This window comes from Bidens hawaiensis, unplaced genomic scaffold (assembly GCF_021521415.1).
Source record: "Bidens hawaiensis isolate Kalapana, Puna unplaced genomic scaffold, B.hawaiensis_p1.1 tig00006359_1, whole genome shotgun sequence".
Lineage (NCBI taxonomy): Eukaryota > Viridiplantae > Streptophyta > Magnoliopsida > Asterales > Asteraceae > Bidens > Bidens hawaiensis.
The window spans coordinates 236905-308993 of NW_027491424.1; the positions used below are offsets into that span (position 1 = coordinate 236905).

The 72089-nt window shown below is 34.4% G+C and overlaps 1 protein-coding gene and 1 pseudogene across 2 annotated transcripts; both read left to right on the plus strand.

The window, feature by feature from the left end:
* The first annotated feature begins 34041 nt into the window (after nt 1-34041).
* Nucleotides 34042-39835, plus strand: LOC143632054 (eukaryotic translation initiation factor 3 subunit B-like). The gene is made up of 7 exons (XM_077100647.1): nt 34042-34079; nt 38587-38824; nt 38928-39071; nt 39156-39284; nt 39367-39495; nt 39595-39678; nt 39779-39835. The coding sequence occupies exons 1-7, from the start codon at nt 34042-34044 to the stop codon at nt 39833-39835; spliced, it is 819 nt and encodes a 272-aa protein (XP_076956762.1).
* Nucleotides 39836-39960: 125 nt separating this feature from the next.
* LOC143632001 (eukaryotic translation initiation factor 3 subunit B-like) lies at nt 39961-41591 on the plus strand (annotated as a pseudogene). Its single transcript, XR_013153469.1, has 5 exons — nt 39961-40074; nt 40159-40357; nt 40445-40945; nt 41032-41140; nt 41270-41591. The product of XR_013153469.1 is annotated as a eukaryotic translation initiation factor 3 subunit B-like (transcript).
* The last annotated feature ends 30498 nt before the right edge of the window (nt 41592-72089 follow it).

Genomic DNA, 72089 nt, shown 5'->3' on the forward strand with positions numbered 1-72089 from the left:
TGAGACCCGTACACGTTAATGTGGGTCAAATGCATGAGAAACATCCATTTACAAAAAATCATTTGGTGGCTTGAGAAGATTTGAGAGCAACCGGAGAGCTTTTAAAGGTTTCGTTTATATATTTTAAGACTTTTTATTATGTTCAACGTGGTTAAGCCAGTCATCTTTGAAATCTGAACAAGGATGTCTCCTGTAAACTTGACCTATGTATACTTGCAGTTCCAGAGGTTGAGAAGTTCATAAAAAGATTGAGATCTACATGTAAGGCCAAAAAAATGTGACTTGTGATATCAATGTGGTGAAACTCGTTATTTATATATTGGTTAATCAAATTGGTAATGTCGGCGAGAATTCCAGATCCGAGACAAGAGTTTTGGTGCGCACGCTTATCTTTAACGGGGAGAAAGCTTCTATATTATTTGTATTGTTTAGCTACAAATAGGGTCTTTATTGTCATATTTATGTGTGTGTTTTCTATGGTGTAATCAACTACCCAAAGGGAGCTCACCTTGGGTGGGATCGGTTCATTTATTATATCTCATGTTTTATACCGATTAAGGAATTGTTCACTATCCACATTATCTTTATATTATTTGTTCGATCGTTTGATTTCACCGCACACGTCTTGATCGTTTATCAATAACAAATCTGTTCGTTATGTTAGATCCGGTTATTAGGAGACCTACACTACGCGCAATCATCAAGTTGAAGGCTATAAAACCAGATATCTTCTATGTTTTGTTTTTGTAAATACTATTTTGCACTTACATAAAAGTTGAACGGTACTGGTTCTCTCACTCTCATTTTTTTTTTATTTGCATTGGCACTGGCCATATATAATACAGGGTGCCCGGGAATGAATTTGCGGTGATCCACTATTCAAACAAGAAATTGATTCTATTTACCTAGATATAATTTGATTTGTATACTTCGCATTACTACTATGCATAGAAATAATGGCCTAGCATCGACATCTCACAATTGAGATGATCAAATCATCTTTTCACAAATGAATAAGTGATCCATCATAAGCCAATTAATAACTGAAAAAACCTAAAGACAGGGACCAGGTCAAGAGAACCAAATGACAATGATTCAGTAAACGGGCCAGGTCCAATGGATTTGGGCTGGGTCAGAGCAGGTTCTGCTATATTTTTTTTTATGAAGATACCAGTAGCGGATCTAGACTATAATCTCAGGGGTAACATTAAAATTTTATTTTTTTTACCGTATTTCTTACAATGTAACCGGATTTTTTTACCGTATTTCAAGATACACCTGTACCCATAAATCTTAAGCATAATATAAATCCAAAGACTTTCATAGTTCATAAAAGAACAGGGCATTCATAAAACTCAAACTAAATGTCATAAGAAGAGATAAAATCCAGATATATAATAATGCAAATCAAGATACAAAAAAACAAGTTTAGTACATGATAACATCCTTAACACATAGAAAACCAACGATTGATCACTCCAGAATGCGATTAACATCACTCAAGCAGTCATGTGGGAAGTACCACATGTTTGCATGAAACACCTTGCCTGTACGATTAACATTTCCATGAAAGGGACCATACCTCTTGTATTGTTCATCTGGGTCAACCCATAGACCCGCATTACCACCGCCACGGCACTTCAACATGTTTACAAACAATGCATGTTTATCTATCATCTTTACAGAACATCTCGGTTTCTTTTGGTCAAAATCTAGCAACATAGTTCCATAATCACCATCGGGAGTAGTTCCCATCACGTACAAGTTTTCACCCCAACTTGCTAACTTTTTATGTAAGAGGCCCCCCTTCGAGATATTAACTTCAACTAGTGTTAAATGGGGTATAGGATGGAATCGCACTTCAAATAAATGACCACCTTCGTTTAGGGTGTATATCTTTCCTTGAAAAAAACGAATATCATGGATGGGGAAATTGCAGGAAATATGCTTCCAGTGGGCAGCTTCTTTTCCAGCTAAACAGAACGCTAATTCTTTGAATGGTCTCCGTGTGACCAAAAACACCAACCCTGACATTGAAGGTGAAAAGACAAGGATACCCTTTATGTCTGTTGCTGGATCTTGAACGGAGTAACGAGGAAAATGCAGCTCATGTCTTCTGCAGGGATTCACAAGCCAGAAATCATAGGCTTTTGTTCCATATAATATTAGGTAACCACAAGTTACTCCAACACAAGTCCTGCCCATAGTATGAGGAACGTTGATCTTGAATTTTCTACTCTTGTCAATGTCTTCTAAGTAGCAATGTTTCTTGTAAACGGCGGTAGAGAAAGATAACGACATTGGTTGTCTCGTTGCTATGAACATGTTCCTGTTGGAGTTTGCGATTGACCTCCACCGTTTGCAAACAGCACTAAATGATGCGAAATCAGAAACTCCCAATCTCAATAAAACTAAGAAAAGAAAATCTGCCATAAGATTTGACCATGGTGATGAAGCAATGTCTTCCAAAGCCTTGACCCTTTTCTTGTGGTACTCGTCTTGACTCTTCTTTCTTGTCACACTTCTTGTAACAGCCATTTCTACACGATTAGAAGAAAACTAATTATTCAAGCTCTTGGTAAATATAAGTCACACATATCTATATACGGATACTACAATTTTCAAAACTAATCGAACTTTACAAAATGTTGCAAGAATGAACAAAAACAAACAAACAAACATAAAGTATAATCCCACTCATAGCAATACAACTTTTGGTATAGTACTATAGTTTGGGGAGATATGATGGGGCAAACCTTACCTCTATCACAGGGGATAGAGAGGCTACACCCGTTGAGCCCCCCAGCTCGGAAAAGTTCCTATTTTACGTGTACAATATAACAATCTTGATAGCACAACATGCAGCTAAGAGAATCAAAAGCAAACAACCATACATTACTACTTATAGTGATACAATGATGACAAAATTATACTAGCTATAGATAAAAGAGCAAAAGAGAGAAAAAAAGAAGAAGCACTTAACACCTATGCAGGTGCCTGTACACCCCTTTAAAAAGTCTATACACCTAGACAATACTAACGCATGGCTGAAGCTAAGACAAACAAAAGAAAACAGAAGCTAAGACTGCAAAACCCTAAAGGAACACTTCCAAGAACTAACATCTCGATCATGTCCTTGGTGAGGTGCAAGTCTAGCAACTCCTGCTTTATACATAAGTTTACATGACCCTTTACAATTACAGCTTTGATGTAAGAATCACAAGTGTTAAAAGCGTTAACTCGTCATAGAGATCACAATTGCTCATTCTGCAAACCAAATTTCATCGCTACCGACCGTTACACATAAATACCACCGTTAATTAACGAAATTATATATATTACGACACACACAAGCAATTAAGAGAAAAATCTTAAATTAAGTGAGCTATATAAGTATAAGATTTGTAAATTGAAATCCATAAGCAACTAAATAGCTTAATATATTTTGTTGATCAAACTTTAAACCTCAAAGCAAATAAGGCAAACCCTTGTAATTAAAAGAATCCATGAAGACAAGTCTACAAGCAAAAAAGAAAACAATCAAGAGTGAAGCTAGGAAAGAAAATTTACCTCCAATCGCAAAGACGGTGCACTGATAATGTAGTTGCGAAAATTGTGACTAACGAGCCGCTAAGCACAAATATAAGAGATTGATATTGGGGATTAGGGTTGGATTTGACATCGAAATTACAATAATACCCCTTAGTAAAACGATGCCGTGTTGTGCACGGATCATTGTGCCCACACCGCTAAATTGTCTGCATATAACTTTATTATCCAAATCAAGTAATGATTTATAACTGTATTCCAAGGTAATGCTTTATAGCAACACCTCACAAGACATTTCTTATAAAATTAGAATGACCATATGCTTAATGCAAATAAACTTAGAATGACCATATGATTCAACTCCAAAGAAACACCAAAATGATCTTGAAACTCAAAAAGATAGCATAGAAACATTATGAATTTGTTAGAATTTCAATAAAAGATATGGCATAGAAACAACTTTGCTTAAACTTAAGACAAATCTCCAACGACGATAAATTCACAGAAATATCTAAACAGATTTATTTCAACCAAGGTAACTCATTATTATGAATGTAATCTTCAATTAGAATAAATCTATTTAAAAAAAATTCAAAACATTACAAATTACCATTTATATTCCAAACTCCAATGGAAGTTTTAATGGGGTTTTATCATATTTAACTTGCATTAACAAATTACATTAAATAAAGTATAAAGTTGAGATACAATTGCAGATTGTCTTTATATGATAAAAAAGGTTTATTGAAAGCTCATTCCTTTAAAATAGGCTAACCATACATAAAACGTACACCTTAGTGTCGTAGCGTGTAGTCAATAAGTCGCCTATATATTATTCTCTTGAAAGAGAACTTCAAATAGATAACTTCAAATAGATAATATGCCCATAGAATTAATCATATACCCAAGTTATTGAAGTCTACAGAAGCTGATGTGGATATAAAACTATGCAAAGCAGAACATTATTTGTATGTTCATCTATCTCATTCACTTCTTAAACAAGCTATCAGGAAAGGTATATTCAAGCACATGATACCCAATAAATAACTGTAACATCTCCTTAAACAATAAAGCAGATGACACAATTAGTTGCCACTGGAAAATCAGGGCTGCTGAAATTAATCAAGATACATACCGGACATGTTATAGAATGCTTGACGCCTTGACAACGGTTCACAAGAAGGACTAGCCAGCTTCTACTCCTTTTCCATTTCATGTTGTAGCGCTGACATTTTCAACTGTAACCCGCAACCCAAACACCCGAAAAACACGAATCCAATGTGCCGAATAAAGATATAGGTCGGTTATCGGGCTTGGTTGTAAATTTCTGAAATCCAATTTAACCTGAAACCCAGTTAACTCAGGTCTGTCCCCGATAATCGTTAAAAAAATTTGGGCCGAAAGAGAGAAAATTTGGGCCTTATGTGAGACGGTTTTTTTGTTGGTTTTAGTACAATTTGATTTTTAAATGGGCTTATTAGGTTATGATTTGGGTTGTGTAAATTTTTTTTTAATAAAAATGGGCTTAAATGAATTGGGTAATAAGGTTTCGCAATAAGATTACATACTTTTTTTTCAAAAAAAGTATTCATATATAAATATTTTTAAGAAAATTTGGGGCCTACCAGGTGATCGGGTCGGGAGCCGTCGCTCTACCTATCCCCCTCAAAACCGGCATTATTTAACTAACCCATATTCTTAGTTAACAACAAATTGTATAAAACTATTGCAGTATAAGGAATGAAGACCATTATATCAAATAACAAATTGATTCGAATTTGAATCCTTATATGGGTGTGTTGGATTTAAAGAATAGGGTTACTAAATCATTTTTAGCAATTAGGTTCATATTAATTTATGATTATAGGCCATGCTAATGGTTCAGCTTCAGAGGTTTAGATGACATTAACTGCTCCAAAGTGGTTTGTCGCGATATATTGCAGTCGAGCTTCAAAGAGTTACGCCCTGCTTGCGGTGCGCGCATATAATGTATATATGTGTGAACCCTCGGGTGGGCAAAATTAAAATTGCACTAATTTTAACGTTATTCTACTAATCTCGTGAAAATAATGTTAAAAGTGGCGGAAGGTTAATCAGGCATCATGTGGTGGCGTTGATAGCCGAAAGACAATGGTACATGCACCAATCAGCCGGTGTCCCGATGATTGAGTGCTATGTGCCTTATGTCCAAGGCTTGATGCAAAACTACTATCGAGCCGGGGGTCTCATCGGAAGCAGCCTCTCTATCCCTATGGGGTAGAGGTAAGGTTGTCTATATCTTACCCTCCTCAGACCCTACCATAGCTTTGCTATTGGTGGGATACACTGAGTACGATGATGATGATGATGATGAGCTTCAAAGAGTTTGACCCGATATTTTTATTTAAATAAACACGTTCTAGCTAGTTTCATCTTTATACATCGAGTTTCGGGTCGGAACAGGTTTCATGTCGGAATGGGTTTCGGATCACAACATGTTTTGGTTCGGAGCAGGTTTCAGGGTCAAAAGGGTTTCAGATCACAACATGATTCAATTTGGATTGGGTTTCGGGTCAGAACAGATTTCAGGTTGGAACGGTTTCAGATGGATAATATGCCAACAGAGAAAAACATATAATCAAGTTACTGAAGCTGATGTGGATATAAAACTATACAAAGCAGAACATTATTTGTGTGTTTATTTATCTCATTCACTTCTTAAACAAGTTATCAGGACAGATATATTCAAGCACATGATACCCAATAAATAATTGTAACATCTCCTTAAACAATAAATAAATCAGATGATACAACTAACTGACACTGGAAAATCAGGGCTGCTGGAATTAATCAAGATACATATATACCTGACACATTATAGAATTGATCGGTTCACAAGAATGACTAGCCAGCTTCAACTCCTTCCTTTTCCATTTCATGTTGTAGGGCTGACATTTCCAACTGTAACCTGCTACCGAATAAAAATATAAGTCGGTTATCCTCACGTCTGAAGCTGCGGAGTTACTTAGCTAAGTTCAACACGTCATGCATAGTAATGTTACGACTCCAAGATAAACCAATGCAGTTTTTGAAAGATAAGGTTTTCCAATTTGAAAGGGGGGGTAGGCGCGCAGCTTGTTCTCCGCTTGCATTCTGTTTCGATGTAATCACTGCTTTTCAGTTTTATATTAATTTATGAATAACATTTTAACTACCCATATACTTTGTTTACAACAATTTCTATACAACTATTGAAGTATAAGGAATCAAGACCATTATATTGGTGTGTTGGATTTAAAGAATAGGGCTTTTTTTTGTGCAATTACCTAAACTGAAAGGGTTCATATTTAGTTACAGGGAGATGTACAGAGAATTAAATAGCATATAATGGAATGATTATAGGGCTTGAAACCTGATCGAAGAATGAATGGTTCAGATTTCAGAGGTTCAGACGCCGTTAACTTCTCCAAAGTAGTTTGTTATAAAATTCCAGCCGAGCTTCAAAGAGTTTAACCCCATATTTTTTATTTTATCTTATTTGATACACCAAGTTCTAGCTAGCTTCATCTTTATACATCGAGTTTGACTAGGCTAACGAGTCTATTACCATGTATAGAGACGTTCAACGAAACCGGTTCCTGGAACCGAACCGGTGGACCCGAACCGGTTCCTACCCGTTTTTTGTAGGAACCGGACCCTATCTGATTCAACCCGATGATCCGTGACCGGTTTTTGCATTTCTGAGTGGGGGCGGGCAGGAACCGGAACCGGTTCTGGAACCGAACCATCCGGAACCGGTTCCTAACTGATTCTAGCCGTTGGATCGAATATAGCCGTTGGAAATCGTTTTTTTTGGCCGTTTTTTGACCGTTGGGGTCAAAAATAGCCGTTTTTTGGCTCCCCCAAGCACCCCACTACTAGTATAAATAGGTATTTGGTGTCATGGGTTCATCACAACACTCAAAACGCAAACCCGAACGCAAAAAAATACAAAAAAACGCTATTACAACGTTTTGAGTTCTCTAATCTCTTGTTTTCTCTTCTTCTATATTCATATTTGTTGTTATGGCTGTCTCACAATCATCGGTTGGTCAAGGTTCCAACGCCGAACCAAGTTTCGTTCGTATTGTACCTCATAATCGTAATCAAGAGATTTGGTGCAATTGGGATTTGGTTGAATTGAGTGACCATTCATTGAAGGCTCGGTGCAAGTTTTGTGGGATTTATTTAAACCCACTTTCGAATTCAAATTTGAAGAAACACATCGAAAAACCGTATTGCAAGGCGTTGAAAAAGAACGTCGATTCGCAACAAACGCAAATGGATAGTGAAGGCGGAATATTTACATACCAAATTGATCGAGTTCAAGATCGTATGGCGAAGTTTGTGATTCAAGAAGCTTTGCCGTTTAGCCACTTCGACAACCCTCGCTTAACCGCCATGATTCGAGATACGCTTCAACCACAATACACTCACGTAAGTCGTCATACTCTTAAACGTTATTGTTTAAAATTGTGGAAGAAGGCCAAAGAGGTACTAATTGCATATTTTGAAAATATAAATACGGGAATAAACTTAACTAGTGATGTTTGGTCGGCTCCACATGGTCTACCCGAATCTTATCTTTGTGTCACCGCTCATTGGGTAGATCCGTCATCGTGGGAAATGATGAAACGCACCATTGCTTTCGAACTCTTTGAGTATCCACATACGGGAGATAATTTGTTTGAAATTTTAGATTATGTTATAAAAACTTATAAACTAGAAAATAAAATATTTTCAATGGCATTTGATAACGCGTCGAATAATACATCGGCGGTTGATAAATTAAAATTAAAATATACGCCGATTTGCAATAGTGTATTTTTTCACTCAAGGTGTGTTGCACATATCATTAATTTAATCGTGCAAGACGAACTTGCTTCGGATGAGGTTACATCGGTTATAAACGATTTTAGACTAATGATACATGAAGTTTTTAAGAAAAGTAAAAAAAGACAAATGGAATATAGAAAATTTTGTAAAGATACTGGAAGAAAAGCTTTGGGAGCTAATTGGGATGTACCTCATCGATGGAATTCCACTTGCATAATGTTTCAAAGTGCTTTGAAACAAAGAGAAACTTTACAAATGTTTCATTCTAGTCTTGCCGAGAATGATTTGGCAATCCCCTTTTCAAATGAGAAATGGGAAATTATCAATGACTTATCGACTTTTCTTGAAGTTTTAAAACATCAACTACGAAACTATCGGAAACGTATTATCCGACAAGTCCCTTGGTTCTTTCGGAGTTATTTTTAATCGTTAACAATCTTAAAGAATTTGAAAATAAAAGTCCAATGTTTTCAAACATCATATTACCAATGAAGTTTAAATTAAAAAAATACTTTCTTGAATTGCCACCGGTTTTTACTTGCGCCGCCGCTTTAAACCCAATGTTAAATGTTACGGGGGTTGAATGTGTGATAGACGAAATTTTTTCAGCCTTAGATATGCATGAAGTTGACCCAAACTTTTCAACAGAGGCAAAAAATGATTTTAACTTGAATTTTAAATTTATGTATGACTTTTATTTAAATAAATATGGGTCAAACATACACATGCCTATGCCGGGGGGGTCTTCATCAAGTTCAAGTGCTACTAGAGTACGAGATCCCATGATTAGCCTTATGAACACCGTCCGCAACGTAACGGCTAAAAAACAAAGGGGTAACACCCCTTCAAGCGAACTAGGAAGATATAGTGCAAATGATTACTCTACCAGTTTATCCGAAGAGGAATATGGCACTTTTGATGTTTTGGCTTGGTGGAAGGTAAAGGAAACCGAGTTTCCGATTCTTGCCACCATAGCCCATGATTTACTAACCGTCCAAGCTTCTACGGTAGCTTCGGAATCCGCTTTTTCTCTTAGTGGCAGGGTAATATCGGTGAGAAGAACAAGACTAAATTCGGATTCGGTGGAGATGTGCATTTGCTTAAAGGATCACTTGGACTCAATCGATCGTATTCAACACGTAACCACTCTCGAAGATGAAACACCACTTGATGTTCGAGTGCACGACGAACAAGAAGGCATTTCTACAAGTAATTCCGAGGAAGAAGTCGCAACTGATGAATATTCCCACTGATGAGTATTCCTCATCAGTGGCAACCTTCAGTAGTTGTCATCAGTGGCAGCTTTCCCACTGATTCAACTGATGACTGTTTCCACTGATGAGTATTCCTCATCAGTGGCAGTCTTCAGTAGTTGTGATCAGTGGTAACCTTCAGTAGTTATCATCAGTGGCAACCTTCAGTAGTTGTCAACTTGTCATCAGTGGCAACCTTCAGTAGTTGTCTTCAGTGGCAAACATCTTCAGTAGTTGTCTTTTCTTCATTAGTTAATTGTTTATTTTTATATTAATTGTTTTTTTATTTTTCATGTTATACAAATACGAATCGTAGTTTAGAATCCAAATCGCAAACGAAAAACGAAAAAAAAAAAATTTTTTTACACTGTAACCGGTTGGAACCAGTTACGGTACAGGAACCGGGTTAGGAACCGGTAAGAACCGGTTAGATAGGTTAAGGGTCCGAGGGCGGGAGAACCGGTTCAGTTCCCTAACCGGTTCGAGCCTGGAACCGTTTAAAAGGGGGTTTTGAATATAGGAACCGGCTAGGAACCGGTTCCGGTTCCTAGTCCCAAACCGTTTTGAACATGCCTAACTATGTAACTTGTACACAATGTTAAATATATAATTACTAATTTTAGAGCTCGTGTCACATCCGGGATAATTCAAATATAAAATTAAAAGTAAAGCAAATAATTACATAGCATATATGAAAAAATGTATTATATCTATCCTTGTAGCTAGCTTCATCTTAGAAAAACATAGAACTTAATATAAAAAATGTATGCGCAAAAACGTATCCGAGAATTCTACTTTCTTTAGAAAATTTCATTCTTAGTGTCATATATGTATAATTGAAAGAAATTTTGTTATGAACCAATTTCAAAAATAAAACTTCTTATACGATAGTAGTTCTAACCACTCACCCTATGTACTATGTGTACATAGCTAGCTTCATCTCAGAAAAACATAGAACTTAATATAAAAAAAACGTATGTGCAAAAACGTATCCGAGAATTCTACTTTCTATAGAAAATTTCATTCTTAGTGTCATATATGTATAATTGAAAGAATTTTGTTATGAACCAATTTCAAAAATAAGACTTCTCATACGATAGTAGTTCTAACCACTCACCCTATGTACTATGTGTACATAGCTAGCTTCATCTCAGAAAAACATAGAACTTAATATAAAAAATGTATGTGCAAAAACGTATCCGAGAATTCTACTTTCTATAGAAAATTTCATTCTTAGTGTCATATATGTATAATTGAAAGAATTTTGTTATGAACCAATTTCAAAAATAAGACTTCTCATACGATAGTAGTTCTAACCACTCACCCTAAATACAAAAGGAGCGTTACCTTTATTTATATATTTATCAATTTACCACCCCTCGAAGTAAAGGAGAACATTAAATTGTAACGACGGATATTCTTCAAGAACTATGTTTTTCTGAGCTACAAAATGAAAAATATTTTGATAAGTATAAGGGGTTTCTCTACTTTGTCATAACGACAACATAAAAAATAACATGTTAACTCATTCAATTTTGTGAATATTGTGTTTCATTTTAGCATTGACATCTTCCTATACAACGTTCTGATCACCATTGAAGAAAAATTTAATACTACCATAAATATTTCAAATTTGATAAAAGTTAGAAGCATTGATAGGCATGGGGTGGTATGTCGAAAGTGTTCGCAATATTTTCTTATTTTTTAATAGTCGAGGGAAAAATAGTCAATTTGTCAAATCCCGAGATTATTTTCAAAAATGCACTTGAAAATAAATTTGAAACCCGAATCATGTTTAAAATTTTAACTTTCATCCGTTAGACATTTTCAAGTCAACACTTTGAACTCATAACAAATTTGACGATAAATCAATTTGCATTCTCAAACTTTTAAAAATACTCAAATTTCACATTTTTGACACGTAACAAATTTTGACATAACTGTTAACTTGCACCAAACAATCTGTTTACCAACTTTTGACACATAAAAATCAAATTTAAGGTAAAAAAAAAAACCGAAACAATCCTTGATAAAAAAAAGCTAAAAAATTAAATATGATAAATTTTGTTATGTCTGAAAGTGATTCGTATATACTATCCTTACATTTTAACATATATATAAACTAAATTAACCGAAAAAATAAATTGATAGATTTAAAGCATATTTATAATTTATAAATTTATATGACAATTTACAATAATAATAATAATAATAATAATAATGATAGTAATAATAATAATAATAATAATAATAATAATAATATTAACAGATAAAATGATTGATTTTAAAAAAAATGGATCGACTTTTAAGCATATATTTATAATTTAATAATTAAAAATTTTACTTTTTAAAATGAAAGCATATTCGAGTTTAGTTTTTCTTTACAATATACATAGTACAATAAGTTAATGATATGATTTGTTGTTGATTTTTGGATTTCACCAAATGTTTTGTAATATATAGTAAAATAATATGTTAATATTTATTTTTATAAAAATGTATAAATATAATATATATATATATATGTATGTATATGTATATATATAGTGTAAAGGAAAAGTGAATAATTAATGATCTTAGTTTTGGAGGGAAAAAAATTAGGAGAATTAACTAAAAGATGACAAGTGTCCACAGTTATTTTACTTTACTAGAATATAGGTAAATACTAATTTTTATCGCCATATTACATAGTTGTTTTTACATTATTCGTTTCTAATATTTGTATATTTTTTTGGATTTTAATTTTACTTAGGATTTGATGATTAAAATGTTTTAAAATGTTTTACAAATAAATGAGATGTTATATATAACCCGGTTTAAAAGTTATTTTGGTTTGGTGAGAGTTGAGACCCATTACCCCCTTAACTTTACTATAAAACTGTTTATTAATTATAAATAATATCATTTTTAAAAAATCGGGTACTAATTTTTAGCATATCCTTACTTTATAAGATCTCCATATCAAATATTGGTGAGATTATTAATTTAATGAGAGTTTGTAACTCGTTTAAGGGCTATCTAGATTTGGTGAGACTCATACCCGTGAATTCAGGTCAAATGCATGAGAAACCTCCGCTTACAAATAAAGCAATCTGAGAGAATGTAGGGAGATTTCATTTATATATATATATGCACACACACACACACTAGTTTTTATCCCCCGTATTACGGGGGTTGTGTTTCTTTTTCGTGTTTAATATTCATATTTTTTTGCATTTTCATTTTAGTTATTATAAAAAGAAGTTAAACTTAGGGTTTGAAGATGAAATAGTTTCACAAATAACTGACATGTTATAGCCCGTTTAAAAACTATGGGTTTGGTGAGACCAGTGACCCGTTTATTTTTTTTACTATAAATTTGTTTCTTATTATAAATAATATATTTTTCTTAAAAAATGGAATATTAATATTTAGTATATCCCTATTTTATAGGACTGCATATCAAATACTTTGTGAGATTTATTTTTAGAATGGTGAGATGTTAAAACCCTTTTAAGGTTATCTGGGTATGGTGAGACCCATACCATGAATTCGGGTAAAATGCATGAGAAGTCTTCATTTACAAATAAAACAATATGGTGGCTTGAGTAAATGTAAGAAACAATCGTAGAGCTTTTAAATGTTTTGCTTATTTATGGGGGTTGTTTTATATTATTTGTTTCTAATATTTATTTATTTTTTGAATTATTATTTTTTTTTATTGTATGAAAGTTAATAATATATATTTGATTTGATGATAAATTGTTTCCCAAATAAATGAGATGTTATAACCCAGTTCAAAAGCTATATGAGTTTGATGAGTCCCAAGACCCGTGTATTTTTTTACTATAAAATTAGTTTTTTAATTATAAATAATATATATCTTTTTTAAATAAATCATATATTAATTTTTAGTATATCCCTACTTTTTAGGATTTTTATATCAAATATTTGGTGAGATTAGTTTTTAATTTAACGAGATGTTATAATCCGTTTAAGAAATATATGGGTTTGATTAGACACATACCCATGAATTCGGGTCAAATGCATGAGAAGTCTCCATTTAAAAATCAAGGAAATCTGGTGACTCCAAAAAAGGGGAGCGACCACATCGCGACACGTAGGATTTTTATGTCTTCGTTTATATATTATATATATATATATATATAATTAATACTAGTTTTATTCCCCGTATTATGGGGTTGTTTTACATTATTCGTTTCTAAAATTTATATATTTTTTTTGGTTTTTAATTTTATTTGTTGTAAGTTAGTTAATAATATACTTAGAATTTGATGATTAAAGTGTTTCATAAATAAATGGGATGTTATAACCCGGTTTAAATGTATTTGGGTTTGGTGAGACCCATGACCCCCTTATTTTTTTACTGTAAAATTTTTTCTTAATTATAAATAATATATTAAAAAAATAAAATCGGATACTAATTTTTAGTGTATCCCTATTTTATAGGATTTTCATATCAAATATGTTATGCGATTACTTTTTAACTTAATGAGATGTTATAAGGCGTTTAGGGCTATTTGGCTTTGGTGAGACAATACCCGTGAAATCGGGTCAAATGTATGAAAAGCCTCCATTTACAAATAAAACAATCTGGTAGCTTGAGAGAATGTAGGGAGGTTCCGTTTATATACATATATTTATATTATAAAATAAGATTAGGGGTGTGCAGAATAAGGTCTGGACTGGAAAAAACTGAATAACCGGCCAAAAAACACCCGATCCCGAACCAACCCTATTTTAGGGTATTAAAATCCGTCTTTAAATCTAGTCAAATCGGTTTCAGGTCGGTTCGGTCTTTTGCCCGTTAAGAACAAAAAAACCGACGACCGGTTTTATTGTTCCTAGAAAATTGCAACGTGGGGTCATGGGTCATAACCCTAAAAAGAATCATGTGGTTGTAACTTGAACATAAACTAAAATCCAGTTTAACTTTCTTATGCAATATGTTCGATCATTAGAGTTTTGATTCTCCATTCTACGAAAATCAAACTGCTATCGTACTACTATTGTTGATATCTTTGCTTCACCGGGTTTGTATTAAACCTTTATCATCAATCACTTGATTACTTTTGATCGATCAAACCACATATTTTTGTAATACCATGCTTGCTTTCAATGCCTGCTGTGATCGTTATTTTTAATGACAATACCTGATACAATCAATCATTACATACTTGATCACTTGCATACAACTCATCCTAATCGCATACATTTTCTAGCCCAACTCGCATACATCTAGCCATACACACATCATCAACATCAGTCACATACATTCATACCCAAACACAACCACAACTCTCATACATCTTTGGTCACACACAATCACAACTCCACTCGATTACTCGTCTCTCCATACTCGCATACATTCATCCCAATCCACTAGCATACAATACTCGCATACAATCATCATCTTTAGTCTCTTACATTCTAATTCGCTCACATTCATCTGTTCGCATACATCCACACTCTCTTACACTTACACCAGGTCGCATATATTCCCATAGTCGCTCACATTCACAAGTCGCATACTTCAAAACTCGCATAAAATCCCACCCTCAACTCGCATACAATTCCCACATCCTCAGTCGATTACATCCAATTCCTTTACACCATCATCCAGCTTACAAGTTCCATTAGCTTACACCAAAGTCGCTTACATCTCAGCCCTTGGCCACTCAAATACATTCTTGATCTCGATTACAATCCAAAACAAAAAGTATTTTGGCGGGAAAATTTTTCTTGAACAAATTTTTCCCTAAATACTCCTCATAAGTGAGACTTCATTCCTGAAAATTTTGGCAAAAATATTTATTTTTCGATAATTTTCGGTGATTTTTGGCGGGAAAATAAAAAAAAATTCTTAAACGAAATTTTTCTGGGATATTCCTAGTGAATTGGGTACTCTTCTCTCAAATTTTGTTGATATATTTTCCGGTTGGCCGAGGGGAAGACAACGAGTAAATTAAGGAGGAATTTATTTGTGATACATGTCTTGCAATTCTAAGCTTGAAGGAAGTCTCAACATGAGGGAATGCCAAAAAGGACATGTTAAAAGAAGAATTCAACATGTTTAAACATACTCAAGGAGAATCGGTTGCATCTCTCATCAACAGATTTGAGTCACTCATTACTAAATTGAGAAGTGTCGGTATCATCCGTGAGTTGTCTGAGATCAACATGAAGTTGTTGATTCACTGCCTTACGCATGGAATGGCAGTGTGATTACCATCAAGATAACGACAAACCTGGATACCTTAACACCCTCAGAGTTGACTTCTACCATCAAGTCTTTGAATCAATGGATGCCAACCTTCGAATAAACAATCAGTCAGAAGAAAATAAAGATGAGACAAGTGTTGCGGGTGTAAGCAGTCAAGCAAGTCATATCATCCCCGAGTGTGCTGCAGGTGGAACTAGTCAAGCAAGCACCTCGTCAAGCACCACTGATGGAATTCCTACACCTGCCTCTCTCATTCCCGAGGTACATAAACTCTGTTCACAAGCTTGCATAGATAAAGTTCTGCACTATAGAAATCATAATGCTAAAATCTTAGAGCAAATTGATAGCATTAGAGTTCAGAATGATGATCTTAAAAAGGCTGCATAGATTTACACCATCAGAATTAAGACTCATGGTAATGATATGGCCGATCTTAGGGAACAATTTTCAATTGCTAGAAATTTAGCAAAATGTCATGAAAATCATGTAATTGAACTAAACGCAAAAATTGTTAAATTAGAAATTGCCATAGAAAACTTTGAGTTAGCTTCCAAAAAGCTGAATAAATTAATTAGGTCACAAATGGAGTTAAGAATAAAGATTGGAATAAGCTATGATAGTTCTGCTGTACCACTGCCTTTTAATGATAACTATACTAGCCTTCCTCACTTTTATTTTTACTCACCACCAGAGGAAGAAATGGTCTATGGTATTGGTCATGTGCCAATTTCAAAGAAATTCGTTCCTGATGCTCAAGACTGTTGATTCAGCTGTTCCTTTAGTTAGTCCTAATGAAAGTGGGTCGGTGGAAAGGCCTGTAGAGGTGAACATAACTAGTTGTTCATCATCAAGTTGTCAGACTGAGAATAATTCAAGTAAAATAAAAGTGTTTGAAAATGATAATCAACCGAGTACTTCGTGTAAATACGTGCTACCAAATAAAAGATCATTTTCTCAAACAACTAATCAATCACAAAATCCTCAGACATACAACTGTTTTGATAACAACTACTATGGTCATTATCAACAAAATTTTGTTGATCCATATTACACTAATGTTTTTGATGATCAGGGTCAATCATCAAATGTGTTTTATAATCATGTTCCTTTCCACGGATCACCTTTCCCACCACACCAACCATTTTATAGTTCTGAGGAGTTCTATAGTGCTCATAGGAGAAAGTGTTGTTTTGTTTGTGGTCATTCTTCTCACTTTGCAAGACATTTCAAGCACTGGTTCAAGCAACAACTTGATATTCAAAGGCGGCTTAGTCAGTCCCCAAAAGGTGCTTTTTGTAGCCCAGATTCAAGGACTGATCAAGCTAATAGTGAAGCCAGTGAAATGGAAGTGAGATCCAAAGTCAATAAAGTAAAACGCAAGAGAAAACCATTTTGGAAAACTAAAAAGGATAAAATCAAAAAGGATCCTAAGACTGAAAAGTCTAAGGATTCACCAAAAACAGTTTTAAAATCTAGTAAACAAAAGTCCAAAATCTTCAAAACCAAGGAACAAGCTTGTGCTTGACTCCTAAGGACTATTCTTCAAGCGATGAGTCGCCAAGAAATAAATTGTTTTCAGGAAATAAAATCAAGTTTTATCGATTTATGGTCGACTTTCCTGAGACAACTAAGTCTTAGGAACCCATGTCTATTTAAATGCTTAGTGCATGTAGGGTCAATCAAGGAGGACTATCAAGGGTATTCGGTACTTTGATAGTTGTTACACCCGACATATGATGGGAGACGAACCCTTGCTATTTGATGCTAAACCATTCGATGACGGATTCGAGTCTTTTATAAGCAACTTGGGAGAACTACAAGGAAAGGGAAATGTTTCATACTTTGTGCTTCAACTACACTAAACTTGCTCAAATGGATCAATCACAACTTGTCGAGCGTTTCGCAAGTGTTGGATCGATTGTCAGCTACTCGGCTTCGGTTTGAATCTCTTCAACTTTGTATTATGATGTGATAATGCATGTTTAGGATAGTCAATCTGACAACAGCTTTGTTGACCTTTTTACTAAAGCCATCGATCAATTTTGATTAAAACAACCTATCTATCTTTTTGTATATAAAATTTGTAAATATTTTTCAAATATGTCACAATTTTAGAGGGAGAAAATGAGTTAAATTTAACTCACCAAAAAGATTTTACCAACATGAGTCACTTGACTTACCAAAAATATTTAATATTATTATTTTATTTAAGAAAGTCAGAAAAAGATTGAAATGTATAATCTCTTGTTTAGAGGGAGCTCCTGCTTAAAGGGAGTCGAATAATATTAAAATATCAGAAAATTTTGAGAAATCGATCCGACCTTTGGAAAATGATAGAAAATTGTCTTAGGGAACCTAGCACATGAAAAGAGTAGATTAAAAGCCAACAAGATCATTGCTTGATGTGTAGATAGGCTTAACAAATGAGTAAGTATCATAGTGATATAAACTTAAACACTCGCCTATGCTAGTGGTTACACTCTTATGAAGCGGCTGCCGACTCCAAATAAGTCATATCAATTAAGGCAGAAATCCTAATAGTCAGTCATACACGAGCCCGTTAGTGACTGGTCACAAAATGAAAACTTATTTCTTGCTTTAGTTTCGAATATTGAAAAATATCAAAAATTATTGAAAAAACAAAAAAAACTGCAAAATACTCAAAAAGTATTCAAAAATCAACAACAAAAATGTTGATAATTTTATCAAACAAAAAGGGGTATATTAGAACCACGTAAAGTGAGGCAAAACAAAGTCCTAATCACTTTATATGAAGGCATAAGTCAACAAGGCTAGTAAGTCCATGGTTCAACCTTTACACATTGTTTGAAAGAAAAGCTTGCAAAAAGTCTATAGAAGCTCAAAATGTTTTGATCAATCATTAGGGGGTCGGAGTCAATTCGGGGTAATACTGATGAACACAAACTATGACTGAGGTATGATGGAGTTTGTAACATGTCGGATTAACAGGGGACCACATAAGTATTGTGCCTAATTATACATTAACGTACCACGGTGAAATCAAAATACTTGTTAAGTTTAAAGTCTACAATCGACTTTGGGTTTTTGGCATAATAATATCCAAATAGAAGTGTGATCTAGGACATTATAGACAATGTGATTTCATGTTGTGATCTTTCTCGCAAAAATATTAAACTCATTAGAAAATTATGTAAATATTATTGTTATCTAATATTAATTTCATCCTTACTCATATTTTTATTTTATTTTATGTTTCAACTTCAAATTATTATGTACATATATTTGAAATATTATAATATATAAAAATTCCAAATAGATTTTATGTTTTTATGTGTTCGTACATATTTTTGTTAAATCTTTGTGTTCTTCAAAGTCATATGTTTTGTTGTCAAGGTCGTTCATACAAAGTTCGTTGGAAACCTAGGACTTAAACAAATCATTGACAAGTTGAGGGACTGAAATTGATATTTTGTGAGAAGTCTATATAAAATAAAACTTCAGAGTTATTCTGCAAATACTTCAAACCAAGAGCATGCTTTGAAAAGGAAAATTCTTCTTTGATCCTAAGGGTCTGTGAACGAATCTTATTCGCTCTATGTTTTGTGCAGCAGTACATGGACAGGTAGATCAAGATCAAGTGTCCTAGGCTGCAGAGATTGAAGTTGCCGATGCTGAAGCGCTTAACAGAAAACGAGAACGTGACAGTTGGAGGTTGAACCAAAAATGAACTGATCGTGTCTACATATCAGTCGAAGGACAAAACAAAGAAACAAGTCGGCACAAGAAAGTCAACACAAGAAATTAGATGTCGAGCCTCCCGCATCTGATGTTTCTAAAATTTGCTGTTGCCGATCCTTTTTAGAAAATAAGATTGAAGTTCAAGTCTTCAAGATCGAAAAATAAAGAACTGTTCAAGATCAAATTTCGTTCAAGCTCTTGGATCAAGAAAAGTACTAGATTTTAAGAAATAATTATGAAGCAACGACCTTGATGAAGGTTCCTAGACATACTCAATCCTAGAGGGAGATTGTAGGCCAATATTCTATATTAGTTTTAGGATTGTGTATGTCTTTATATTTGCTTAGAGTCGGTGTATTATGTATGCCAGTACGTTAATTTTGTATCATATTATGTAAACTTGGAGAAATAGGGGGACTCTATATAAGGGGTCACTTAATCCATTTATCAACAACCTTTGTAGATAAACCCTTGCATTATTATTCATCCAAGTAACTTAGCAACTCTCTCAACCCCTTTCTTTCTTCTTTATTTTCGGCCTCCTTATCCACATACAAGATCCGAGATCTCGGTCCAACTAGTTGTTTCCGCCAACTAGTTGTGAGGTTGATCCAAGAACAACTAGTATTTAGTTTGTTTTGTTGTTTGATCCGGTCACGAGACCTACATTGTGTGGTTAGTGTAATGGTTTGTATGTGTATATAAGTAACAATATCCGTACATAGCCATTAAAAATCTCAAAATTTGTTACACGGTACATTATGAATAATATGATGATCATCTATGTAGATGGTATTATGAACAAGTGTAGAAAGTGTAGTTGTATGATGATATGTGTAGATGTTGTATATTTGTTTATATTTTTTTGATAATAATATAGTTGATATGAAACTAGTTGCATTAATGTTCAATCTTTTTTAAACTTTGTTTTTTGTTTTATTGTTAAACGAATGATAGATTCTGCTAATAAAGGAGACTTGACAAACAAGGAGGCTCATTTAGACATACACACTAGAATCATATATTTTGGAGCTTTTTAGTCAGGATGACTGATTTGTTTGATGAAGGAATATGTAGAGAATGAATAGTATGTTTATTGGTTTTGACTCATGTATGGGACATAGTGTTTTGCTTAAGTTACTCAATAAAGTAATCAGATTTTATTGTTAATAGGTTTTGTTTATGTGATTCCAAAAGATTTTGTTTATCTGATTTTATTGTACACGTGGTTAAGTTATTGTGCATGTAATTTTATAGTTAGTTTAGACATATGAAAGCCCGAGACTATAAAACACGTAATTGCACCAATAATAACCCCACATTTTTAATTTTATTATTTAATATTTATCCAGGTTGGTTGTCATAAATGTTTTTATCCAAATCAAGGTCAATAGCTCAAGAAAATTGCTATATTAAGATCCTGAAACTGACTTTGTTGTTATATTGTACGTACACATGTATGAGGTCAAATTAACCATAAAATGATGAATGTCTGCTATATTGATTTGGTATAACAAGATTTGTTTTATCCATGTTGAATTCAAGAATAAACTTATAGTTTGATAAACGTTTGAAATTTAAATTAAAAAAAAAAAGATAATATGGATTAAACAACATATAATGTGAGTTGAAATATTATATTAGTACACCAATTTTTAAATTGAATTTGATAAAAAAAAAAGAGAGAGATATATAGGTTGATTTGGATATATAGAAATACTAGGTTATTAACCCGTGTACGACACGGGTGGAAATATTGATATTTTCGAACAAACACATGTCATTTGAAAGGACAACATAAGTTGTTATATGTTATTCAGGACGGCAACATACTTAAATTTGTAAATGATAATGGTACGAAAACAAATGATTATGAAACACAAAGATAAACCCAAATAACATTCAAATTACAATCTTTGAAAACACAATCAAAGGTTTAAAAATGTAAAATTTATAAGCTACAAAAAAGACTTCCTTATAAAACATATTTATTCTTTATTTGTAACTTTGTCTTCCTTGTTTAATAAAAGAATTTTAACACCACTCTTCGCTCTTGATAAAGCTCCATAGAGTTGTCTATGTTTAAACACCGGGTCTTTGAGATATATGTTAACTTTTGCTAGAGATTGACCTTATATTTTGTTAATGTTCATTGCAAAACAGACTACAACTGGAAAAAACTATCTTCTCTTCAATTTAAACGAAAGTTTCTTACCTGAAGGTGTTAGACCACAACGAATTATATAAGTGCGATAACCAGTATTAGTACCTGAAATAACTTTTACTTCAATAAAACGCCTACCCAAATTAATTATTCGCAATTTAGTTTCATTACACAAACCGTTATTCTGATCCATATTGCTTAGTAACATTATTGGCACACCGACTTTTAAAATCAATCTATGAGTCAAAATAATTTCGGTCTTTTTGATTTTATTTAGCATAATGTGTTTATGAAAGTTTTAGTTTAAATTAAAATATAAAAAATAATTGGTGTGATCTTTTTTAAAAACCAAAAAACTGTTGTTTTATATAGACCACAACTAAATTTGTGAATTTTGTTGCTAAGTTTGGAAACAATATAAATTGAGTAAACCAAATATAAGTAAAAACTAATGGAGAAATATCTTTACGCCTCTAATTAACATAAATTGATTCGTATACACATCTTAATTAAAACACATATTTTAATTGCTTTTTAAAAAAATAAAATAGTATTGGATAACTGAAAATTATGTTTCGTATCATTTCTAAAAAACAAATAGAAAAAAGTAATGTGTAAACATACATTCAGTGTTATTAAAACTTTGTTTATTAAAAAGGTATAATGTAGTTAATAATAAATATATTAAAAATCCTTTATAAGTTTCTGTTACAAGTGCCTAATTTTTAGTTAATAACATATTAATTTTTATTTACTATATTTTAGTTAATAAAATAATTTTATTAATACAATATAATGTATTAACACGTTTAAAATAAAATGTTACCGTTCAAAATGCTAATAAGTAGTTCTCTTGGTGTTGAAGCTGTACGTTTAAAAAAAATGCATTCTTAACAAACATTTAAAGGGTAACTAAAAAAATATTAAAATGACTAACCGTTTGAATATAATATAATATAATATTTAAATGACTAACCTCTTATTGGAAGACGTTGATTTACCCCAAAAATTCCGTTTTCATTAGTTTTGAACAAATCTATAATATAATGTAATATGGTTAACATATGAAAACGATGAACAACATTAATATAAAAACAGAATTTTATAGAGCATGATGTTTCAAATTTTGCTGACTTGATGAAGGATTTTAATACATAAAACAGAAAAATTAGAAAACTAGGAAACCAAATACTATTAACTTTAGTGACAATTATATCTTATTTATATTTGGTGTTCATAAAGATATTAAAGACATAGAAATTAAAAATATTACATAGGAAACAACAATAACACAACTTACTCTATTGGATATGTAGACTATCGACTAACTTGAATCGACATAAATGATCAGAAATTCATTTATGTAAAAGTATATCTAACTCACCAACATATTTTAAGAATAGTAGCCCATGTTAGACATGGGTTGAAAACATATAAACAACCATAAAATTTCATAACTAACATTTTAAACCAACACAAATAGTTAACAAAAGTTTGTAACCCAAAATATTAATTAGCATTTAACTTGTGTACATAAAAAGTTAATACTTACACAAACTTACTATACACATAAATTAAAAAACCAAACGAAGACATGAACATGTTATAATCATATTAGCCCACCATCAACTTCTTCGACATTTCACAAAAAAAAATTCATTTTGCTTCACAATCTAAAAAATAAAATAAACCATAGCAACCTGATTAAATATACAATTAAAGTCTTAAGGTATTATGAGTTTCATTTCAACATTAATAAATAAATAAAGGTATATTTTATTATAAATTATTTTGTAATTAAACTTTTTTTTTATTTCGATTCAAAGACTTTGTAGTTAGATGTATTAAGTTAAATCGTAGCAATAAATTTTTATTCTACTAATTTCACTAATTAGGTATAATTAAAATAATATATAGATAACAAAAATTAAACCGGTTAATTTTAATTTTATTACATAGAGGTCATTCCCTAATTAAAATTTAATTAAAGTGATTGCAATCTACAATAAATTATGTTTCAAACTCTTTAACATCATTACTTTATTTAAAATCAATTTCATTATAATTCTTTTTTCAACTGTATACATTAATCTTGACATTTATGCGTAATTAAAAATTGATTAAATATAAAAGATGAAAAGTTTGATGACATTGAATACTATTAAGAACTACAAAAGATTGTTGCAAAAGTCGTCAATTTTGGTTTTGTAAAAACATAAATAAATGTAAATATTATTATGAAAAACTTTACATTTTTCTTGAAAATTCAGTAACTAAACAATATACTATTAATTTTTTTAATTAACATGAAATTATTGTCAACACTTTAGCATCATTACCTTATTTAACAATAAATTCATTAGATAATTCTTTTTTCAATTTTATACATTAATCTTGACATTTATGCCTAATTAAAAATTGGTCAAATATAAAAGATGGAAAGTTTTTATTTTCTATTTAGTTTATTAGTTTATTTTTTGGTTTGGCCGGAACAATTTAGACGAATCGGTAATTCTTGACATTTATGCCTAATTAAAAATTGGTCAAATATAAAAGACGTAAAGTTTATTGAGACCGAAGAATATTAAAACTAAAAAAGAGTGATAAAATTCGATTCTTAAAAACAAAAATAATTTAATGTATAAATGATTGAAATGTATCATTAAAATTAAAGATGATGAATATTTTAAAATAAATAAGCAATTATAGTAAATATCTAAGATTTTTTAAATGTAAATTTGAAATAAGTAATACACCACATATTAAATTGGTTAAATAAATTAATGAGTTTTTAATACAAAACTTATTAACTTTCGAGTATACTCAAAAGCAAATTATTAAAAATTTCAGCTACATTAAATTCATTTATTCTAATAAAAATTTGGTCAAATATAAAAGATGGAAAGTTAGTTGAGACTGAATACTACTAAAAACTACAAAAGATTGTTGCAATAGTAGTTAGCTTTGAATTTTAAAAAAGAAAAAAATAATTGTATATATTATTATAAAAAAACGTTCCATTTTTTTGGAAGTTCAGTAACTAATTGTTAGAACTTTCATGATAAGATTCAAAAATTTTAACATATAAAATAAAGATTGTCATTAATATAAAAATGAATTAATTTACATGAATTGTCTAATCTACATAAAATAAAAAATGATAGAGAATTAACAATTAAAATACATTCGTAATGACCAGAACAAACATAATCAACCTAATCTCCATCAAATACCTTTTCCATGTAATTAGCCAATCTACCAAGTTGGGCGGCCATAAATCGAAATTACTAAAAATAAATTAATGTTAGATACACTGAACTATTAAAAAAGTTAGTAAGAATTATCAATGGATGTAATCGGAATAATTATCATAATAATTTCGATAAGAAAATAAATCAACAATATTTTCGCATATCTCAAAACCTTCAACATGTCTATTGAATCTTGGAAGGAGCAGATGGAACTTTGGTGACATAGTCCTATCATGTCTAGAGTTAGTCTACAAATGGTTCTTAAACTGTAAATATTAATAGAGGGAGCTCTCAACATATAAAAATAAAACTGTAAATATGCATTTCAAAAAATCTTACATCAATCAGAACACACATTTGGTGACCAGGTCCTACAATGGCTCGAGCTAGTCTACGAATGATCCTCAAACTTCATGATCTGACCTACCTAAGTAGCAGCAAGATGTGTGCAACATATAAGATGAACTGCAAATAATACCAACAATTCAAATAATTAAGTTTCATTCAAGGTACACCAACAATAAGAACAAAAGAAATATATTTAAGTAGAACTGACAATTTGGAAATTTTAACATGAATCATTCACCTAACCAGTTTGCATACATCCAATTCTCAAGCTAACCTGCTTGCATAACAACCAAAAGACCAAATAAGGACGACATAATTAAATTAATATGAATTTCACTTACAAACAATAACAAATGATAGAAATTTGAATACAAAGTCGTAGATATAAGTTATAACAGCTTCAGAAGAGTGAAAATGATTATATAAACAAATAAATATGGAATACCGAATTTATAGAACTGATTGTTGAAATGGTTTTCGAAATATAAGATGAGGTCAAATAAGTAGTGGAAATTTGAAATTTTAAAAATTGGACATCTAATACTTGAGGGTTTGACAATAGTTATTGCAAGGTTTTTATTTATTTATGATTTAGATTTAAAGTAAATACATTTAGTAAGGATATGAATTAATTATGTTGTTAGTTTTGGTCTAAATTTGAATATTAAAATTGAGCATTCATTGTGTTAGTTTCGGTTTAAGTTTGAAATTTAAATTTGAATATTAAAATTGTCGGTTTTAGCTAAAAGTTAATTTATAGATGATTTAAATATCTTAGTACGTGTAAGACCCCGGTGCCTCACTTTTGACGTTGGATTTACTTATAAACACTGTTCTAATCATCAGAGTCATTAAACACTTTACGCGGAACATAAAACATTCATAATTCAATACATAGCAAACTGAAACATTTTCTTAAAACATTCATCTTGTCTTTCAAATTCAAACATCAATCATAAAACATCGTAAGTCTTCAGATGCCAGACTCTTATTCTTCTGCCATGTGCCCCCGCTCAAGCCAGCTGCCGTAATCTGCTAGCCTGCGCGCATACTAAAAGTCAGCTACGCTGAGTGAGTTCTAGTTAACCACATAACTTACTTTTCATACATATATACGTGCCCAAAGGTACGCATTACTTACATAACCTGTACTTCATTCATCCACACACATTTATAGCTAACCTTACATTATAAAGGGCAATTCACCCTACATACCTCAGATATTATTAGGGTCCGGTACCCTCCATCCTCAGATATTATTAGGGTCCGGTCTCCCTTCATCCTCGTATATTATTAGGGTCCGGTCTCCATTCATCCTCGGATATTATTAGGGCCCGGTCTCCCTTTCTTCCATACCTTCATACCATAACCAAGTTGACACTTGCCTGAATCTACTGAATAGGGGTACGTTATACAACTCAATTACCTCAACCAAAACAACATTTTACAAACAAAGAAATACACTCCTTTACAAATTATAAAAGGGAAAATTCCCATAGTAGTCTTTTTTTAAACCTTTCTATATACATAATTGTAAGTTTCATACATACATACATACATACATCATTCATTCTTCATATATATACAATTTTATCATCAAACCGTTACCTGGCAGTACATGCAATATCCGAAGATCGTTCATGTACCGACAAGCAATCATTCATACCTTTTCAGATAAAACATATATGGCATACACTTATCACTTAGGATAAGTGTATTAACTAATCACATCGAGTATGCACACAGCCCCGAAAACATAACAAGGAATGGGGCTAGAAACTCACCTGAACTCGGTTACGTTCACCGTTAATCGTTATTCCCTTCTTGAGCTGTGCACGACTAACTGTATAATAATTATACGTATCAATAAACTATCACTACACATATCATCTTTCTAGTTTAATTATTACCCTCAACGAACGGGGGTCCGGGGGCAGCGCCCCTGGCAGCGAGGTTCTAGGGGCGGCAGCCCCTAGCGGGGTCCAAGGGGCAGAGCCCCTGGCTGGGGTTAAGATGTCCATTAGGATTTTGAATCATTAATTAATTTGCTAACTTAAAAGTTCAAGGGCTTCTTTGTAATTAAATCATTCTTTTTCTAAGTCCAGGGACCATTCTGTCATTTTGTCAAACTTCTAGTTCGTCCCAGTCCTTTAACGAACTGGGTTCATAACGAATGAACCCATTCGTTACTTTATAACGAATCAGACCTCATTCGTTTGGTCTGGTTCACGAATTAAACCTTATGACGAATTGAACTCTTATAACGAACCAGTCCTCATAACGAATTAATCCATCTAATTCGTTATCTCTTCTAAAGAACTGGCTATAACGAATCAAAGGTGATTCGTCATCCTTTCCTCTTAACGAATTGAACATGAACTGTAGCTGGTTCGTTATGCTCACATAGACGAATCAGCTAGCGAATCACCTTTAATTCGTTTGATTCCCTTTAGAGAACTAGGTTTAGGTCAGAATGTCAGGGAACATTCCCTGACATCCTTACCTCGTACACCTTTTCCGGCGCCGTCGCCGGAAAAACGTGGTTTCGCCGGAAAAACGAGATTTAACTCGTTTTTCACCGTATTTCGTCCCGTTTGATCTAGATCTGAGCTAGGGTGATCCCTAAGCTCATCTTAGGTTCGGTTTATACCCGATTCCACCCTGATCTCGTGACGTTAACGGTTTAACGGTGTCGGCTCGTCGTTTCGTGACTATATCTAACGGGTTTAAGCTCATACAATATCATACTATCATTACCTTGGATCGGGATCGGTTTTCCTTGGTGATTTCGGCTAGAGAGAGAGAGAGCTTAAGTGTGTGTTTTGAGAGGTGTATGGAATATGTGTAAATGTGAGAAATGGGTAATTAATTGTCTATATATTTATGGATCATGGGCTTAAGCCCATGGTTCTTTCATCTTTCTTTCATAACCCAAGTCCATAACCCATATCCATTTAACCCAACCCTAGCCCGACTCATAATAACTCGTATTTTCATTTATTAACGGAAACTAGAAAAACTGGATGTTACAAGTCTTCCCTCCTTAAAGAGGTTTCGTCCCCGAAACCTAACTATTACATAAACAAATTCGGATAAAACTTGCGCATCTCTTCTCAACTTCCCAAGTGGCATCCGATCCTTTGCGATGTTTTCATATCACTTTCACTAGTGGTATAACTTTATGACGAAGCTGCTTTTTCTTGTGGTCAACTATCTCGATTGGTTGCTCAATGTAGTTAAACTGCTCATCAACCTCAATGTTCATTAAAGGCACTTGTGACGTGTCATCAGCCAGACATTTTCTCAGATGAGAAACATGGAAGGTTGAGTGAATTCCTTCTAGCTCTTCAGGCAATTCCAGTTTGTAGGCCACTTCACCTACACGATCCATAATCTTAAACGGTCCAATGTACCTCGGACTCAACTTTCCTCTCTTCTTGAAACGGATAATTCCTTTCCAAGGCGAGACCTTGAGCATCACATTGTCACGAACATCAAACTCAATCGGTCGTCGCCGCTTATCAGCATACGACTTCTATTTGTCTTGCACAACTTTCATTCTTGCTTTGATCTGGTCAAACTTTGAAGAAGTTTCTTGAACAATTTCCCATCTCCTTTTGACCAATCTCTCCCCAACATACCAAGGTTCTACAACGTCTTCCATATAACATCTCGAATGGTGGCATACCAATACTTGAATGGTAGCTGTTGTTATAAGAGAACTTTGTCAGATGCAGATGATCGTCCCAACTTCCTCCAAAGTCTAAAACACAAGCACGTAGCATATATTCAAAGGTTTGGATCGTCCTTTCAGATTGTCCATCTGTTTGAGGATGATACGCCATACTAATGTTTAATCTCGTTCCCATAGCTTCATGGAACTTCTTCCAAAACCTCGAAGTAAAACGAGTATCTCTATCGGACACGATTGATAACGGTACTCCATGCTTAGATACAACCTCTTTAATAAACAAGCTTGCTAACGTTTCTGACAAGATAGCCTCTCGTATAGGCAGAATGTGAGCACTCTTGGTCAAACGGTCCACAATCACCCAGATGGTATCATGATGCTTAGCTGTACGAGGTAGCTTAGTTATGAAATACATGGTGATGTGTTCCCATTTCCACTCTGGTATCTCTAGCGGTTGCATCTTCCCATATGGCTTCTGGTGCTCTGCTTTGACTTGCAAGCAAGTTAAGCACTTACTGACATAATCTACTACATCATTCTTCATTCCTGGCCACCAATAGTCTCTTTTCAAATCTTGGTACATCTTCGTAGTTCCTGGATGAATCGAATACCTTGACTTATGAGCTTCATCTAAGATTCGACCTCTGAGAACTCCATGGCGTGAATCCACATACGGTCAAACCTAATCTTAACACCATGCGTGTTTTCCATCAACTCGTCTTTCTGTCCGAAAATTCTTTCTTTCTTCACTAGCCCTTCATCTACCAGCACTTCTGTTTGCACTTTGACGATTTCTTCAAAAAGACTTGAATTTATAATCAACTGGTATGACTTCACTGTTGCAATGACTTCCTCATTCTTACGGCTTAGCGCATCAGCGACCACGTTAGCTTTACCAGAGTAGTACTTAATATCACAGTCGTAATCCTTTATCAACTCCAATCATCTTCTCTGTCTAATGTTCAATTCTTTCTGCTCGAAGAAGTACTTTAAACTCTTATGATCTATGTAAATGGTACACTTAGTACCATACAGATAATGTCTCCATATCTTGAGAGCATGCACTACTGCTGCTAGCTCTAAATCATGCGTGGGATAGGTACTCTCATGGACTTTCAACTGTCTAGACGCGTAAGCTATCACCTTCCCTCGTTGCATCAACATGCAACCTAACCCACGATGCGAAGCATTAGTACAAACAACCAAATCCTCGTCACCATCGGGTAGAGCAAGGATTGGAGCTTGCGTGAGTCTCTTCTTTAACTCCTGAAAAGCTTTTCTCTTGAAACTTACCCCAACTGAATACTATCGACTTTCGGGTCATACCGGTCAAAGGTGCGGCTATCTTGGAGAAACCTTCGAAGAATCTCCTATAGTAGCCAGCTAACCCTAGGAAGCTTCGTATATCAGTCGGATTCTGTGGAGTCTTCCAATTAGTTATCGCTTCAATCTTAGCTGGGTCCACGGTAATCCCTTCAGGATTGATCACGCGGCCTAGAAACTGCACTTCTCGCAACCAAAACGCGCATTTCGAAAACTTAGCATACAAATTCTCATTCTTCAAGGTCTCCAATACCTCTTTCAGATGCTCGGCATGATCAGACTCGCTCTTTGAATAAATCAATATATCGTCGATGAAAACAATAACCGACTTATCCAACATTGGCTGACACACCCTATTCATCATATCCATAAATGCTGCAGGAGCATTTGTTAGACCGAATGACATTACGAGGAACTCGTAGTGCCAATACCGCGTCCGAAACGCTGTTTTGGGGATGTCTGCCTCTTTCACCTTCAGCTGATGATAGCCCGATCTAAGATCTATTCGTGAGAATCAACTTGAACCTTGCAGTTGGCCAAACAGATCATCAATCCTTGGCACATGATATCTATTCTTTACTGTAAGCTTATTCAACTCGCGATAGTCTATGCACATCCTCATACTTCCATCCTTCTTCTTCACGAACAACACTGGCGCGCCCCAAGGGGATACACTTGGTCTTATGAAACCTTTGTCGAGGAGTTCTTTCAGTTGGGACATCAATTCTTTCATCTCAGAAGGCGCTAGATGGTAAGGCGCTTTCGCAACGGGCTGGGCTCCTGGTACTAAGTCTATCTGGAATTCTATCTCACGCTCCGGTGGCAACCCCGGAAGATCCTTAGGGAATACTTCTGGGTAGTCGCACACGATAGGAACATCTTTCATTTCTTTCGTCTCGGCCGTAGCGTTGACAACATACGCCAAGGTAAGCACCACACCCTCGTCTTAATAACCCTTCGGCTTTTATCATCGAAATGACGTTAAACCATGAACTTTCTTTATCACCATAAACCGTCACCGCACTACCGTCCAAAGACTTTAGCTTTATTATCCTACTCTTACATACTATCTGAGCTTCGTACTCGGACAACCAATCCATTCCCAAAACTACATCGAACCCTCCTAAGGTCATAACATACAAAGTAACAGTGAACTCATGTCCCTCTAGCTCTATCTTACAATCCTTAACCATTTTCGTTATTCTAACCGAAGTGTCACTAGCGGTTTCTACTATAAAGGTTTCAGACACTTGGCAACATTTCATTTTAGCTAGTTTACTAAATTTCATAGCTACAAAACTTCTATTCGCACCCGAATCAAATAATACTGAAGTAGAAACACCGTTTACTAAGAACGTACCAGTCACGACATCAGGAATCTGCCTAGCTTGTTCCTGGGTCAGCATGTAGGCTCTAGTCCTCGGCCTCGCTTGATCAGCATCTTTCTTTCCACTACTTCCAGCTCCACCATCAGCACACTCCCTTGCCATATGACCCGTCTTACCACATTTGTAGCATGCGGGTTTTGCATCACATTCATTAGAATAGTGCCCCACCTTCCACATTTATAACACGCATTTGTTCTAAGCTACACTCTCCACCATGAGCCTTTCCACATTTGTGACAAACATCCGAACCAGTACCCCACTTGCACTCGCCATCGTGCACCTTTCCACATGTCTTGCATGTCCTTCTCTCCCACACCTTCTGCTTCTTGTCCTTAGGGTTCCATAACGGAGTACCTGGTCGTTTGACAGGAGCAAACCATTTCTTATCCTTCCTCTCTACTACCTCGTCTGTCGCCAAGTCGCTCTAAACCATTTTGGCAAGTCCCACATCAGAATCAAAAGTAGCAGGTCTACTAGCCTTGACCAAGACGCGAACGTTTTGTGGTAGTCCCCTAAGGTACACTTGATCAGCTTGGCCTCAGTGTTCACCATATCTGGCACCAACCTTGACAGACGGTTGAATTCAGTGAGGTATTCGCGATGTGTCATCTTACCCGCCTTCAGACTCAAGAACTTCATTTCAACCCTCTCAACCTCTGCATCAGCACAAAACCTCTTAATTACCAACTTCTTCAGATCATCCCACCGTATGGCTTTGATCTCCTCCGTTGTCTTCCTCTGTTCAACAGTTTCCCACCAGTACATGGCTTCATCAAGAAATGATTGGGTGGCAAAACCCACAGCTTGGTCGGGACGGAACTCGCTAATGCGGATAACCTTGTCCATAGTAGTTATCCATTGGAGAGTAGCGATTGCGTCTCCCAAGCCAGTTAGCTTCGGCGGGTCACAACCTTTAAATGACTTGTAGTTGCACCCACCTCGGCCTCTTTTCTTGTCATCGACCTTCACCGACTTAACCACACTTGATCCCTCCTTCTCCTCCTTAACATCCTTCTTACTCCTTTCCCCCGACTTCTCAGCAGACTTTTCAGGATTCCAGTTCTTCGCAGCAGCTGCTATTGCCTGAGCAATGGCAGCTTGAACAGCAGGGTCAAGTTGATACCCTTCGTTGTTACTCGGATTTCCACCGGCTGCACTTCCTTCTCCCTCGCATTAGTAGCTGCTCCTACTGACAGTTCTCGCACAACGCGTGGCCTACCACGACATCCTGTACGCCCTCCTTTTCTAGCAGCTTTCTTAGCTCCAGCCATTCGTATTCTATAAGAAAACACAAACGTCATCACTTAAGGAACCATTTAGTATAAGGATAGTAAGGCTAACAGGTAATAATAGTGGCCAGCTGTGATTAGCTGATCACGTTACTCTCCGTGTCCTATACACTTCCTTTTGTGAGTCCACTTGTGCTACTTCTACTTCTAATAGTTAAACAATCAAACAATCAAGACATCCTATCCCTACATATCCTTTCTTTAGCAATTAAGCTAGCATTAACATACATTATTTAATCATACACTTTACCGTTACTGAGCTTGCTTGAGTGACACATGACATGCTTGTACTGGCATCTTCTTTCTTTTCTTACTTAAATCTCATTCTCTGTTCGAGTTTAAGCATGTAGGATGCTTAAATCTCTCGAACTTTGCTCTGATACCATATGTAACAGCCCAGCTACCACCGCACCATAATATAGTCCGCTTTGGCCGGGACGTACCACCATCGCCTCACGGATTTGCTTTTGGTTGCCCAGGTGGTCACCCATCCACATACTTCTCCCACCTGAGCACGCTTAACTGTGGAATTCTCCTCTCATCCACTACCATTAAGCGCCCAAAACGCGTTATGATGGGGAAGATATCCACCTCCTTATAAAGAAGGTTTAGTTCTCCTTCCCAACCGATGTGGGATGTCACCATCCACCCCTTTAGGGGTCTAGCGTCCTCGCGGACCTGGCACCACCGGTCCGGCCCTGGCTCTGATACCAACTTGTAAGACTCCGTTACCGGTGCCTCACTTTTGACGTTGGATTTACTCATAAACACAGTTCTAATCATCAGAGTCATTAAACACTTTACGCGGAACATAAAACATTCATAATTCAATACATAGCAAACTGAAACATTGTCTTAAAACATTCGTCTTGTCTTTCAAATTCAAACATCAATCATAAAACATCGTAAGTCTTCAGATGTCAAGCGGACGTGGGGACTCGGGTCGGGGCGCAGCGTAACTAAGGGATTCCATTTAGGGCGAGACAAAATGGGCGGGCACGGGCGGTCTGGTGTCCGAGCCGATTGGTCAGATGACGACTACTTCATTTATTAGATTAGTATTAGCCGCCTGCCCCGGAATGGAATGAGATGGAATAGAAAAAAGGGAAGCGCTCTCGGGTCGGTTTTTTGGGAGGGATAAGCTTGTGAAGAAGGAAGCTTATCCCCCCCCCCCGACTGTCAGCTGCTGGCTCTCTCCATCTCTCCTTATTCTTATGCCATGTGCCCCCGCTCAAGCCAGCTGCCGTAATCTGCTAGCCTGCGCACATACTACAAGTCAGCTACGCTAAGTGAGTTCTAGTTAACCACATAACTTACTTTTCATACATATATACGTGCCCGAAGGTACGCATTACTTACATAACCTGTACTTCATTCATCCACACACATTTATAGCTAACCTTACATTATAAAGGGCAATTCACCCTACATACCTCGGATATTATTAGGGTTCGGTACCCTCCATCCTCAGATATTATTAGGGTCCGGTCTCCCTTCATCCTCGGATATTATTAGGGTCTGGTCTCCCTTTCTTCCATACCTTCATACCATACCTTTCTATATACATAATTGTAAGTTTCATACATACATACATACATTATTCATTCTTCATATATATACAGTTTTATCATCAAACCTTTACCTGACAGTACATGCTATATCCGAAGATCGTTCATGTACCGATAAGCAGTCAATCATACCTTTTCACATAAAACATATATGGCATACACTTATCACTTAGGATAAGTGTATTAACTAATCACATCGAGTATGTACACACCCCCCGAAAACATAACAAGGAATGGGGCTAGAAACTCACCTAAACTCGTTACGTTCACCGTTAATCGTTATTCCCTTCTTGAGCTGTGCACGACTAACTGTATAATAATTATATGTATCAATAAACTATCACTACACATATCATCTTTCTAATTTAATTATTACCCTCAACGAACGGGAGTCCGGGGGCAGCGCCCCTGGCAGCGGGGTTCTAGGGGCGGCAGCCCCTAGCGGGGTCCAAGGGGCAGAGCCCCTGGCTGGGGTTAAGCTGCTAGGTCAGGGAAAAAATTTATTTTCATTAACTGTCTTAACACATTTTCCATTAGGATTTTGAATCATTAATTAATTTGCTAACTTAAAAGTTCAAGGGCTTCTTTGTAATTAAACCATTCTTTTTCTAAATCCGGGACCATTCTGTCATTTTGTCAAATTTCTAGTTCGTCCCAGTCCTTTAACGAATGGGGTTCATAACGAATGAACCCATTCGTTACTTTATAACGAATCAGACCTCATTCGTTTGGTCTGGTTAACGAATTGAACCTTATGACGAATTGAACTCTTATAACGAACCAGTCCTCATAACAAATTAATCCATCTCATTCGTTATCTCTTCTAACGAACTGGCTATAACGAATCAGGGGTGATTCGTCATCCTTTCCTCTTAACGAATTGAACTCGAACTATAGCTGGTTCGTTATGCTCACATAGACGAATTAGCGAGCTCGTTTTTCACCGTTTTTCGTCCCGTTTGATCCAGATCTGAGCTAGGGTGAACCCTAAGCTCATCTTAGGTTCGGTTTATACCCGATTCCACCCGGATCTCGTGACGTTAACGGTTTAACGGTGTCGACTCGTCGTTTCGTGACTATATCTAACGGGTTTAAGCTCATACAATATCATACTATCATTACCTTGGATCGGGATCGGTTTTCCTTGGTGATTTCGGCTAGAGAGAGAGAGAGAGCTTAAATGTGTGTTTTGAGATGTGTATGGAATATGTGTAAATGAATGAAAAATGGGTAATTAATGGTTTATATATTTATGGATCATGGGCTTAAGCCCATGCTTCTTTCCTCTTTCTTTCATAACCCAAGTCCATAACCCATATCCATTTAACCCAACACTAGCCCGACTCATAATAACTCGTATTTTCATTTATTAACCGAAATTAGAAAAACGAGATGTTACAGTATGTGAATTAATTGTGGGTTATTGATTAATTTAATTAATTTTGAATGATTTAATTGTTAAGAAAATCATAGAAGTGATTGTTATATATGGAAACAATAGAGTTTATTCAATAAAACTCAATTGTTTTAATATATATATAGATGAGCATAAATTTAATGTAACTTCCACATAAATCATGACTTACCAAACAGAAAAAATACACATTTACTATAATACCCTTATCAATAAACTAATGATAAAACAAAAGAAAAAAATGTGATTGGTTGGATTCATTTCTCGCACTAAAAACACTTCTAAAATGAACCAAATCCTATATATATATATATATATATATATATATATATATATATATATATATATTGAATGTTAAACACAAATATTAATTTATATTGCTTTATAATATAATATAATATATTTATTTAAACTTTGTGTATTGTTATTTAATTATTTTTATGAGTTATGTCAATATTTTTTTAAACACTATTCTTTCAAAAAATAAAATCTTATATCAAATTAATATTAATACTAAATGATATATGCTTTAGTAACAATCGTGTTATTATTAAAAATAGTTAATTAAATAAATTTTAAACATTATGTACAATGAAATTTTTTAAAGATTTATGTCGCACTTTTTAGATTTTAAAATTAGAGACGAAATCAATCTTCTAATATTCAATGAAGAGAGTATCTACAAATGTTGTACATGAAGAAAATTTTAGAGATTAATGAAAATTTATTATCTAATTTTCTTTTTCTTTTTTTATTTTATGAAAATTGTATTTTATTCATTGTTGTAATACATATTCATATTCATTCATCTAATACCAAATTAATATAAATATTTCGCATTGTTTTAATCTTTTGTTAATATAGTTACCCAACCCGTGTATACATGGGTATTTAACCTAGTCATTAATATGCACAAAAATAGAATGAGTTTTTACAAAAGTTGAATTCCTTAATTTTGTTACTTAATTCCTTTTATACCTTGCTACCTTGTAAACATTTTGTTCTTACAACTTAATAAATAAACAAATAACAAACAATGTTGAAGTAAAGTCTAACATACATGCCAAATGTGTTCTGAATAATGTCAAAAGAAGTAAAATTCAACCATCTCAAAATAATTTTGTTCTTACGACGGTTTTTCCGAGTCTATATAAGAAAGAATTTCAACCATCTCAAAATAATTTGATGTTTAATTTCTGACTCGAAAACCTCTCTTAGACAGAAACTGCCAACAACTAGGTAACCCCTCCTCCCCACCCGACACTGGTGTCGAGGCTCGGACCGTTTAAAGATCATATGCTATATGAAGTGGTCACAACAATTATATAATACAGAAGGTGTTACAATGTTAAGCATGAGTTATGTCATTTAAAATTGTACATATAAAAGATTTTTTTTTCTGTTAAAATTTAAAAACTATACATAATCACGCAATAAAAAAAAAGAAAAAAAGATGTTCATCCATAACACAGGAGACTTGAGGAACAAGCTACTAAGGCCTAAAATCACGTCATATCTTTACATATTAAATGTATTGATTAGTTTCCTTATTAAGTTTAATATAAATCTATAATATATATAAACGAAGACATAAAAATTTTACGTGTCGCGATGTGGTCGCTCCCCTTTTTTTTAAAGTAACCAGATTTGCTTAATTTTTAAATGGAGGCTTCTCATGCATTTGACCCGAATTCATGGGTATGGGTCTTACCAAACCCAGATATTTTTTAAACGGGTTATAACATCTCATTAAATTAAAAATTATTCTCACCAAATTATTTATGTAAAAATCCTATAAAATAGGATATAATAAAAAATAATATCTTATTTATTTTAAAAAAGATATATATTATTTAAATTAAAAAACCAATTTGATAGTAAAAAAATAAACGGGTCTTGGGTCTCATCAAACCATAGGTATATTATTAACTTTCATAAATATTATTTATAATTAAATAACCAATTTCATAGTAAAAAAAAATAAACGGGTCTTGGGTCTTATCAAAACCATATAGCTTTTAAACCAGGTTATAACATCTCATTTATTTGTGAAACAATTTAACATCAAACCATAAGTATATATTAACTTTCATACAATAAAAAAATATAAATTAAAAAAATAAATAAATATTAAAACAAACAATATAAAACAACTCCGGTAACACGGTGTTTATATTCCTTGTATATAAATCATAATCGAACTTAACTTCTCGATATCTTATAAATCATCCGAAAACCCTCAACAACAGTTTAAGTTTAAGGTTGTCGATCTTAAAAATCCGAAACCCCTCAACAGATTAAGGTTGTCGATAATTAAGTAACATTGGCTGAATCTTCTTCATGTTTGAATTTCGACTTTGACATCAAAAGGTAGGTTGTTAATATGTGTAGAATACCAAGTTCAACAGTATGTAGGAAAACATAATTGGTGGTTAAATTTGATCTTTTTTGAACGATTGAGTAGGCTTTTGGAATAGTTTGTATGTGTTTTTATTTGTGTATATATGCATCAAGTTATAATAATTGGGTGTGTGTAATTGTATCTTTGTAGTGACGATGAGGATCTATACGAGCAAGAATCAGTGGAATTTGAAGATGGATTTAAAAGCATTATCGTTGTTGATAATTTACCGGTTGTGCCACGGGGAAAGTTTGATAGAGTTGAAGAGGTGGTTCGAAAACGTTTCAGTCAGTGTGGTGTAATTAAGGAGAATGGTTTTTGGATGCCTGTTGAGGAAGACACCGGGAAAACTAGAGGATTTTGCTTTATCGAGTACACCACTCCTCAGGTATCATCTATTCCTCGTATTTTGAAATTATGATCCATGAAGAATCTTCTTCTAATTATTTGAAAACTTACGCGGTGTCTTTTGATGACAATTGTTATTTTAGGAAGCTGAGCTTGCTAAGAATAAGGCCAATAAATCCCAGCTAGGTAATTATAAGTTAGCTGCCAACACGATTGATGAAATAGACATGTTCATGAACGTCCTAGATGAGTGGGCTCCTCCAGAAGCTAGACCCTACACACCAGGGGTATGTGTTTTGTTTGACTAAAAATACATGTAAATTATTATATAGAGGTAACTTATAATATGAAACTTTGTTTTGTAAAATCAGGAGAATCTGCAGCATTGGCTTGGTGATGAGAAAGGTAGAGATCAGTTTGTTATTCGTTCGGGATCAGACACGGAGGTCCTGTGGAATGATGCAAGACAAGTGAAAGCTGATCTGGTTTACAAACGCACTGTAATAAAATTATGCATTTTTTTACTTGTATTTTTAGCTGGATAAAAAAGAATCATACTAAAAAACGGAATTTGTTTTGTAGTATTGGACTGAAAGTTTTGTGCAGCGGTCACCGTTAGGGACCTACTTAGCCACGGTTCATAGACAGGGTGCTGCTCTGTGGGGTGGTGCTGCTAGTTTTAATCAACTAAGGCGATATGCGCATCCACAGGTTCTTTTGATCATGGCTTTTCTATCTTTCAGTAAATATTATTTAATTTAGTTTTTTTGATATTTGCATTTGATCCTGGATCTGTACTCTTAACTGTAGGTCAAACTTATTGACTTCTCCCCTGGTGAAAAATATTTGGTGACTTATTGCAGTCATGAACCAAGCAACCCTTGCGACTCTCAGGTGAGAATGACAATTCTTTATTCAATTTTTAATGATTATTTTGATATTGGGCCCTACCAATGTCCGCTCACAAATGCTCAAACTGCCGTTTCAAAAGTAGGCAGTCAAAACGGCTATCAGACAAATACCCGATGGCCATTTTGAAAGTAGGGGTTGAACTTTGAAAATTATGAGTCAAAATGACTGTTTGAAATTTTTGGTCGGCTGTTGTGTGTGTGTGTGTAGTATGCCTCATGATATTTTTTTTTCGTTAACGACTGTATGATTTGCTCATGATCAGAAAGTGGTGCTTAACATATTTGATGTGAGAACTGGAAAGTTAATGAAAGATTTCAAGGGAAGTGCAGATGAGTTTGCGTTTGGAGGAACTGGCGGTTTTGCTTGGCCTTTTATCAGGTAATAAATTAATAAGGATATAAATCCATGTATTCTAATAAGCATTTATATTTGTCATATTGATGTTAATTTGAGCTTTTGCAGATGGGGTGGAGGAAAAGAAGACAAATATTTTGCTCTACTTGGGAAAAATATCATCACTGTGTATGAAACCGGCAAGTTCACTCTTATCGACGATGAATCCGTTAAAGTTGAAAATGTCATGGACTTTAGTTGGTCACCCACTGATTCTATTTTAGCACTCTTTGTTCCTCAACTTTCTGGTGGAAATCAGCCTGCAAGAGTAGGTTTTCCATTTCATGCTCTTTAATTCTGACTAATAATGACACGTTACATTGACTTAATGATATTTGTACTACAAATTTTGTAGGTTAGTCTGTATCAAATCCCAAGCAAAGTAGAACCGAGGCAAAAGAATCTTTTCAATGTTAGTGTATTGGCAAAGTAATGGGGAGTATCTAGCAGTAAAAGTTGACAGCTACACAAAAACTAAAAAGAGTACATATACGGGCTTTGAGCTTTTCAGAATCAAGGAGCGTGACATGCCGATTCAGGCTTTTGAGCTAGACAACAGGAATGATAAAGTTATTTCATTTGTATGGGAGCCAAAAGGTCACAGATTTGCGGTTATACATGGCGATAATTCGAGGCCCGATGTTAGTTTCTATTCGGTTAGAGGTGGTAAGGTATCAAAGCTCACAACGTTAAAGCAAAAGCAGGCAAATGCTCTGTTCTGGTCACCTGGTGGTCCTTTTGTTATCTTGGCTGGATTGAAGGGACAGTTAGAGTTCTACAATGTTGATGAGCTTAAAACAATGGCAACCGCTGAACATTTTATGGCAACAGATGTTGAATGGGATCCCACTGGAAGGTATACCATATCAAAAAGATATTGTTTATATTTTGACTCATTTGAGATTAAACATATAGCCCAAGGCAACTAATACTAATTTGTAGGTATGTTGCAACTTCGGTTACATCCGTACAAGCGATGGAAAATGGATCTTACATTTGGTCATTCAACGGCAAGTTACTCTACCGTATACCCAAGGACCATCTCTCTCAGGTAATTATTTGATTATTACAAGTTTACAACTTCAAATTAAAGTCAGGGCATGATCTTCACATTACTTGGTAAAAGAATCATGTTTAATAAATAGTAAAAGACGATGCGAGAAGCATTTAATTGATGCAGTTTTTATGGAGGCCTCGGCCACCATCCTTGTTGAGCCCCGAGAAAGAGGAAGAAATATTCAAGAATCTAAAAGAATACAGTAAAAAGTATGAGATGGAGGATGAAGACATACTGGTGTTATCAAGCGAGCGGGATCGTGAAAAAAGGAAGCAGTTGAAGGAAGAATGGGAAAGGTGGCTAAACGAGTGGAAAAGATATCACGAAGATGAAAATATGGCGAGACAAATGCTGAGAGATGGAGAAGCAAGTGATGTTGAAGCTGAACAAGTGGAAGTGGAAGATTTGTTGGATGTAACTAGAGAAATCCTTGCAGATGTATGAAAAAACATTTCTTGTTTTTTGTTATTTGAGAAAATTATTTGCAGTTGTAAAGACTTGATTGGATGAAATTATGGAATGTTAACCGAGTTAAATTAAATTGTAACTAACTATGACCAATTTTTTAGTAAAATACAACGGCCAATATCATACCTTGTATGGAACATTGTTCTACTTTCTCCAATAAAACATACAACTCAAGACTGACCTTTTAGTTATGGTCAAACTAGATGTCAGACTGAAAGTCCTTTGTGTGCAACACGAGATTGCGCAATGCAAAGAACACAAAATGGCGCGTAAAAGAAAGAAACTGACAGTTATCCACACTCTCAAATTAATCTAAGATGTTGAAAGAAAAGGGGAAATCGCACATGCAAGATAGAACAACTTTTTCTAAAATGTTGCATGAGGAGAAACCATCAATCAAGTTACAACCAGCAAAGAACACCTTGTGCATCCATGAAACCAACCCAACTTGTGCAAGAAGTCGTGACTCAGACAAAAAGGTGTTAAAATTATGTTCAATTCATTTGTGGTAATCTTACAGTTTGGTGTTCTAATAATTTAATTAGTCTTCAAATAACTAGTTAATTGTGTTAACGAGGTCTCTTCCAGAGTTCGTTCTAGAGTATGTGTTATGTAGCTTGAATACAATAAAGTTAATTAAAGCAGAAGGATCGTTGTGCAATGTTGGAAAAGATAAAGAACTGCTTATAACTAATTTAAGGAGTTGAGAGGCTTGGTGGTCATTCTTAAAATTGTGTTGTGAATATATAGAGACAATAAAAGAAGTTGGTTCGCGTCTCTTTGTGCAGATTCATAATCTTGTTTATGTCTTGAGTCTTATTTTCCATGTTATTTCTTTTCTTTGAGTTATGGTGTTTGTTTGATTCATCACAATAGTTAATCGTTAGCATTTGCTTGAACGAATTGTATCTCTTGTTCATTTTGAATAAAATTGCTAATTCTAACAAAAAAAACACAATTCATGTCATCCATCTGCGTGACACCCACATAGGCTTTTTAAAGCCATTCTCTTAATCTTGGCTAATTTAATCTTAATTTGTAACTTACACAGTTCATGTCATCCCTACTCATATCTCTAAAAAAACCCTTGGTTTCATACAAGCAACGATGTCCTCACAAGGTAGTATACGTCACAACCCTAGAGACCTAAGGTGGGCCCATGGGCTCACACTAATAATACTTAACAATAATATAATCCAATAAAAAGCTTGAAATGAGTGGAGCCTTATCGAGCCATTGCCTCAATTAAAGCTAGTTTAGTTATCAAGCCCAAGCTCAAGCCTTGCTTAAAAAGATCGTTTAGGCTCATCAATCCTTATCAAGCCTTGTATATTTTTAAGTTTGACTCTTTTGGAGCCGAGCTTTGGCTCGTTTAAGGTACTGCAAACGAGCCCAAGCTGAGCTTATGTTCGTTTAAGGGTTTTTGGATAATATATAAAAATAATTAAAAATGCATATAAGTAGTATACGAGCCGAGCTCGGGCTTGACAATACGATTCACGAGCTGAGCTCAAGCTCTCATAAATCAAAATGAGCCGAGCTTTAGGCAAGTCGCGCTTGGTCTCGGTTTGGCTTGGTTGCTTATATATCTACATTAGATTCTTAATTATATTCTCTATTCAAAGTTAGTTATCGCGAGAAAATCTTAGATATAATTGTTGGATATCAAGAACACTTAATCATGAATCCATATATGTGAATGTATATGCAATAGATTAAGAACAGGGCATCAATTACACATATCCTGGTCTGCAGCAAAAAGTTAAAAGCAGACGTTTTTTTATTAATGAAATTGACCAACGATTCTTTACAATTTTGGGCATATATACAGAACAAAGTGATTATACCCCAATTCCTTTGGGGTACCATAAAACTGTCATTAACAGCCAAATAATGGCCTTTGACTTTTGTTTTCTGCTTTGTGACAATTAAAATTTTTGAGTCTTCAAAATTCCTTGAAGGGTAAACCTGGTTTGATGTTATGATGACCCAGTTTTGCATCTTGTTTCTTTCGTTTACTTGATCGTTTCTTTGTCTCGTCTCAAAAGTCAGAAGATTATATCATCCATTGCCGACCTCGTTTGGTCCTCTGCTTAAAGCAATGCGGAGATGTCTAAACTTATTTTGTCACTGGTTTCTTTTCAACCAGATTTCCGACCATTGTTCATATTCTTTTTCAACCGATTTGCCCTCAATGTTTAATTTAGCTGACCCAATTTCACGAAAAGGAGGATCTTAGTATCCTCTATTCTTGTTCATATGATTTTCGAATCTTATGAAAGAAAGAGAGAGTGGTTGTGATGTCCCGTATTTTCACGTACCATATGGTCCATACGTCACAATAAAGGATGTGATCCATCAACCACGTACTCTTTCGCACATGCATCACTGACGTATGTGCTTTGATTCTCTGTTTTGATAGCCTGGCGTATTAACAAGGAGGCTTCGTCTCATTCCTTTAGTTTGCAACGTTGAATCAGATTCGTCCATGTTTCTTGTATAAGATAGTGACTTGATCTTAATCTGAATCATTGTTCTCAGATTGCAAATCTTTCTCATTTCCGTTTTTCTGTTTGCAGGGGTATTCGTTCTCTTGATTGCTATAAAACGGTGTCGGTTCAATGAATATATTCCGGCGATGTCTTAAAGCAATACTTTCTTGCTAATCTACATTTTCTTGATATTATATAAAGAAACGATCTTTTTTTATTAAAAAATGGCCCTGTTTTCCTTCTTCTTGATTCTTGATTCTGGTTTTGTGTCAATCCTTTTTGTTGGATTTCTTGATCTTCTTCGGCGAGTGTGGCGGTGATTTATATTTGTGTCTTCACCAATCTTTGTTCTGTTAAGAATAATGACTATCACGTTTAACCAATTGTTGATTTCATAATCCATGATGTCTCATCAATTTTTCGATTGTTCATATATTTTTTCGATTTGATGGCGATATATTTCGAACTTTATTATTCTTGATTTCAGATATATGCAGCGGATATGTTGTTCATTTGCCAACGCGTCTTCATCAAATTTTTAATTATGTTTTCCTTGTTGATCATATCCGTTTAATCACGGTTGTTCTTGATTTCAAATTTGTGCAGCGACATGTGTTCTGATCTTTTCGATATTTGAGCAGCAATTATCCAATCAAAGTTCTAGAAACGTACCCATGCTCTGATAACAGACCGATGTTGGATATCAAGAACACTTAATCACAAATGCTATATGTAAATGTATATATGCATCATAAGAACAAGGGGTCAATTACACAAATTTCTGGTCTGCAGCGAAAAGTCAAAGCAAACGTTTTTTATTAATGAAACTGGCCAACAACTCTATACAATTTTGGGCATATATATAGCCTATAAAACAATACTAACAAGGTGGTTATACCCTTTCGTTTGGGGTACCACAAAACTGTCATTAACCAACATATCACCAGAAAATCTTGGATTTAATTATGAGTGCTTTGAACTTTTTAATATTTGGTTGTGTAGCGGAGGCGATGCAATGATCACATGTAAAGTCATGCTCATTTGGCTAAGGGGTATTATTGAAATTTCTCATTCAAATCTAACCCTTACTTTAGCCCTCATTTTTGCCATTTTACACACTTATATTTCTGCTACTCGCAATCGTCTCGGCTATCCCCTCCCCAACTCTAGTCTTAGCGTGGTGCCATTGTGATTTCGAATTTGCAGGTATAACTCAGCTACTTTAAATCTTAGCAGATCCGATTGTTTGCTGGATTTTAGTCTAGAAATTTGATCTTTTTGCAATTGTTTTGCCCTAATTTATGTTACTTGATCTGACCTGATTTTAGTTTTATACTTTTTTGATTTAACGAGTTACGATATGTATTTATAGTTAGTGAAGTTGTAATTTAGTTTGCAAATTAAGCTGTTATGATCTGTATGATGGATCAACGCATTTAACACTTGGATCTCAGATGAAAGATATAGATAGTAGTTTACTTGCTTTAGTTGAAAATGACAATTTTTTTCCTCGAGCTTTGGCTAGCTAGAAATCAACACTATGTTTTAAATGGTTACATAAACAAATTACATATGTCATAATGCCTTTTCTATGAAATTCGATAAGATTTGAGGAGTATAGCATTCTTATATGGGTTATAATTGTTCTTTTGCAAGTCTAGAAATGGTGACTACAAGAAGTAAGCAAAGAAAACTCGACAACGATGGTTCAGTATCATGGCCAAGCTTTAGCCATGAGCTGCTCCTCTTAATTATGATGCGAGCTGGATTTTTTGATTTTATTGCCTTAAGTGGTGTCTGAAAGTCATGGAGATCGATTGCGATCTCCAACTGGAATCGGGTTATGAGTCAAAACAACCCATGTGTTTGTCTCTCTCTGATCGAATCAATGATAAAGAGTGCTACTTGGAAGAGAACAACACAAGAAGAAAAATGAACACCATGATTCCCCATTCTAGAGGCAGGGTGTGTGTTGGCTTAACTTGCGGTTACTTGATATTTTACGGGAGGAATACCCATGACTTCTGGCTTGTGAATCCCATCACAAGGAAAGAACTTCATTTCCCTGGTTTCACCGTTAGTGCAAGTGCTATTCCAACAAGCATTAGGGGTATTCTTGTCTATTCACCTTCAATGAATGCATGGGTGTTTGTGGTACTCACATACAGATGTTCAAGTGAATTATTTTTCTCTTTATCTGGTAAACAAGCCAAGTGGAGATCTATATCTTGCAATTCCAGTATCCTTGATTTACAATTTTTCAAGGGAAAAATATATACACTAAACAGCTTGAATCAGTTATATGAATTGAGGCTTAGTCAAGTGCCCACCTTCACCCTACACAAAATGAAGAATTCTCCGTGGTCAAACTTCAGATATGATGAGCTTGTAAGTTCAAGTGAAAAACTTTATGCTATGGATAATTCAGATGATTTTGATGCGATTGAAGCTAATCTTGATGAAAGAGAATGGATGAATTTCGAAAGGACAATAGAAGAATATGCAGTTTTTGCTAGCGACTTGAAGTGTGATGCTGCTCTCAAACCACATACATGGGCCCACCCTTGGACACGATATGAGAGGCTTAACTACACTGATGATCATGGTCGAAGTCAGTATACGGGAAGGTCTTTCACTACATACATGTGGTACTTCCCAAATGATTGCTTAAATGGTAACGACTCGTACTCTATTTATTTTCTATGTTACAGGATTTACATATGTTCAGCATTTTAGTATGTTGGTTGGGCAAAAATTCCCTCACTTTTTTAAGCATGCATAACATAATATATAACTGCTATTACAAATAGGTTTAGTGTTGGTCCTGTAACCCGATAAGAAGCAAATATTTGAGTAAATGTAATGCTCCCTCTATGTTTGTTTAACCAAAGGATTCTGTTTGTTTCATCAGATACGAAGAATTGTGATTTGGTGAATAATCTTGAGGAATAGAGCAAAGACGGTGGGTTATTCTTCATCTTAATTATGGTTCAAGTATATGCAGAGGTAGATGAAAAGTACAGTCAGCGAATGGGTTGTAATGTGGAAACAAGTTGAACATGAAAGTTGTAATAGTAAGTTTAAGATGTGATGAGTTTGCGGTTTTATTGTCTTTATGTTCTTCATTCTAGGTGTTTGGACGTGTGTTTAATACTTGTGGGTTAGGTTTATTGTCTTTGCGGATTCATATGACATTGATTACATATTAATTTAAGTATACAAAAGTGCGTGACTTGTTTTAGTGTTGACTGTAATGAATAAGTTTTGCGAAGTCTAGAGTTTTTTAGATAGAAACATTTGTGTATTCTGAATCGCGCTGGCCATCTGTGTAAGTGTGGAATTAACCACAACACACTCTGCTCGTATCACGAACCGAATGCGGAATCCAGCTATTCATGTGTACATATATTTGGTGAATCAAAAGAAGATCAACAAGAACAATAAGATGAATATCGATCCAAAACCCTTTCTAGTATTAGATTTTGCTTGCGAAACAACGAAAAACTCAGAATGATCCACACCTAGAAACCATACAAGCTGTATCTGTTTATACTTCCATTTACAAGAAAGGTTTAGGTACACTTATACCCAGCTACACCATTGCACTACAAGAAATTGGAATGTTTACCCACACATAATTTACCTACACATGTTTGAATTTATGTGGGTAATGGTTCATGATATATTTTTATAATAACTAACACTTTATATGTGTTATAATATGTTTTAGCCACACTTGTCGTTGGTGGGAAAGTTTCCCCCCAAAATTGGCGATTAATTATATATTAAACTATCCGCACATGTGGTAAATTTTCGTTATGTGTAGGTAAGTTATCTACACATGTGTAACAAATCAATATAAGTGTTGGTAATTGATTATGTTTGCCAACACATAATTTTTTAATATAAATATGTAGATAAATGGAATTAATAAACTTTTATTTTACTTTTTGAAAATCGCATGGGAAATTAAGTAAATACACATACATAAAAATGTACAACATGTGTAGCTAATTGTATCATATAAATCAAAATAAATTATTTATTGGAAAAACCGTATAAAATATATATCTACACCTATTTAAAATTGTATAATATGTGTAGATATTGGATACAGGCACTATAACAAATATGACCATTAGAGACTAAGTTATAGGGTCATTATTGTTTAGTTACGGTTAGTTATGGTTATTATTGTTTAATTAGGATATATGATAGCCAACTAATAAATTAGGTTTATTAATGATCAATAAAACGCTTGCAAGCTAATCGAGGTGAGATCAATAAAAGGCTCAAATGAGCCGAGCATATTGACCCCAAACCTGGCCTTATAAAAGCACATGTATTTATTGAGCTCGAGCCTGTTATGTGAAGCTCTTTAGGGCTGGTTATATATTTAATAAGTTTTATTGTCTTACAACATTATAATTATGGGTGTTCACAGTTTTGTTTCAAATTGTGAAGCCGCCATCAGTTTGGTTTCGTAATTGATTTTTTCTTTCATTTTCGGTCGGTGGATTTTAAAATATCAATATTGTAGTGAATGATTTGGCCTACTCGTCATACCGTAGAATCATACCTTAATATATAATAATATGTATTAATTTTCAAGTTGTTGTATATCATATGTATTTATTTGTTTAGTATTTCACGTTAAGCATAATGAAAATAACTTTCTTGGTAATCATTGTTTTTATTAATACTTTCTATTAAGCTAGGTTATGTCATATAAAATTATTTTATGTTTTTTGTTTATACACAAAACTATATTTAGGACACTAATATTTTTAATAAATATCTTTTATGTATAGAAAGATCTTTTGTAGGTCCCGAAACCGGATCAAACAACAAAACAAACTGAGATACTAGTTGTTCTTGGATCAACCTCACAACTAGTTGGCGGAAACAACTAGTTGGACCGAGATCTCGGATCTTGTGTGACTGTAAGAGAACACCGAAACTTGGAAGTGGGTTAGGGGTTAGAGAGAGTTTGGAAGTCTTGGACAATATGTCTTGTGAAAGGGTTGGGTTGGTGTATGAGATACACACACCTTATATATGTGTGTGTTTACTCATACACCTATTTCATTAATAATGCCCAATGGGCTCCAAAAACAAAGGCCTTGGGCCCAACATACAAACGTAAACGAATAAACAACGTAAACATACACTAGTTACAAATACGAAAGACTACTCATGAAATTGACCTTACAATCTTCCTCTAGTCTTTTGTATTTGATTTATTTCCTTCTCATCACTCGCACTCGGACTCTAGTCGAATACATCGTCTGGATCTTCTTTAAATGGTTGTTTTTCTACAAGTAATCTGGCAAACTTGTTGAATTTTCCAACGATGGTGTCCGTGTAGTCACAAAAACATCTTCGACTGTAAAAAGGGGTGACTCTATTAGCTTCTTGAGGTCCCGGAGTCCAAGTTCTGTCAGTTCAAGCTCATCAAAGAACGTGAGCTCATGACTGCGAGTGAAATGTATGATAACTTCGCCGTATTCGTTGTTGAATTCCCATGAAATGAAGTCGTGAAGAAACTTCAACCTCGTTCACATCCTTCTCATCCTGCTTACGTTGTAGAATTTTGTTCCTTTTCTTGAGTTTCTTCAAGTAGGTGCAGCAACATGAGTGACAATATGTTTATCAACGGCTGGCTCAACATTCTCCCTAACTGGTGTGTCGGGATTGGGAGAATAATTGATGCCATCATCACTTTCATCATTATTTTCATCCACAGCTTTCTCGAACAGAAGGAATGGTTCCTGCAAAAGAACAAACATTTGGTAAAGAGGCGAGCTCAGCCTCCACCGCAGCCTCCGATTCCCTCGTTTTCTCAGCCTCCTTTGACGGCTCAGCATCAGCCGTCTTATTTCCGGTAGACTCACCGCTACCAAATTTCACTACCACTACTATCACCACGAGTATCATCATAGCTATCATACTCATCCTCATCCTCGTCATCTCTCTTCTGACTCATCATCGTCTCTATCTAAGGACTTTTCAAGATATATTTTATCGGGTCAATACTCATCAAACAATGCAATGAGGACCTTGTTGCAAACAAAAACCCATTTTGACTAAATACTTATAAAATTAAAATAAAAATTTTAAAATAAAATAAAATAAAATTAAAATATTAAATAAGTTTAAAGTAAAATAAAGTTTTAAAGGTTTAAATTAAAATAAAACAGAAAATGAAATTTTTTAGACAAAAATGATTATAAAAAATTTAAAAGAAGTTTTAAAATAATTACAAAGATGAAAACAAAAGTAAAATAACTTAAGAAATAAAAATAAAATAAGATAAAATCAAATAAGTTAGAAGTAAAGATAAAATTTAAAAATAAAGTTAAAAATAAAAGTTGAAAAAAAAATTAAAATCAAATGTTAAATGAAATAAGATAAAATAAAATTAAAAGAAATACAAGTTAAACTAATTTTAACATATAAAATAAAATAAAATAAAAACTTAGAAATGAACTAAAATTTTAAAAAACAAAATAAGGAGAAAATTAATATTATATTAGATATATTAATTAATTTACAAATCTTTATGATACTTGTTTTTGATGAGAAAGATCACGACATAGAATCATATTGTCTATAGTGTCCTAGATCACACTTCTATTTGGATATTATTATGCCAAGAACCCAAAGTCGATTGTAGATATATTGGTCCACTTTAAACTTAACAAGTATTTTGATTTCACTGTAATATGTTAAGGTATGAATTAGGCACAATACTTGTGTGGTCCCCTGTTAATCCAACATGTTACATACTCCATCATACATCGGGCATACTTTGTGTTCATCAGTATCACACTGAATTGACTCTGATCCCCTAATGATTGATCAAAACATTTTGAGATTCATAGATTTTTTGCAAACTTTTCTTTCAAACAATATGTAAAGGTTGAACCATGGACTTACTAGCCTTGTTGACTTATGCCTTCATATAAAGTGTTTAGGACTTACTTGTTTGCCCCACGTTACGTGGTTCTAATATACCCCCTTTTGTTTGATAAAATTATCAACATTTTTGTTGTTGATTTTTGAATACTTTTGAGTATTTTGCAGTTTTTCTGCTTTTTCAATAATTTTTTATGTTTTTCAATATTTGAAGCCAAAGCAAGAAATAATTTTCATTGTGACCAATCACTAACGGGCTCGTGTATGACTGACTATTAGGATTTTTGGCTTCATTAATATGACTTATTTGGAGTCGGCAGCCGCTTCATAAGAGTGTAACCACTAGCATAGACAGATATTTAAGTTTATACCACTATGATACTTACTCATTCGTCAAGCCTATCTACACATCAAGCAATGATCTTGTTGGCTTTTGATCTACTCTTTTCATGTGCTAGGTTCACCTAAGACAATTTTCTATCATTTTCCAAAGGTCGGATCAATTTATCAAATTTTTTGATATTTTAATATTATCCGACTCTCTCTAAACAGGAGCTCCCTCTAAACAAGAGATTATAGTTTTATGGTCTTTTTCAGATTTTCTTAAAATAAAATAATTATATAAAATATTTTGGAAAGTCAGGTGACTTGATTTTTGTTTTTCTTAAAGCAAAGATAAAATCTTTTTGGTGAATTAAAATTAACTCATTTTCTCTCTCTAAAATTATGACATATTTGAAAAATATTTACACTTTTCATATACAAAAAGATAAAAGAAATATAAAATAAAATAAAATGCAAATTAAAAAGAAAATTAAAATCAAAATAAAAATAAAACAAAAGTTTCAAACTTTAAAACTTAAAAAATAAATTTGAAAATAAAAGTTTAAAATTTAAAATAAAAGAAAAATTTAAGCTAAATTAAAAGGGAAACTAAATTAAAAAGAAATTAGATAAAATAAACTTTTAAGTAAAAAATAAAATAAAATGAAATAAAATAAAACAAAATAAACTTAAAATAATTTTAAAATAAAAATAAAGAAAAATAAAACAAAAAAATTAAAACTTAATTTTGCATAAAAGAGATCATGTCAAGTGACTCAACGAGAAACAAAAATCTGACATGATCAAAGGCTTTAGTAAACAGGCCTGCATAGTTGTCATCAGTATCGACCAGTTCTATTGTGACAAGTTTTCGGTTCAGATCTGAGAGATGCTAAGCAAGTTGTGGTTCAGTTGTTCCACCAGATTGACGTCGTCAAACGTCAAGACTCCATTTAACACTCTACCCTATTTAGTGATATTTTCACCCATATCTCCAGCAAAAGGAAACGTATCCGCCATCGAACGGTTTAATGTCTAACAGCAAGGATTCGTCTCCTGTCATGTGTCGAGTACAACCACTATCCAAATACCAAATACTATTTACATAACGTCTTGGCTGACCCTACACATTAGCAGTTTAATTAGATACAGGTTCCCGAGACTTAGTTGTCTTGGGAGGGTCAACTACAAGGTTGTCAAAAGTCCTTTTCTCATCTTTATTTATGAAGTTATGGGACGTGTCAGAATCAGAGGAACAGTCTTTAGGATTCCATGCACGTGCGGGTTTCCTGTTTTTAAAAGATTTTTGAGACTGACTCCTTCTTGGTTTTAAAACAACATCCTCAGATTTTTCAATCTTTGGATGTCTTTTCTGCTTTCTTTTTTATGAATCCTTAGAATTTTCAGTCTTCGAACTCCTTTTTGCTCTCTCCTTCTTGGTTATCCAAAAAGGAGGCTTGTCGTTCGTTTTATTCTTGGATCTGACGTCCATTTCACTGGCAGAATTGTCAGGTTGATCATTTCTGTTCCTTGAGCTTGGATTGGCTCTGGATATGAATTTATTAAACTGACTGTTCGTTTTCCTTTTCATATCATGCCAGTTCTTGCAATGTCTTGCAAGGTGAGAAGGGTTACCACACACAAAACACAATTTTCTTCTATCTTCCTTATAGAAACCGTCATAATGATAATACATGGGTTGTGGCGAATAAGGAGATGGTTGTACGGGAACAAACAAGCTGTCAGACCTATGACCCCGATCATCAAAAACATTTGTATAGAAAGAGCTAACATAATCTTGTGGATAATAACCATAGTAGCTATTATCAAATTGATTGTACAGTTGAGGTTGATAATATTGATTAGTATATTGATAAAAATTGTTTCTATGAGGTGGGACATATTTACCAGAAGTATTTGCCTTTTCCTTTTCAAAACAATTTTCATTAACTTTGGTTTCCTCAACTTTACAACTATTTGGCGAACAACTAGGTAAGTTAGTATTCACATATACCTTTTCATGAACGTTTCTATCAATAATAGTTTCATCAAAAATAGTTTCACTGACACTATTAGAAATGGAAACATCATTTTCATTTTCAAGAGTCGTGCCAACATGAACACTCTCATCAAATACATCATTGTTCAAAATGTTTTTGGAATCAATAGATGAATCAAAAAGTAAGTTTTTATCTCCACAACCCTTGTTTGTTTCCACACACCCATTTTCTTCTACACAACCCGCTACAGAAGATGAACAATTAGGACTAACTGAAGGAACACCTGAATCAACAGTCTTTGGAGCAGCAGAAACAAATGTCTTTGATATGGGCACATGACCAATACCATAGACCATTTCTTTCTCTGGAGGAGAATTAAAGTCAAAGTGAGGAAGGCTAGTATAGTTATTGTTAAACGGTGGAGGTACAGCAGAACTATCATAGCCTAAACCAGTTTTTAATCTTAATTCCATTTGTGACCCAATTAGTTTATTCAGTTTCTCAGACGCTAACTCAAAGTTTTCTATGACAACTTTTCTTTGGGTTAATTCAATCTCTAATTTGGAAATTTTAGTGTTTAGTTCAATTACATGATTTTCATGACGTTTTGCCAAATTTCTAGCAATGGAAACTCGTTCCCTAAGATCGGCCATATCATTACCATGAGTGTTAATTCTGATAGTGTAAATCTTTACAGTCTTTTTAAGATCTTCATTCTGAACTCTAATGCTATCTATTTGTTCAAGAATTTTAGCATTTGGTTTCTATAGTGAAGAACTTTATCTATGCAAGCTTGTGAGTAAAGTTTGTGTACCTCGGGAATGAGCGAGGCAGGTGTAGGAATCCCATTAGTGGAGCTTGACGAAGTGTTTGCTTGACTACTTCCACTTGCAGCACACTCGGGGATGATAAGACTTGCTTTACTGCTCACACCCGCATCACATGTCTCATCTTTATTTTCTTTTGACTGATTGTTTTTTCGAAGGTTGGCATCCATTGATTCAAAAGACTTGATGGTAGAAGTCAACTCTGAGAGTGTTAAGGTATACAGGTTTGTCGTTCTCTTGATGGTAATCACACTGGTGTCCATGCGTAAGGCAGCGAATCCAACAACTTCATGTTGATCTCAGACAACCCATGGATGATATCGACACTTCTCATTTTAGTGACGAGTGACTCAAATCTGTTGATGAGAGAGACAACCGATTCTCCTTGAGTATGTTTAAACATGTTGAATTCTTCTTTTAACATGTCCTTTCGGCCTTCCCTCGTGTTGAGACTTCCATCAAGCTTAGAATTGCAAGACATTTTCTTTAATTTGACTTCGACTTGCGATTGCGAGTTGACTTCGACTCATCTGATATAAACCAAAACAGTTTCTTGGACCGGCCCGAAGAGAGGTCTTATCAACTTTGAAACCCGAAGTAAGTAATGCTAAATTCCAGAAATAACCCGCAAGTCAGACCCGTGTCAAACTTTTTGAGAATCGCTTAAATTTAGTTAACCCGTGTTAACTCTAAATTTACCAAAAATATCCTTCGCGAGAAACTTAACCGATGTTAAATTTTCAAAATCCAATTCACGTTGTTCAAAAACAACACCTGCTTCACAAACATGGTGAACGGTAAAAATTGGTTTTGTTTATAGCAAAGAAAAGTTGTTTCTCAAATATAGACAAGTTCACAAAATAAAATACATAAATTATTCCAATGCTATTTTTTTTTTATTTTTTTTAATGTAATCCAAAAAGTTATAAGCCACACATAATATTCCAATATGTCATATGTGCACCATAAATTAATGGACTTCAAATAAAAATTAAATTTTAATAATGACATCCATGATTTTTCCATTATTTCTAAAAAAACATCAAACCAGACTTTTTGGTTTCTCCATCACCAAATCAATTTATCCAAACCCAACCTTAAAATACAGATCTGAGATACCGCTAACAACCCCGTCGCAATCAACAACACAACTCAACAGATTTGCGAGAACAAGAGGCTTGCGAGACAGAAGGGTTGCGAGATGGATTGTGGTTGGTTACGAGATGGATGGCGGATCCGAGATGAATGATGTATTCGAATGAGGATTGTAATCGGGTGAGCAGATGTATGCGAATCAACGGCTTTGTATGCGAGTGAGAAAGTAATCGAACAGGAGATTGGTTGTAAGCGAGTGAAGAAAAGTATGCGAGTGGGCTGTTGTAATCGAGTGAGGCTATGTAATCGATTCTTCCAATGAATTCGACTAGACAAATGTATTCGAATCTGATAATTGTATGCGAATTGGACAGATTGTAATCGAACAGGAGAAATGTAAGCGAATGGTTATGATGTAATCGAATTGAGGGATTGTAAGCGACTGAAAAGATGATGTATGCGACTGAAAGAGTAATAGAGTTTAGAAATTGTAAGCGACTGATGTAAGCGAGTTTCAATTGTGATCGACTGGAGATGTATGCAAGTGGTTGTGAAGTTTGAGGGCTGATTGGGAATGTATGCGAGTCTGAAGATTGGGCTGATTGTGAGTTTCAGGGTTTATTGTATGCCACTGGGAGAGATTGAAATGTACGCCAGTTGTGACTTGGAGATGTATGCTAGTAAGGGTTGTAAGCGACTTAGGATAATGTATTCGAGATTTGAGTTTAAAAATGGAATGTCACCAACTATCTTTCTTATCACCAGTGGCGGACCTAGGATTTTTTGTTACCAGGGTCCCAATTTTTTCGGTTTACAAAATTTTCGGGTCGTTCGTTATTTGGGTCGGGTCGAGGCGAGGAACATAATAAAACACGAAAATATGGTGTCATCGGAAACGAGTAAGTAGAAAGGATCTAGATTTGACTTTTAACTTATTTTTATTCATACTCGAAAAACATAAAAGAAAGCTATATATATATAGTCTTACATACATGACCAAAACCTGAAAAAATAACTTTAACACAAATAAATGATTAATTATAATATACATACACAATATAAATAATAAAATAATATGCAAAACTCATGTTGCCATTATATATGTTGTAGGGTGATAATGACTATATGGGAGAAACTAAAGAAAAACACAAATATCCTAACTAAATAACTAATATTGACTAGGATATATAAAAAAAAGAACAAAAACATAGTATGGTGAGGCTTGAACTTGCAACCTCTCAAAGAAAAAATAAGGGATTTTCCACTAGACCAGTTCAATTTTAATAGTATGGGTTCCAAGTATTAATTTTTATGGGGTCCATACAAAATTTAATATACCGTCTCTAAGTAATTTTCAAAAAACATTGGTGTCTCGGGACCCCGATCAGATGTACGTGGGTCCGCCCCTGCTTATCACCTTTTACAATACATACCCAAATGCATGAATATCACACTTTTCAAGTATCAATTCACATGTCTTTTGAGAATTCAAACACCAAAACTAACATCTTTAACACCAAACTTTATTATCTTCAATATGAACACACTAAAATTCTTGAAACTTTAAAGAACACAAGAACCCCAAACACACTTATTTTCTCGAAAAAATCCGTCTTTTCACACACAAGACCAAAATCCAAGGTTGTGACCCAAGATCTACAACTAGTCGAGCCCGAAAGCTCTGATACCAATTGTAGGTCCCGAAACCGGATCAAACAACAAACAAACTGAGATACTAGTTGTTCTTGGATCAACCTCACAACTAGTTGGCGGAAACAACTAGTTGGACCGAGATCTCGGATCTTGTGTGAGTGTAAGAGAACACCGAAACTTGGAAGTGGGTTAGGGGTTAGAGAGAGTTTGGAAGTCTTGGACAATATGTCTTGTGAAAGGGTTGGGTTGGTGTATGAGATACACACACCTTATATACGTGTGTGTTTACTCATACACCTCTTTCATTAATAATGCCCAATGGGCTCCAAAAACAAAGGCCTCGAGCCTAAACATACAAACGTAAACGAATAAACAACGTAAACATACACTAGTTACAAATACGAAAGACTACTCATGAAATGGACCTTACATCTTTTATATAGGAAGATCTTTGGTAAGAATTTACGGCCCAAGTTACATAATTCAGCCCTTAAAAACGTGTTTCTTCATTTTACTTATATATTCAAACCCTTGATGCGTTATCTTAAAGAAAGCCGCCACACCAAACTTTAAGATGAAACAAATCCACACATACACATATTTCTCCAATGGTCATCGGACTTCGATTTCACCACGAATCACCACCAAAATCAGTGGCGATTGCAAGCTATCACTGTATCTACCAGACCGACGGTAAGTTGTAAGCATCACTCGAGATGGATGATAAGCGAGTAAGCATTAACTTCCTCACTGGATTCGCGAAGACAAGGCATTTCTCACTGGATTCGCGCGAGGTCCAATAATTCAGTTAGGTTAATTCAATTCTTTTTATATAAGTTTTTCTTTAGTTTTAAAGAGATTTCGATTAACTGTTTACTTGGGGTTTTCTGGTACAATATGAAACGTAGGCACTGGTGCATAACCAAGCTTGGATCTGATGTTTCTTTTGTGTAACTTATCTATAGTTGTTTTTTTTTGTTTTTACATGTGGGTGTTAATGGCAAAGAGATATACAAAGGCTTTGACGCTTGGTGATTTTTGGATGACTACGACTATGGAAATTTGAGAAGATTGGATATGTTGTTTATTATCATAGGATATGTGGTTTATATTTACTAGATGTTACCCTAAACTTGTAATTTTGTATGGTTTAAGTATGTTATTCCTATATCATTGTGGTGGAGTTTTTATGCTAATTTTGTATTTGTAAACCATCAATATATATTAATCTCTTTATTTATTTATTTACTTTTTTTTACTTTGTTTCTTAACTCAAGCTTAACTACTAGAAAATTTAATGACCGAACCCGAGAACTGTGAAGCTTATCATGATTAATGTTTATATATAAATAATCTTTTACCAACACATATATTTATATCCACGTATATTGAAATTAATACCTACACATCGACTACCTTTAACAACACATAATATTGCTTTTACTCACACATTTATAGGACATGTGTATACTACACTTTGTAAGGACATGCCATGTCATCTGCCACCTCGCCTGCCACATCAGCTGCTACTCTCAAAAATAATTTACTTTTAACTACACGTATTTATTAGTTTTAGCCACACATAGATGTGTAGGTATAGCGTGATATATAACTACACATAACTGGTGTGTGGGTAATAATCTATAGGCAACACATCATAACACTTAATTTTTGTGTAGGTAAAGATTAGTACAAACACGTAGTAGGGTTATACCAACACATACTATGTGTGGATAATGACCAAAATTTCTTGTAGTGTTGTTGGGGTTTTGATCATTTTGTGCATTCATTTAATATGTATCAGTTGTAGTTTATGACCTTACAATCTCTACCGCCAATGGCGGACAGGAAAAACTTTCACGTTTGGAAGAGGGTTTGTCAATTTTTCATAGGGTTGGACAAGATTTTAACATATATATATATATCTAAAAAAATTTTACAGGTACGCTGACCCCTACAATTATAGTGTAGGTCCGCCATTGTCTACGGCATACCCGAGAACCATCTCTTTCTGATAATTATTTGTTTATTACAACTTCAGAAACTCAGAGCATGATCAGGAAAAAATCATGTTTAATATTTTTAATAAAAGATAATGATGAGAAGCATTTAATCGATGCAGTTTCTATGGAGGCCTCGGCCACCATCCTTGTTGAGCCCCAAGAAAGAGGAAGAAATATTCAAGAATCATGAAGATGAAAATATGGCAAGACAAATGCTGAGAGATGGAGAAGCAAGTGATGTTGAAGCTGAACAAGTGGAAGTGGAAGATTTGTTGGATGTAACTAGAGAAATCCTTGCAGATGTATGAAAAAACATTTCTTGTTTTTTGTTATTTGAGAAAATTATTTGCAGTTGTAAAGACTTGATTGGATGAAATTATGGAATGTTAACCGAGTTAAATTAAATTGTAACTAACTATGACCAATTTTTAGTAAAATAACACGGCCAATATCATACCTTGTATGGAACATTGTTCTACTTTCTCCAATAAAACATACAACTCAAGACTGACCTTTTAGTTATGGTCAAACTAGATGTCAGACTGAAAGTCCTTCGGCCACCATCCTTGTTGAGCCCCGAGAAAGAGGAAGAAATATTCAAGAATCTAAAAGAATACAGTAAAAAGTATGAGATGGAGGATGAAGACATACTGGTGTTATCAAGTGAGCGGGATCGTGAAAAAAGGAAGCGGTTGAAGGAAGAATGGGAAAGGTGGCTAAACGAGTGGAAAAGATATCACGAAGATGAAAATATGGCGAGACAAATGCTGAGAGATGGAGAAGCAAGTGATGTTGAAGCTGAACAAGTGGAAGTGGAAGATTTGTTGGATGTAACTAGAGAAATCCTTGCAGATGTATGAAAAAACATTTCTTGTTTTTTGTTATTTGAGAAAATTATTTGCAGCTGTAAAGACTTGATTGGATGAAATTATGGAATGTTAACCGAGTTAAATTAAATTGTAACTAACTATGACCAATTTTTTAGTAAAATACAACGGCCAATATCATAAAAGTTTTTAAAAATTTGGTTTAGGGTTAAGAATAAAAAAGTTATAAAAAAAAACGATACTTTTCCAATAAATTTAGTCTTTTTAAATGATATTCAAAAAAGTTTTACAAAAACGATAATTTCCCAATGAATTTAATCTCCTAAGATGATTTTCATAAAAGTTTTTAAAAATATGGCAAGTGTTAAGAATGTGGTGGGTGGTGGATGATGGCGGTGGGCAGTGGTGGTGGATGGTGGTGGAGGATAGCGGTGGGTGGATGGTGGTGGTGAATGGTGGTGGTGGTGGATGATGGCGGTTGGTGGTGGTGGTGGTGAATGGTGGTGGTGGTGGATGATGGCGGTTGGTGGTGGTGGTGGTGGATGATGGCGGTTGGTGGTGGTGGTGGTGGATGATGGCGGTGGGTGGTGGTGGTTGATGATGGCGATGGTTGGCGGTGGATGATGGCGGTGGGTGGTGGTGGTTGATGATGATGGTGGGCAGTGGGCGATTGTTGTTGGTGGTGGTGGTGGTGAATGGTGGTGGTGGGTGGTGGATATGATTTTCAAAAAAGTTGTATAGACAACTATTCTTTTTATACAAAAAAATAACTTTAATCTAAAAATCATCGAATTTAAATAATTTATAACAAAATCAATCTTTTGGCAACTCTTCTTTTTATGCAAAAAAGATGAAATTCACCTGAAATGCGTCGGATGCGGTGAGTTTAAAAAACGCGGAAACCGATAACTTTTGAAAATTCATGAGGCCGATAACTTTAATTTGAAAACCATGGTTTTTCAGAAAAAGATTTTGACCAGAAAACTATCGGCGCAGACAAATTTGGGAGTAACTTTCACGTACCTTTACACGTGTCACACTATGAGTGGTTAACAAATCTCACGTTACGATTACCAATGTCACGTTGGACATAAGTTTGTATGAACTATTTTGGGAATCTCTCTCTTCAAATTGACTATTCTGAGAATCTCTCTCGTCACTATTTTAAGAATCTCTCTTTTTAAATGGACTATTTTGGGAATTTCCCTTAAAAAATACCATACTCCACCACAAAACCCTTGTGATTACCACTTTTTTTTCCTAACACTTTGGATCTTTTGATGTTTGGTTAAAATACAATCTTTTGAAAGAAGATGGATTATATCGCGGAGGTTCCATGATCACATGTAAAGTCACACAAATTCATAATTTGTTGGGTTAAGAGATTTAACTAGAAACCCGTTTTTGTTATTTTTTTCAACGGTTTGCCTACTTTATTTTTACCTGACCTGGCCCGATTTAAGTTATTACAGTTAATTGATTCAACACTTGGAATCTCACTTGAAAGATTAGTAGTTAACTTGTTTTCACTGAAAATGGCAAATTTTTTTTCCAAATTTACCTTTTTGGGAGTTAGAAATCATCACCAAACCCTTAGTAGATGCTTTAGTGTACATAAAAATTACAAAATAGTCTTAATGCCTGTTTATAAGAGTAAGTTAGATTCGAGAAATGTGGCATTCCTATATGTTCCTGATTTTTTGCATATATAGTGGAATTTTGCATTCATCAAGATGATTGAGTTACAATTGTTCTATTACAAGTGTAGAAATGGTTACTACAAAAAGTAAGGAGAGAAAAATTGACAATGATGGCTAGTATCATGGCCAAACAAGAAATCAACGGTATGAGGAGCATGAAGTTAACCTCTCGTGAAGGAATTCACAAGCAAGAAATCATAGGTTTTTGATCCGTATAATATTAAGTAACCACAAGTTACTCCAGCACGTACAATGCAAAACGTTAATCTTGAATTATCTACTTTGATTAATGTCTTCTAAGTAGCAGTATTTCTTGTAGGCAATGGTCGAGAAAGATAACGACATGGGTAGTCTCGTTGCCATAAACTTGTTCCAGTTTGAGTGTGCGATTGACCTCAACCACTTGCAACCACAACTGAATGATGCGAAATCGACAACTCCCAGTTTCAATAATATTATGATAAGAATCTCATCTATAATATTTAACAATGGAGATGAGCCAATATCTTCCAAAGCCTTGGCTCTTTTGCTGTTGCACTCATTTTGATTCTTCTTTCTTGTCACGCAATTCAAGCCTTATCTACATGATTAAAAGATAACTTATCATTCAAGCTCCTGGTAAATTAAAAGTTCAGATGATTATATACGGACACTGCTACCCTTTTCAAAGCTAATTAAACTTTACAACACTTTGCCAAGATTGAGAGGTTTTCAAACAAACAGTGCTACTATTGGCATGGTGTGGAGAAGTGTGATAAGCAAACCTTACATCTATCTCAGAAGATTGAGAGACTACTCTTGCTAAAACCCGCGGCTCAAAACACATTTTTATGCGTACAATCTAGTAATCCAGATTATTAACACAAATTGTAGCTAAGAGGACTAAAAGCAAACGACCTTACAAAAGTGCTTATAATGATAAGTAAACTATAGTAGCTACAGATAACTATCAAGTACAACATTATGGCAAGGCTTTGACAGTTTGATGCAATAATATCAAGTATTAAAAATATTAGCTCATCATAGAGATCACAGCATCTCATTTTGCAAATAAAATTCCAAAGCTACAAATTGTAACGCATAAAATACCACGGTTAATTAACAAATTTACACGAATAACATCACGTGAAAGCAATTAAGGGTCAAATATCAAATCAGGTGAGCGTAGTCTAACCAAACAGATTGGTGTAGAGATATCAACTTAATAAACTGAAATCCCGTAGTAACTAAAGCAACTATTGTATCACCTATCAAATAAAGGCAAACTATTCTAATTTTACAAAATTGTATGGAAGATGAATCAACAAGCAAAAAAGCAAATGATCAACAAAGACACTGCACTGAGATTGGAGTTAGGCAAAACTCAGAAGGCCTTTGAATTGTTTTCGAGTATCTAGTTTTAATAGCTATTTCATATTTTACAAACCAAAATTATTAACTTAATGAAAAGGTTGGCATCAGAAAAAAGATTAATCAAAATTGATATATAGTATGCATAAAGTAGAAGGATGTTGCATAATAAATGTTATATTAACAAAGGAAAGCACAATCTATGTAACATGTGTTTCAATCAATTAGTCTATACAACTGTTTTATCATTTTCTCATGCCTTTGAATTGTTTTCAATTATCTATTTTTCAAAGTTGTTTTATATATTCAAAAAGAATGGACAAATTGGTTCTTGGTTTTCAGATTTCGTGAAATGTTCAATAACTTGATTTTACAACATCAAATGCATACGTACAAACCTCGTTTGATCTGCAGCAGTGCTATGAACAATCAACATGCTATATTCCGATCGCATCCGATCCAAATAGACTGTCATCAACACACAAATTTACAAGATCCTTAAAGCAAGAATTAAATCTCTTGTCATATTAATTTAAAACTAAATAAGAAAGACGAAAATTGCTTACAAATGGACAGGTGTCTCATCGATCGATCTTCAGGAAATGAAAATAAATAGGTTAAAGCGGCGATATATGAAATGATTAAGATTTAGAGATGGATGAAGGTAACATATATGCGTATATATAGTACAGAAACTAGATTAAACCCTAATTCGTGATTTGTATTATAGCCCCTGGAGTTGCATGTCTTTTCATATACAACTCAACTATTATTATCGGATAACAAAACAAGACCAGATATGACTTTGGAGTATATATCAATTTGGGTTTACCAACATGACAGCCATGTAATACCATGAGGGTCTAATTTAAAGATAATTAATTTTACTTCAAACTTGAAAATCCTAGCTGATTAGCATTGCGTATTTTCGAGTATCGGAAAATCTAGTAAAATAGTGTGCGTATTTAGATTTAATATCACATATTGGTATTTAGAAGAGAATCTATGATAACGGGAACAACGATTCTAAATAAAGGTAAATAATCTATATATCCAGTGCGGGTCATACTATAACATTGCTTGGCATATATAACCCGTTACAAGTATATGCTTAATTCCTGTTGAGTTTGTGACTATGATTGTGGTGCCAATGTCTTCGGTTTTTAGACTTGGATGGCCTATCTACCTTGACGTATTATCCGGTATAAAAGGCTCATCACCAAATTAGTCAGGTGTTAAGAGCTTGGTTTTAAGAAGCGCGTGTGTGATATGAGGAAGGTAGCTACCAAAACTAGTTTTTTTTTTGTCTGAGACGTCGCTACATGGGCTAGTTGCACAAGCCGAGTTTAGGGTTAAAAACTATGTCAATGAACAGGGACGGACCTAGGCCATTAGTAGGGGTAGCGGAGCTACCCCTCAACTTTTCGTCAATATAGTGCAAAAAGTTGTTTTTCTTTTTTCTTTTTTGGTTTTCGTATTTCGCTACATCTGAATAAATATAAGTTTACCCCTATTTGTTTAAAGTCCAACCAATTTAAAAGTTCAACCCAGTTAAAACCCAACCCAATTAAACCCAATAACTCTTTTCAAAAGTTATACTCATTGTTTGAAAATTGGAAACTAGCTGGACATTAAACAATGTTGCACCAGACCATAACTCGACATCAATTTAAGTTTGAAGTTTTTAATATGGTTTTGAATATTCAAATTCAAGAACTTGGAAATAGATTTAGTGAGGTCTCAACTAGTTTGTTAGAAAATATGGATGGTTTAAATCCTAGCGATTACTTTTTAAGTTTGTCATATCGATATCTAATATGTTGACATTTATGAGATGTACCTTAATGATTTTAGTCATGAATAGTAATGAAGAAAGAGGATGTGTTTCGGTTGATCTTATGACCTTTTATCACACTTTAAAGTAAGATGATAAAATTGCAAAATTGGGTGGAATGTCTGGCCTTGCTCGTGTAATGGTGGAAATCGAAAAGCACAACTTTTTCTTTTTTAATCGAATATTGAAGCTAGCGTTGGTTTTACCGGTTGCAACCATAACCGTTGAAAAATGTTTTACTAAATTGAAGCTTATCAAGACGGATTTGCGCAATCAAAGGGGTGATGAGAATTTGAACAATGTTTTAATTTGTGCGGTCAAACAAGAAACGTTTTATAAAGTAAAAGAAGATGATGTAATGGCCTTGATTTCAAGCTTTAAAAAACCGAAGATGGGAAATCTGCACCTACGTGTTTAAATTTATTTATTATCGTGTTTCTGTTTTCGTTCCGTTTATATTGTATGAAATACGATAAATTAACATTACCTTGAGATTGATGTACAGATTCGTCACTTTCTATGTAAGTAATAGAAGTATGTAAGTAAAAAATGTAGACTGAGACTTTTGTTTACTTATTTTTCGTTATTCATTGGTTATAACAAACAGTGATTTATGTACTAATATAGGTGTGTTAGTGTGTAGAGAAACAAGAAATATTTGTATCCAAAAAACCACAGCCAATTTTATGATTTTTTTTTTATTTTGGATTGTTTTTTTCTCTCTAAAGTTTATGATTAACAAAATGCATATCACCAAACTAGTGTATATAGGTTAATAAATAACGAATGACCGTCAACCTTGAAAAAAACAACTCAGGCACCAAGCTTGAGCTTGAGCTTGATCTCTCGTAAATCAACACAAGTTGAGCTCAAGCCTAAAGGATCTCAGGCTTGGATTGTTTACGCCTCTAATTATATCCACATTAGATATAATGACTGCATCGTGAAAAGTTAACTTGATGATCGACCAACTTAGGGGGTGTGGGTTGATAAAGGGTAGTTTCATCGGTCATTAATTAATGTAGGTCCATACCAACAATACCAACACCCGAACCACTAGGACCAGCCGTAACAAACTGCCATTTCTTCTGTTTTCCATAATTCTCATCATCGGAGTCTTCTCAACTACCAAATACCTTCTTGAGTCATCTTTTCAGATCATCAACATCCTGATATGTCATCTCCATAATTTCAGAGGCAGTTTTGTACTTGGTTGCCAGGCCTTCATGGATCTTTATCTGTATGTCATTCATCTTAAGTTGCTTCTCATTTTCTGTCTTCAAGCGTTCGACCTTAGACCTAAGCAGGGGGATCTCAATCTTTAGTCCGTCTTCATCATTGCTTGAGGACTCAAATCATTGCTTGAGGACTCAAGTTAATTTTCCAAGGTGGCAATCCGGAACTCAAATCTTTCAAGTTTGGCAGATCATTCAGCGAGATACGATGATTGAGTATTCAATATTTTTTGTTGGCTGTCCACTCGTGACTCGAGGGTTGCTATCAAAAGCTCATGCTCTGCCATCTTGTCTTTGTCGGCTTCCCTTTCTTTCACCAATCTCTTCATTCTTCTCAAACTCCTCCATTTTTTCCTTTTGTTTCTTCCCAAAATGGAGCATCACCTTTTCCCGTTCAGCCCTTTTCTAGTTAGATTCTTCCAATACTACAATCATCTCTAAAATAGGATCCATGAACACCAGAGACTTTCTATATTTGCCACTGGACAGAGGGGTAGGGGCTAGGATATGTGGTCCAGTGGTTAAAGGAGGATTACTTGAATGGATAGGTTGGGTGGTTGATTATTAGGGGTTGTTATCCCTACCTATATCTATAAATCCAATTACACTAAACATTACAGTTTTTTTTCGCTTTTGTTTAATTAAATAATTTTTTGCATACATTCATCATATTTTTTTTCTCTTTTCTCCACTCACAGACACTTTCAAATAATATTTAAAAAAAATAGAATGATACACAAACTTTTCAAATATACAGAAAAATCACATCATTTTCACTCTCTTTCATTCACATCTTAAACCACTCTTTAAATTATAAAAACTCCACTCACATAATTTGATTGATGAATTGACAAAGCTCTTACAACATTTAACTAGCTTTTTTTCATTTTCCTTCACGAGTTGTTCACGTTTAGCACAAAGTTCATCAACCTGTCTCTCAAGCAATGCTCGTTTTTCTCGGAGTTCATCAGACCGCATATTGATCACAGTGATGTCTCTGTTACGTTTTTGAATTTTAGCACGTTCACTCCCGATATTATCTTTCGGTTCTTTCACGCCAGTTTTGTGTTTTAACACTTCATCCTTCAAAACAAGCATTTCCTTCAAACAAGACCATAACAAACCGACATCAAAGCCGTGGGTTTCCAGTTCCAAAAGGATCTCCAGTTTCTCCAAATAAAACACATAATTTAGTCTTCTGTCAAATGAAGTTTTCAAGCTAGCTTAACACGGTCTAAGCATTTAGTTAATTAAATGCTTTTTCCAACCCATGGACTACTCATCAGGCACAGGTTCTTTGTTAAGATCAAAATCAATGGGCAGAGCCCTATATATAATATGAACCTGACTCTTCTTGTGCGGCTCTATTTTCTTCAAAGCCGCTGTGGGGCGTGGTTTGGTGGTCTGGAGCACTTGTACCAGTCGAACAGGTTTCTGGTTTCTTTCTCTTAGAACCAACATTTGCATCCTTGCGCTAGATGCTGGTGTCTTGCCTTTGTCTTTAGTAACGCTTGCTCCTTTATGAACAATCAACATGTTATGTTCCGATCCCATCCGATCGGGATAGGCTGTCAACACGTACAAATTTACTAAATGGTCAGAACACAAAATACTCAAAAGAAACAATTAATCAATCTTTAATGTCGTTTGAATTACGAAAACCAAAAATTTCACATAGCGAAAATTGCTTACATATGAACAGGTATCTCATCGATGGATCTTCAGGAATTGAAAATGGAATAGAGCGGCAGTTATGGCACAGCGGCGACATATGAAAGCTGATGAAGATAACATGCGTATATATAGTTAAGAAACTAGGTTAAACCATGATTCAAGGTTTGCACTATAGCCCCTGGAGTTGTATGTCTTTTCATATAGAAGTCAATTCTTATCGAATATAGGTATTTTATATGTTTTGAGTAATAAAACAAGACAAAATATGACTTCAGATTTTATCAATTTAATTGGCCGGTTGACAACTATATAATACCATGAGGGTCTAACTATAAGATAATTTATTTTACTTCTAACTTAATTATCCTAGCTGATTAGCATTGCGTATATAAAAGAGTATATTGGAAGATCTAGTAAACCGGTGTGTGTATTTGGATTTATATATATATATATATGTCGCATACTCGTATTTACAAGCGAATCTATGATAATGGGAACACCGACTCTAAATGAAAGTAACTATTTTGTATTGTTAGACCCAAATTTGGTTATCATTTTCCATATACGTTGATCCTGAAATTCACTCGTCTGCGTTAAAGAATTCTGGTCAAATTACGCGAGGAAGTCAAGTGATAAAGATGGTAATCCGTGATCATAATTAAAGTTTCCGAGAAGACTATTGTTATTAAAGAAGTGGATATTCGGTGAATTCTGAAAATTAGCGACACTCCTTCAAAAAGGAGGATGTGGCCCCATGGTGATGCCCATGGGTTATAATGTTGATTTTGGGTTATAATGTTGATTTGGGGACATTTGACAAGAAGTACCTGCCACCGTACTTGAGGTACCTAGCAACTATCATTCTTGTCCGACTTAAAAGGCGATTTGATAGTATGAGAGTTCATTGGGTCCGGTTCATAGTGTGTGTAATCAACCAGGAAGACATGAATTTCTCCAATTTGATATTATGTACTCACGTGCTGGACTCTCTGACAAGTGGGATTTGTATATGTAGGGCCAATATTCTATATTAGTTTTAGGATTGCGTATGTCTTTATATTTGCTTAGAGTCGGTGTATTACGTACCTCAGTACGTTTATTTTGTAAGGACAAAATGTAATTGTTGGAGAAATGGGGACCCCATATAAAGGGTCACTTAACCCATTTCTCCACAACCTTGGTGAATACAACTCTTGCACTTTAATTATCCAAGTATTCTCTCCAAGTAACCAAAACTCTCTCTAACCCTTCACCCCACCTTCAAGTTCAGTTTTTCTTTTACACACATACAAGATCCGAGATCTCGGTCCAACTAGTTGTTCCCGCCAACTAGTTGTGAGGTTGATCCAAGAACGATTAGTACTTAGTTTGTTTTGTTGTTTGATCCGGTTTCGGGACCTACAATTGGTATCAGAGCTTTCGGGCTCTACTAGTTGTAGATCTTAGGTCACAACCTTGGATTTTGGTCTTGTGTGTGAAAAGACGGATTTTTCTAGAAAATAATTGATTTTCGATTTTCTTGTGTTCTTCATATATTCAAGAAGATGATAAACTTTGGTTGAAAGGTGCTAAGATTTGGTGTTTGATTTATAAAGATTTGTGTTTGTGGTTGGTGCATGTGATGGTGTGTTTGAGAAAAGTGTTGGAAAGTGAGTTGGTGACTTTCCTTATTTGGATTTGATCACATGCAACTTGTTGGAATACATTGAAATTTCGTTTACAATCTTCTAGTTTACATTTCAAAATCGTTCACATCCCATTTCGCTTACATTCTCATTTCGATTACAATTAATTCGCTTACAATCCTTTTCGATCACAGCTGTAATCTAACTCTTCTGATCTCATTTGTAATCTAAATATTTCGATCACAATTGTAATCTAAATTTTTAGATCACAATTGTAACCTAAATATTTCGATCACAATCATTTTCGATTACACTTGTAATCTAAATTTTCCGATCACAATTGTAATCTAAATTTTTCGATCACAATCATTTTCGATTACAATTTGTAATCTAAATTTTTCGATCACAATTGTAATCTAAACTTTTTGATCACAATATTTTAGATCACAATTGTAATTTAAACTTTTTGATCACAATCTTTTCGATCACAATTGTAATCTAAACTTTTTAATCACAATTGTAATCTAACTTTTTCAATCACAATTGTAATCTAAATTTTTCAATCACAATCTTTTAGATCACAATTGTAATATAACTTTTTCTATCACAATTGTAATCTAAACTTTTTGATCACAATTGTAATCTAAATTTTTCAATAACAATTGTAATCTAAACTTTTTTTTTACATTTGTAATCTAAATTTTTTTTTACAATTGTAATCTAAATTTGTCAATTGTATTCTAATTGAAACTTTGTTAAATTAGAATACAATTTACATTATATTACATTGTACGTAGTTTTTGAGCAATTTTTGTTTCAAGAGTGTGTGATATTTGAGAAAAGCGTTAACCAGTTGACCTTGACTTGTTAAAAAAATGTATTACAATTCTGAGCTTGAAGGAAATCTGGATATGAGGGAGAACCGAAAGAACATATTAAAAAAAGGAATTCAACATGTTTAACCATATTAAAGAAGAATCGCTTGCCTCTATCATTAACAGATATGAGTCACTCATCACTGAAATGAGAAGTGCCGGTATCACAACTAAGTTGTCTGAGATCAACATGAAGTTGTTGAATTCACTGCCTTACACATGGAACATCTGTGTGTTTACCATCAAGAGAACGAAAAACCTGGATACCTTAACACTCTTAGAGTTGACTTCTACCATCAATTTTTTGTGCAAAGAAAATAAAGATGAGACAAGTGATGCGGGTGTGAGTAGTCAAGCAAGTCCTATCATCCCCGAGTGTGCTGCAGGTGGAAGTAGTAAAACAAGCACCTCATCAAGCTCCACTGATGAAATACCTACACCTGCCTTTCGCATTCCCGAGATACACAAACTTTGCACACAAGATTGTATTGATAAAGTCCTGCACTATAGAAACCATAATGCTAAAATTCTTGAACAAATAGATAGCATTAGAGTTCAGAATGAAGATCTTAAAAAGGCTGCAAAGATCTACACTATTAGAATTAACACTCATGGTAATGATATGGCCGATCTTAGGGAACAAGTTTCAATTGCTAGAAATTTAGCAAAACGTCATGAAAATCATGTAATTGAACTAAATGCTAAAATTGTTAAATTAGAAATTGAGTTAACCCAAAAGAAAATTGCCATAGAAAACTTTGAGTTAGCTTCCGAAAAGCTGAATAAATTAATTGGGTCACAGATGGAGTTAAGATTAAAGACTGATATAGGCTATGATAGTTCTGATGTACCACCGCCTTTTAATGATAACTATACTAGCCTTCCTCACTTTGATTTTAACTCACCACCAGAGGAAGAAATGGTCTATGGTATTGGTCATGTGCCAATTTCAAAGACGTTTGTTCCTGCTGCTCCCAAGACTGTTGATTCAGCTGTTCCTTCGGTTAGTCCTAATAGTAGTCCATCTTCTTCAGCAGTTGGTGTAGAAGAAAGTGGGTCGGTGGAAAGGCCTGTTGAGGTGAACATAACTAGTTGTTCATCATCAAGTTGTGAGACTGAGGATAATTCATGTAAAAGCAAAGTGTTTGAAAATGATAATCAAACGAGTACTTCAAGTAAATACGTGCCACCAAATAAAAGTTTATTTTCTCAAACAACTAATCAATCACAAAGTTCTCAGTCATACAATTGTTTTGATAACAACTATTATAGTCATTATCAACAAAATTTTGTAGATCCATATTACACTAATGTTTTTGATGATCGAGGTCAATCATCAAATGTGTTTTATACTCATGTTCCTTTCCACGGATCACCTTTCCCACCACACCAACCTTTTTATAGTTCTGAAGAGTTCTATAGTGCTCATAGGAGAAAGTGTTGTTTTGTTTGTGGTCATTCTTCTCACCTTGCAAGACATTGCAAGCACTGGTTCAAACAACAACTTGATATTCAAAGGCGGCTTAGTCAGTCCCCAAAAGGTGCTTTTAGTAGCCCAGATTCAAGGACTGATCAAACCGATAGTGAAGCCAGTGAAGTGGATGTGAGATCCAAAGTCGATAAAGTAAAACGCAAGAGAAAACCTTTTTGGGGAACTAAAAAGGATAAAATCAAAAAGGATCATAACACTAAAAAGTCTAAGGATTCACCAAAACAGTTTTAAGATTTAGAAAACAAAAGTCCAAAATTGCCAAAATTAAGGAACAAGTTTGTGCTTGGATTCCTAAAGACTGTTCTTCAAGCAATGAGTCACCAAGAAATAATTTGTTTTCAAGAAATAAAATCAAGTTTGGTCGATTTATAGTCGACTTTCCCGAGACAACTAAGTTTCGGGAACCCATGTCCATTTAAACACTTAGTGCATGTAAGGTCAATCAGGGAGGATTATCAAGGGTATTCGATACTTAGATAGTGGTTGCACCCGACATATGATGGAAGACGAACTCTTGCTATTTGATGCTAAACCTTTCATTGGCGGATTCG

What these genes read in the sequence shown, in the direction of transcription:
- LOC143632054 (XM_077100647.1), top strand. Translation starts at nt 34,042, where the DNA reads ATGGGCGGGCACGGGCGGTCTGGTGTCCGAGCCGATTG. An exon ending in TCTGGTGTCCGAGCCGATTG is followed by an intron (nt 34,080 to 38,586) that starts GTCAGATGACGA and finishes GTATCTTTGTAG; the next exon opens with TGACGATGAGGATCTATACG. An exon ending in GCAACCCTTGCGACTCTCAG is followed by an intron (nt 39,679 to 39,778) that starts GTGAGAATGACA and finishes TTTCAAAAGTAG; the next exon opens with GCAGTCAAAACGGCTATCAG.